This window comes from Salmo salar, chromosome ssa22, assembly GCF_905237065.1.
Source record: "Salmo salar chromosome ssa22, Ssal_v3.1, whole genome shotgun sequence".
NCBI lineage: Eukaryota > Metazoa > Chordata > Actinopteri > Salmoniformes > Salmonidae > Salmo > Salmo salar.
The window spans coordinates 52,996,742-53,068,830 of NC_059463.1; the positions used below are offsets into that span (position 1 = coordinate 52,996,742).

A 72,089-nucleotide genomic window follows, 5' to 3' on the forward strand; every position below is an offset into this window, starting at 1 on the left:
ATTTCTAAACCATAAACCGCCTCAAACGTTGTTTTAGGGAATTTGGCAGTATGTTCAACCGGCCTCAACCGCAGACCACGTGTATGGCGTCGCATGTGCGAGCGGTTTGCTGATGTCAACGTTGTGAACAGAGTGGTGGGGTTATGGTATGGGCAGGCGTAAGCTACGGACAACGAACACAATTGCATTTTATCGATGGTAATTTGAATGCACAGATATACCGTAACGAGATCCTGAGGCCCATTGTCGTGCCATTCATCTGCCGCCATAACCTCGTGTTTCAGCATGATAATGTATGACCCTGTGTCGCGAGGATCTGTACAAAATTCCTGGAAGCTGAAAATGTCCCAGTTCTTTCATGGCCTGCATACTCACCAGACATTTCACCCATTGAGCATGTTTGGGATGCTCTGGATCGACGTGTACGACAGCGTGTTCTAGTTTCCGCCAATATCCAGAAACTTCGCACAGCCATTGAAGAGGAGTGGGACAACATTCCACAAGCCACAATCAACAGCCGAATGGTGGTCACACCAGATACTGACTAGTTTTCTGATCCACGCCCCTACTTTTTTTTAGAGGTATCTCAAGATGCATATCTGTATTCCTAGTCATGTGAAATCCATAGGTTAGGGCCTAATTTATTTATTTCAATTGAATGATTTCCTTGTATGAACTGTAAGTAAAATCTTTGACATTTCTGGATGTTGCATTTATATTTTTGTTCAGGATATATAATGCTGTGTAAAGACAGTATATGAATTAAAAAGGTATGTACAGCAGTAGTTATATAGGATGAGCCATGACTAGAATACAGTGAATGCATATGAAGTGGGTAAAACAGTATGTAAACATTATGAAAGTGACCAATGTTCAATGACTATGTACATATGGCAGCAGTCTGGTGCAGGGTAGAGTACCGGGTGGTAGCCGGCTAGAACAGTGACTAAGGCTAGTAGTGACTATTTAACAGTCTGATTGCCTGGAGATGGAAGCAGTCTCTCATTCACAGCCTTGATGCACCTGTTTTGTCTCCGCCTTCTAAATGTTAGCGGGGTGAACAGGCCGTGGCTCGGGTGGCTGAGGTCCTTGATGATCTTCTTGGCCTTCCTGTGACACCAGGTGTTGTAGATGTCCTGGAGGACAGGCAGTTGGGCTGACCACACCACCCTCTGGAGAGCAATGAGGTTGCGGACGGTTCTGTTGCCGTACCAGGCGGTGATACAGCCTGACCGGATGCTCTCAATTGTGCTATGGTACATACTGACAGCTACATAATGACAGTCTAGTGGTAGATATACATTTTCCATGGATTGGTCTTGACATCAACTGATCATTTTTTTTAAAAATGTTAAATCACATAAATGTATGTCAGAATTTACTGGTGCCTGAATGTATTGTAGTTACTGGGCTCTGAATGTATTGCAGTTACTGGGCCCATAATTCCTCCTCCCCACCTACCTTTATTCCCAACACACACACACACACACACACAGTCCATGTACACACACACACACACACACACACAGTCCATGTTTACACACAGTTTGCAGATTGTCTTATAGGATAAACTACAGGGATAAAGCCCTTTCTCTGCCAGTCACACACAGTGACAGAACACAGGCTCCAGGGACCAAACTGTTACTGTCAGAGAGGGAGAGAGAAGAGGAGGTAGACCTGAGCCTACAGTAAACCACTGATAACAGGTAGGTTGGCATTTTCATTTCAAGGAAAAGGTAAATTGGCAGTTTATTTCTAAGATAATCATCAGATAATTAAAACTGAATACATTGAATGCATTTTTGAAGTGATTCATGTAAAGTGCTAACCAATCCTTCAAACTTTAAAGTATTGTTAGATATGTACAGGGCGGCATAGCTGGTTCTGGTGCATGACATGTAGTCCATTGTAATATATTATTATTGAATTATTTACATAAATGTTAAGTTCTAAATGGACCGGGCTTACTAAGCCTTTGCACTGATTTGCAAATGTTATTATCCAAAGGGGAAAGGACCATGAAGGACCAGAGTAAATAAGGACAGTTTCATATGCTCAGCTTTGTCATGTGGCTCGGCGATATGGCCTAAAAGTTCTTATCATCATTTTTTGTTGTTATGCTTTCTCTAAATAAGCTTTGTTGAACAATTAAAGGTCAAATACACTGCTTTTCAAACAGCAATAATCTAATGAATTCAGGGTTTGTCAAATTTATACATAGGCTAAATATAAGCCTTCCACAACCATAAGACCTACTAATAATTACAAATAGTTTTAAACCTTTTTTTGTTGTTGCAATAATCACAGATCTGACTTTCAAGACAGTTTATCAAAATAACCTTTTTCTTACAAATACAACCAGAACCATGCATAATGCACATACGCTAATAATGACTAACTTCTTAAAGCAGGCGTTATATAGAAAAGGTCTCCTAAACAATCATCTCAAGCACAAGCCCACGTGCTAGTGAGTAGCCAGCTAATCTTTATTATCCGACCTGGATCTATCTGCTAGCTAACAAGGTAGAACAGTTGAATTGTTATGAACACACCCTTCTGTCTGTCTCCAACTGTTTGAACTGCATGGTAGCCTGTCCACTTTGTCAATTGTTGAAATCAAGTGGCCTACCTTTATTCTCAGAATGAGAACAAGTCAATTCCTTGTATAATTTTATAACTTCTCTATTACAGTACAATAATGTCTCAATGTGTCTTGTTGTCCATATGACCGATTCTGTTGGACCAAACCTCAAATGTAAATAGCGAGTTGAAACCATTTGTCAGAGAGGAAAATGTGATCTCTCATCGTTGTTGTGAGTGGCAGCGGGAGGGGCTTGGTGTAAGTAGAAGGGGGAGGGGCTTGGTGTGAGTGACAGGGGGAGGGGCTTGGTGTGAGTGGCAGGGGCTTGGTGTGAGTGGTAGGGGGAGGGGTTGGTGTGTGTGTAAATGGGAGGGGCTTGGTGTGTGTAAATGGGAGGGGCTTGGGTGTGTGTGTGTAAATGGGAGGGGCTTGGTGTGTGTGTGTAAATGGGAGGGGCTTGGTGTGTGTGTAAATGGGAGGGGCTTGGTGTGTGTGTAAATGGGAGGGGCTTGGTGTGTGTGTAAATGGGAGGGGCTTGGTGTGTGTGTAAATGGGAGGGGCTTGGGTGTGTGTGTGTGTGTAAATGGGAGGGGCTTGGTGTGTGTGTAAATGGGAGGGGCTTGGTGTGTGTGTGTGTAAATGGGAGGGGCTTGGTGTGTGTGTGTGTAAATGGGAGGGGCTTGGTGTGTGTGTGTGTGTGTAAATGGGAGGGGCTTGGTGTGTGTGTGTGTAAATGGGAGGGGCTTGGTGTGTGTGTGTGTAAATGGGAGGGGCTTGGTGTGTGTGTGTGTAAATGGGAGGGGCTTGGTGTGTGTGTGTGTAAATGGGAGGGGCTTGGTGTGTGTGTGTGTAAATGGGAAGGTGCTTGGTGTAAATGGGAAGGTGCTTGGTGTAAATGGGAAGGTGCTTGGTGTAAATGGGAAGGTGCTTGGTGTAAATGGGAAGGTGCTTGGTGTAAATGGGAAGGTGCTTGGTGTAAATGGGAAGGGGCTTGGGTGTAAATGGGAAGGTGCTTGGTGTAAATGGGAAGGTGCTTGGTGTAAATGGGAGGTGCTTGGTGTAAATGGGAAGGTGCTTGGTGTGGTGCTTGGTGTAAATGGGAAGGTGCTTGGTGTAAATGGGAAGGTGCTTGGTGTAAATGGGAAGGGGCTTGGTGTAAATGGGAAGGTGCTTGGTGTAAATGGGAAGGTGCTTGGTGTAAATGGGAAGGTGCTTGGTGTAAATGGGAAGGTGCTTGGTGTAAATGGGAAGGTGCTCACAGCACAGGAGATGAGACCAAAAAGACCATGCAATTACATTGCTGATAAATACTTTGAGGGAAGAAATGTACTTGCTACGATTGTGATATGTTGTCTCACCTATGTTACGATTAATTCACTAATTGTAAGTCGCTCTGGATAAGAATGTCTGCTAAATTACTAAAATGTAGAATTTTAAGTCCTTTATTCCCCCCCCCTTAAAACAAAGAGGTGCAAACTAGTTACTGTCCCCTCGCCATCACACTAGTTACTGTCCCCTCGCCATCACACTAGTTACTGTCCCCTCGCCATCACACTAGTTACTGTCCCCTCGCCATCACACTAGTTACTGTCCCCTCGCCATCACACTAGTTACTGTCCCCTCGCCATCACACTAGTTACTGTCCCCTCGCCATCACACTAGTTACTGTCCCCTCGCCATCACACTAGTTACAGTCCCCTCGCCATCACACTAGTTACTGTCCCCTCGCCATCACACTAGATACTGTCCCCTCGCCATCACACTAGATACTGTCCCCTCGCCATCACACTAGTTACTGTCCCCTCGCCATCACACTAGTTACTGTCCCCTCGCCATCACACTAGTTACTGTCCCCTCGCCATCACACTAGTTACTGTCCCCTCGCCATCACACTAGTTACTGTCCCTCGCCATCACACTAGTTACTGTCCCCTCGCCATCACACTAGTTACTGTCCCCTCGCCATCACACTAGTTACTGTCCCTCGCCATCACACTAGTTACTGTCCCCTCGCCATCACACTAGTTACTGTCCCCTCGCCATCACACTAGATACTGTCCCCTCGCCATCACACTAGTTACTGTCCCCTCGCCATCACACTAGTTACTGTCCCCTCGCCATCACACTAGATACTGTCCCCTCGCCATCACACTAGATACTGTCCCCTCGCCATCACACTAGTTACTGTCCCCTCGCCATCACACTAGTTACTGTCACCTCGCCATCACACTAGATACTGTCCCCTCGCCATCACACTAGTTACTGTCCCCTCGCCATCACACTAGTTACTGTCCCCTCGCCATCACACTAGTTACTGTCCCTCGCCATCACACTAGTTACTGTCCCCTCGCCATCACACTAGATACTGTCCCCTCGCCATCACACTAGATACTGTCCCCTCGCCATCACACTAGTTACTGTCCCCTCGCCATCACACTAGATACTGTCCCCTCGCCATCACACTAGATACTGTCCCCTCGCCATCACACTAGTTACTGTCCCCTCGCCATCACACTAGTTACTGTCCCCTCGCCATCACACTAGTTACTGTCCCCTCGCCATCACACTAGTTACTGTCCCCTCGCCATCACACTAGATACTGTCCCCTCGCCATCACACTAGATACTGTCCCCTCGCCATCACACTAGTTACTGTCCCCTCGCCATCACACTAGTTACTGTCCCCTCGCCATCACACTAGTTACTGTCCCCTCGCCATCACACTAGTTACTGTCCCCTCGCCATCACACTAGTTACTGTCCCCTCGCCATCACACTAGTTACTGTCCCCTCGCCATCACACTAGTTACTGTCCCCTCGCCATCACACTAGTTACTGTCCCCTCGCCATCACACTAGTTACTGTCCCCTCGCCATCACACTAGATACTGTCCCCTCGCCATCACACTAGTTACTGTCCCCTCGCCATCACACTAGTTACTGTCCCCTCGCCATCACACTAGTTACTGTCCCCTCGCCATCACACTAGTTACTGTCCCTCGCCATCACACTAGTTACTGTCCCCTCGCCATCACACTAGTTACTGTCCCCTCGCCATCACACTAGATACTGTCCCCTCGCCATCACACTAGATACTGTCCCCTCGCCATCACACTAGATACTGTCCCCTCGCCATCACACTAGTTACTGTCCCCTCGCCATCACACTAGTTACTGTCCCCTCGCCATCACACTAGTTACTGTCCCCTCGCCATCACACTAGATACTGTCCCCTCGCCATCACACTAGATACTGTCCCCTCGCCATCACACTAGTTACTGTCCCCTCGCCATCACACTAGTTACTGTCCCCTCGCCATCACACTAGATACTGTCCCCTCGCCATCACACTAGTTACTGTCCCCTCGCCATCACACTAGTTACTGTCCCCTCGCCATCACACTAGTTACTGTCCCCTCGCCATCACACTAGTTACTGTCCCCTCGCCATCACACTAGATACTGTCCCCTCGCCATCACACTAGTTACTGTCCCCTCGCCATCACACTAGTTACTGTCCCCTCGCCATCACACTAGTTACTGTCCCCTCGCCATCACACTAGATACTGTCCCCTCGCCATCACACTAGTTACTGTCCCCTCGCCATCACATATCAGAGATGTGGTAATTGAAATCGGTCGGCCTATGTGATGTACATTTAATGAGTGATTTTATGGCTAACATACTGTAGTTACAGGTGTACCAGGCAATATCCCTTCCTACAGGTGTTCTTATTGGTGTGTTTGTGTGACTGTACCTCCTTGGTCCGCCGTGCACCTTGCTTACATACAGTATGTCCCTTCCTTCCGTGTGATCCCAGGATGTCCCAATCTATTCCACCCAAGGCTTAATAAGTCTGCTGGGAGGCTAATAGGTTTTGAGAGGCTTAAATAGCTTGAAGAGAGGCAATGGGTTTTTGCTACAAAACAATCAAAGCCCTGCCTTAAACCCCTATCCTCGTTCCAGTGCCTCTTTGTTTCATAAGATCTATAAGAGCCTTATCCCAAGACTTCTCATGTGCTCTGAAGAAAACAACTCCCCATATTATGCATATCGTTCTTAAAATACCTCACTGGAAAGCCCAAAAACACGTGTTTTAAGATGTCAGATTCAACTGATCCTTGTCAAAATAGGCCATCCGGTAAAGTGTATTCCAGATTCCACTGAATTACTATTTTGGGCGGTTTCACTGGATGTTTGGGTTTTAGTCCATTTTCTTTGAAGGATATAATGATACAAATGTACCCCTTTTTCATCAGAAAGAATTTATGATGATTTGTAAAGTTTTCTGCTGTCATTATGAAAAATAAAACTTTAGCCAAGTGTCAGTTCACTAATAATATTTGAGATAATGTCAGTGTTCGACAGGTTTGTTTGCCTTTTTTGGATTCTCCATGATGTTGAGGCACCCCACCCCCGACCTCGTTCGTGTCCCAAATTGCACCCAAATTGACTAGAGTCATATGGGCCCTGGTCAACAGTAGTGCACTGTATAGGGTGCCATTTGGGACACAACAAGGGCGCCGCAACGTCATGGAGAATCCAAAACAGGCAAACAAACCTGTTTGTAAGCATAGAGATATAGGAGCTGATCAGCATACATTGTTACAGGAGGACGTGTAGACTACAGTGACAGGTTTGACTGAACGACTTGCTCAGGTAGCGTTGACAACATTTTGTAATGTGTGTTATTTCCTAACACTTCCTGCAGGGATTAATTTTTCTACACCTCCATAAAATCCTCTCCCAGACCTCATCATGGATATTGATTCTGTGTACCAGTATTTAGGGTAAGATTTATTCATTCCATTTAACTCCTAGGATGTTCTTTTGGAAATAAGCCTATGTAAACCCGCATGAAAACACCCACTCACTTTTCAATCAATGTCATAAGAATGTCAAAATATTTCCATGAAATTCTATCAATGTCATATTTCAACATAACTGATGTTGAACATCCATTTTTTGCATTTGCAAAAAAAAGCCATCAACATACAGTTTTCTGTCTCATTTCAACCTAGATTTCAAGCACAAACCAACGATTCAGGGACTTCAAGGTTTGGTTGGCTTCAAGTGGATTTCATGTTTGTTGACAACCCAATCAAATACCAACCAAACGTAGATGTTGATTTGATGTTAACGTAAGGTCTTTGCCTGGTGTGATGCTAAAGAAAAACATGACATCGGGCAAAATGTTTTATCAACATCATATTTCACCCTACAACCTCTCACTGTGCTCTCCTCTTCCCCAGCAGGGATAATCTATGGCTGTACGGCGTGGGTACATTCGTGGTTCTGTGGACGCTAGGCTGGCTGTACAGAGACAGTCTGGAAGTAGAGAACATCAAGGAGAAGTATGTGTTTGTGACGGGGTGTGACTCTGGCTTTGGGAACTTGCTCTGTAAGAGGCTGGACCGGCGGGGGTTCAGGGTGATAGCTGGGTGTCTGACAGAGAAAGGGGCTGATGATCTGAAGAGGGCGACTGGGCCGTACCTGAAGACGGTTCTCCTAGACGTGACGAGCACCGCCAGTATACAGAAAGCTATGGAGTACACCAAGCAGGAGGTTGGAGATAACGGTGAGAAACCATTTGGAGTGGGGTTTGTGTTACCTATATTCCTGACTAGTAAAACTCAGTTTCCTAGCTGTAACTTATCCTGGTCTGGTCAGAGGGGCCCTAGCTGTAACCTATCCTGGTCTGGTCAGAGGGGCCCTAGCTGTAACCTATCCTGGTCTGGTCAGAGGGGCCCTAGCTGTAACCTATCCTGGTCTGGTCAGAGGGGCCCTAGATGTAACCATGACTCAAACAGCAGTTGTGTCAAATAAAACAGATGCATTTGACTTGAAATACACAGTGAATCCAAATCTGAAAACATTTCTGACTAAATAATATCTTAATAATTCTCTCTCTCCTCCTCCCCCTCTCCTCCCCCTCTCCCAGGACTGTGGGGTATCGTGAACAACGCGGGACGCTCCCTGCCCATGGGTCCCTCAGAGTGGATGAGGTTGGAGGACTATACCAGTACTCTGAAGGTCAACATGATGGGGGTGATAGAGATGACCCTCACCTTCCTGCCCCTCATCAAACAGGCCCAGGGGAGGATTGTCAACGTGGCCTCGGTGCTGGGTAGGGTGGCGGCTAACGGTGGGGGATACTGCATCTCCAAGTTCGCTGTGGAGTCCTTCTCAGACTGCCTCAGGTAGGCTACTATAGTTTGTTTGGATCTTTGTAAGCCCACAATGCGGGCTAATCTTCCAGGTACTCTTCCAGGTACTATCACAACAACATATCTAGTCGTCACGAAGCTCAATTCAACCAAACCAAACCCGTATTTACCTTTCTTAGACTCTAATAGTCCGCTTTAATCTACTGTATTTCACTGAGCTACAATATTCAATAATACATTATTATACAATGTTAAAGAGCAACATAGTGTTTTTAGAGAATGTATGCCAACCTAGCTTTGATGTCTACCTTTTCCAAAGGAGGGATATCCACTACTTTGGGATCAAGGTGTGCATCATTGAACCAGGTTTCTTTAAGACAGCGGTTACCAGTCTGGATCCCATTGAGAGAGAGCTGCATCGCCTGTGGAACCAGCTCACACCTGAAGTAAAGGCCAGCTATGGAGACAAGTACCTGGATAAGTGTAAGTAGCAGTAGCAGTGGTTAGTGGTGGTAGTAGTAGTAGTAGCAGCAGCAGTAGTAGTAGTAGCAGCAGCAGAAGGTCATCTGCCGGATGAGACGTTGGAATAAACCACGGTCCTGTCCTTCACACACAGGGTTAAAACCAGGGGTTGGAACCGGCTCAGGTAACAGTACCCCATTTTTGGGGGAAGAACAAAATCAGAACTGGGGACGAAAGTTATATACTGTTATGGAACAGAACAATTATTTAAAAGTGTGGGAACCAGTTAATGTTCTTTGATAATAATAATTTGTGGGGTGGTTATATTTGAATGTAATGTCAAGCTAAATATTAAAAAAACTTTTAACGATTTCAGAAGGTTTTTAAAAGGAACAGAAAATAACAATATAAACTAACTTTTTGGGGGTTTGGACTGGTTCAGAACTTTATTTTGCTGGTCGGAACAGTGGAATGGCATGAAAAAAATGATAGTTCTGTTCAGAACGAAACGATTGGAAAATAATTAGTTCCAATCCCTGGTTAAAACCTCTAATCTTGTTTAAGTGTCAATGGAATTTTCTGCTAAATCTCATTAGTATAAAATCCCATTGACATTTGTCTCAAGACTATACGTAGTATGACCATCCTGGCTATCATGCTACAGCCAGCTTAACATCCAATTGGTTTCTGGCTTCAACCCCTCTCCTCTTCCCCGTTCCTTTCTCCTCTGCTCTTCTCGCTTCTCTCTCCTCTGTAGTCCTCCCATTGGCTGTACAAATTCTTAACAGTTTTAACAATATCCTCTTTTTCCCCCAACTGATCCAGACATCCAGATCCAACGGTTGATCATGAATGCATCTTGTGACTCTGACCTGAGTAAAGTGACTAACTGCATGGAACATGCCTTGGTGTCTTCCTACCCCCGTACCCGCTACAGTGCCGGCTGGGACGCCAAGTTTGGATGGATCCCCCTCTCTTACATGCCATCCTGTGTCATCGATATTGGGCTGAAACTGGTGATGCCACGTCCTGCTAAGAGTGTGTAGAGTTGCATTTAAAATAGTTAATTTTATACAATGTAGTACAATACATAATGCAATACAATAAAAAACAGTATATTGTTTTGAGTTTAAACAGAATGTAGAGTAGCATTTCAGTGCATTTCTTTACAAGCCTACTGTCAGTGTTTTGAAGCTAGATTATATCCTAGAGTTATGAAAGAAAACAACATGGAATATTTTAATAGTTATGTTTGGGAACCTACTGTGCCTTTTTGTCACCATTATTTATGTTGCTTAATTTCAAGCAATATTTTTAACTTTACAGGCAAAAGCTTTATTACCTACAACAAGCAGTTTGAACATAGTCATCGTTCAATAAGGCTGTTATTATTGAACGAACTGATGTCCATTATATGAACACAAATAATAAAATGAGACCAATTCATGATTTTCAAAGCTCATTGTCTACTTGTCAGACTGTTAGGATTTCTCCCTACTGTGAGTTGGTCAAAGTATTTCAAAACATTACCTATAGGAACCATATTGGTCTGTTGATTTAACCAAACAGTTCATCATACAGCTCTGCTCTGTAGCCTCTGCCTAAAACGGTCCGTTATAAACAAAGTGACATTTATGTTGGTTAATGGTTACATGATGCAGATACTTGAGTATTTGAATATATTTTATATTTGGCATCAAACCTTGTTTGTCATCTGCTAGAATATGCCATGTCTTCAAGCTTGATTGTACAGTACTTTCCCATTGGTCACTGTGCTGACTGAACTGGAGTGTGTACCTCGTTCATCTTCCAATCACCCACATGGAATAGTATGTCCTACAAACCAATTAGTAGATGGGAGAGGCAGGACTTGCAGCTCATCAAGCATCTAAAATAGAACTAAAGTTTATTGATATACTTACAAGATACACATCTCTCCGCCCTAACAATGGGAGTCGTTGTCCACAAAGTGTCATGGCGGGCTGTCTCGCTGCCGCCTATCCTTTCTTTGGATTGGCGCATACATCTCATTATTGTAATCCATTTTTGAATATTCGATGAGGGTTGGTGACGACAACCGCCTGTCTTCAATGGCGAGAGAAGTTGTCCTACTTATATAAGTAAACTTGTAACGACTTATGCATTACGAAACTTCTACAGACCTGCTGTTTTCAACTCTCTAGAGACAGCAGGAGCGGTAGAGATACTCTGAATGATCGGCTATGAAAAGCCAACTGACATTTACTCCTGAGGTGCTGACCTGTTGCACGCTCTACACCCACTGTGATTATTATTATTTGACCCTGCTGGTCATTTTTGAACATTTGAACATCTTGGCCATGTTCTGTTATAACCTCCACCCGGCACAGCCAGAAGAGGACTGGCCACCCCTCATAGCCTGGTTCCTCTCTAGGTTTCTTCCTAGGTTTTGGCCTTTCTAGGGGGTTTTTCCTAGCCACTGTGCTTCTACACCTGCATTGCTTGCTGTTTGGGGTTTTAGGCTGGGTTTCTGTACAGCACTTTGAGATATCAGCTGATGTAAGAAGGGCTATATAAATACATTTGATTTGATATTGGCTTAAATATACCTCAAGTACCAAATATGTTTTTTTTGAATGACCAAATGTGACACTCATTGACCTCCAAAGAAAAAGTCCTCGCTTAGTGGGCGAAACGACGGGAAACCGCCACCTGCCGGAGAAGGACATATTTTCCGCTGAGTTGGGCCTCTCTCTTCCTCAGTGATGGAACAAGTTCTACTTTAGCGGCTGTCAATACGGACGACGTATTGTCCGTCTTGCGAGCAGTTTGGATGAAATGACTGAATAACATGTACGTGTAAATTAGTAATGGGAAGTAAGGCTCTTTTTATTAACTCAGATCTTTTCGACTCGTTCAAATAAAAAGAACGAATCTTCTGACTGACTCATTTCGTTCATTTGAGTCAGTAATGTCAAAAGAATGCAGAGACTATATGTTTTTGGTTCTACAAAGCTGTGTCCATAACTTATTATTGTACCATGCGATCAATTACCAGTTGTAAACATGTATTTGTCTTCTCTATGATATTATTGCTGTCTGCATTGGAACTTGATCTATTGTACAGTTGTTGGTCCGGAGCAAGTCAGGAGCCATGAGCCAGAGAGTGTATTATAATCCTGCTGTAGTCACTGCGGTCAGCAGGTCCAACGAACGACAAACTGAACGAGTCACTCGGACAAAAAATGATTCATGACTCTCGATTCAGTAAAAGGAATCGTTAAAAAAACAACAAACAGCACATAACTAGCGTACATTTGTCTGCAACGCGGTTTGGTGAAAAGGTGCAGAGCGTTGGATTTGCCTGCTCGGGGGAAAAGGGACTCGCTGCTCCACTAAAACCAATGGCAACTGCGTGCCGCTTTCAAGGGATTGTTAAATACATGTTAACTATTTGTTTTGTAGTAATATCACCTCTTTAAGAGCGTAGTCAGAACTACAAATGTCTTCAGTATTCCATGCAAAGCAAATAACACATTTAGCTCTTATCAGTTACATGATCAGCATTTGCCGATGTTACAGTTAGCTGATAATGTGTTTACTAGCTAGCGGTAGAAACTAGTCGGCTAAACAGTGACAAGTCGACCTAATGTACTGATTTAAACAATCAACCTAGACCTGCCTAGCGAAGTCACCTAACATTTCACCCTTTTCAACATTGATTTTAGTAGCATTTAAGAATTGCTGCAGACATACATGATAGGCTACATTGACTGATGGACCGCGTCTAATTTAGTTAGTTTAATAGTTAGTCTAATTTAATTTAGTTAGCTAGCTAATAACAGATCACGTCAATATGGCTAGTTAACAAGCTAACTTTCAGGCTATAAACTAGATGGCTATATCCAGATATTGTTTGATTTGCTTTCCATATACTGTAGTGGTGATGACAGTAGTCTGACTGACAACTTCACCAGGAGGACTACTCTTTCTGAAAGCCTAAATCTGATGAAGCGAGATGAATTACACATATTGTTTGCTTAGCGTTACATGCCAAATGGAAAAGTTGAAGTTTATGGATCATGAAAACCATGCAGTTATTTGCTGTATAACTCAGATGATAGAGCTAAATGTGGAATAATAATCGGAAATATCTAGTGCTATGTTCTTCAAGGTGATATTATTAAAACCCAAATAGTTATAAACATTTATTTAACAATCCTTTGAAAAGCGCACTGTAGTTGTCAATGGTTTTAGCGCAGCTGGGGGGTTTCCTTGCTCCCCAGCAGCCAAGTTGAACGCTCTGCACCGGTATTGTAACGTCATGTTGATAATGACCTGGCTATATATACACTGCGACGTCATCGGCGGGGTTTTCTGCTTGTGCTCTCATGACAAGTTTCCAACGTGAAAACGAGTCGGTTGACCAAAACTGACTTATCAGACTAAGGGTAAAATAGTGGAGAAAGTAACGGAAATACTATCAGACTAAGGGTAAATAGTGGAGAAAGTAACGGAAATAACGAAAAGGTATCCGAAGGCAGTTATTTTCCTTGAATGCTTTTATTTTTGTAAAGTTAGTGTTAACCATGCACTGTTTGAAAATATTACGGGTGACCAACGCAGCAGCTGTTGAAACCTTGAAAGACACGACTAAAATAGTTTTCAAAAAGGTTTGTTATAACGGTTTATTACCGTGTTGTCGTCGTAATGTTAAAATTCAACCGGCACAATATTTCAACACAAGCTCAACAGATCAGCACCGCAGCACCACAACCTCAGACATGGACCACGTGCTTTCCAAACTGTGAGTGTGTTTTTATTGGTCCAGTTCAGACAGTTCATTTGTGTTATAAATTGATTGGCAGATATTAATTTACTGCGTGCGTGACTCACATATAGGCCTATGTTATTGTATATCCAAAGCAATGCTTGTCTCCATTCTCCTCAATCATCCATTACTCTATATAAATAGCCAATTAAGTTGTGTATGTCTGTGTTGTTTAAAGCTGACAATTTCCCTCTTCACTGTGTGTATATGTAGGAGCAGTGGGAAGGGTCTCTTCTCAGAGGTAGAAGATATCCTCTTCTACACCATCACAGAGGGTCAGAAACAAGTCCCCGTCTCACACTTTATCTCTGTGAGTAAGTACACACATCAGTAAACCTATACAGGAAAGAAGAGTATGTTGTAAATTAAATAGGTTACTCTGTCACACAACCCTCTTTGACAACAAACTCTCTCTCCATGTAGACATACAGCCACAAACACAAAAGCACATTCTTGCTCTCTCGCTCCCTCTGTCTTGCTCCCCCCCCCCACACACACACACACACACACAAAAACACTGAAGAACAGACATTTATTTGCAAATAAAGATACAAAATCTGTCATGAGATGATCTATGAGACTTTATGTAATTCTGCTCTCACTCAAACTTCGTCTTTCCACCATTTGAGCTATACTTACTCCAGGTATGCTGAGTGCAAGGGTTATTGGAGACTTGGGGCCACCAAACTGCCACTGTGGCAATACCAACTTTCTTTACTTTGAGGAAGTAGGGTAATTATGTGCTAGAGAGGAAGTAGGGTCATTATGAGGAATGGAGGAAGTAGGGTAAATAGGAGGAAGGGAGGAAGTAGGGTAAATAGGAGGAAGGGAGGAAGTAGGGTAATTAGGAGGAATATAGTAATGAGCTAGAGAGGAAGTCAGGTAATTATGAGGAATATGGTAATTATGAGGAGGTAGGGTAATTATGAGGAATATGGTAATTATGAACAAGGGAAGATGTGCAACAAGTGAGGCGTACATCGAGTACATCTCTTGTGCAAGCTGACATGGTGTTCATTGCAAATTGAATTGCAGTGTTTGACATAGACAGTGCAACTATCAGGAGAAAAATAATATTCTGCATAGCATACTTTCCCAATATAGGTGTCAACACAGGCCAATGTACTGTAGTCCCTATAGTAGGTTATAGATATATCCATATAGGTTAAATCAATAAATAACAACAATTGAGTGAATCGACTCTTGAAACAATAAGGTGTATCATGGAACATGGCCATTTCATTATGTTATTTGAATGAAATAGTGTCCATGCCTCCAAGCCTGATGAAGGAAGGAATGTGTCTGGTGAAGATCACAACATTTCAGTCTAAAGATTACCCTGCAGAGATTAGACAGACTAGATTAGGTTGTAAAGATTACCCTGCAGAGATTAGACAGACTAGATTAGGTTGTGAAGATTACCCTGCAGAGATTAGACAGACTAGATTAGGTTGTGAAGATTACCCTGCAGAGATTAGACAGACTAGATTAGGTTGTAAAGATTACCCTGCAGAGATTAGACAGACTAGATTAGTTTGTGAAGATTACCCTGCAGAGACTAGACAGACTGGATTAGGTTGTAAAGATTACCCTGCAGAGACTAGACAGACTGGATTGGGTTGTAAAGATTACCCTGCAGAGATTAGACCGACTGGATTGGGTTATAAAGATTACCCTGCAGAGATTAGACAGACTGGATTGGGTTGTAAAGATGACCCTGCAGAGACTAGATTAGGTTGTAAATATTACCCTGCAGAGACAGAATGGAATAGATTGTGAAGATTACCCTGCAGAGATTAGACAGACTAGATTAGGTTGTAAAGATTACCCTGCAGAGATTAGACAGACTAGATTAGGTTGTAAAGATTACCCTGCAGAGATTAGACAGACTAGATTAGGTTGTAAAGATTACCCTGCAGAGATTAGACAGACTAGATTAGGTTGTAAAGATTACCCTGCAGAGATTAGACAGACTGGATTAGGTTGTAAAGATTACCCTGCAAATAGACAGATAGATTAGGTTGTGAAGATTACCCTGCAGAGACTAGACAGACTGGATTAGGTTGTAAAGATTACCCTGCAGAGATTAGACAGACTGGATTAGGTTGTAAAGATTACCCTGCAGAGACTAGACAGACTAGATTAGGTTGTAAAGATTACCCTGCAGAGACTAGATTAGGTTGTAAAGATGACCCTGCAGAGACTAGATTAGGTTGTAAAGTTACCCGGCAGAGACTAGATTAGGTTATAAAGATTACCCTGCAGAGACTAGATTAGGTTATAAAGATTACCCTGCAGAGACTAGACAGACTAGATTAGTTTGTGTCATCATGCAACAATAACATGGGTTTTTTTGTATTTCAACATGTAATGAAATTATCCCTTAAATGAAAGAATCAATTGTAGAAGATGTCAATGATAGTTAAAGCTCTGATTTGATCTGTGTTTTATATTGCACCAGCACTACTGCACTGTTTCAATCAAAACACTTGCAACAAGTGACTGAAAGCGTACCCAAACCAGCTTCAGTCCAGCTTGGACAAAAAAGGGTATCAGTTACTCAACTTGCAACAAGATTCGTGTATGTCAGTGGGCCTCAAGATGAGTTAAAGTTAGTTCATATACATTTTGTTCACATCCAAGTTCTTCACATAACAGTATTAATAACTTTGTGAGACGTGGACTCGACATGACGAGGCAGAATGATTTACAGTACACTGTAAATAAAACTGCAGTATAGCTTTGCAGTATTGTTTCGCTGATAACATCATTCCTTTCTCCCCAACCAAACCTTTGTGTTGTTAGATGAATAAATTATTTGATCGCCTTTTGTTTATTTGAACCACTTCATTGTATTGTTTTTACTTTAACATGTCTTGTGACTTTATATGCACTTTAAATAAAGTTTCATTTGATCAGGCCCTCAAGAGGACTGGTCTTAATGTGTCCGACCCGCGACTGAAGGACTGTATGGACAAGCTGCAACGCTCCGTATCGGAATCCTTTCATGACGTCATGATGGACCGGGAACTCTTCCACAAGTGAGTCGCCTAGCTTGTCTCCTTGTTGGATTTAGACGTTCCCAAATGTCTCCATACCCCCTCCCCCTTGTCCCTAACCCCTCAATGTTTGCAGATCTGAAGGGTCTGGATAGGTACAAGCAGTGCATTGTTGGAGCTTCCACCATATTGCTTACAGCTGGTCTGCATAAACCAAGCGTAGGTCCAAGGGTGGTGGGATTTGGGACCTGCTTCTAGAGCCATCTCTACCTCTCTCTACCCCTCTGTACCCCTCTGTACCCCTCTCCACCCCTCTACCCCTCTCCACCTCTCTACCTCTCTCTACCCTCTCCACCTTTCTAGCCCTCTTTGCCTCTGTCACACACAGTCATCACATTTCCATCTCCTCTTACTGCCAGGTGCCATGTTAGAGTGAGTCTATTAATACCCTGACCCCTTCAGCATTCCACATTATTAACCCAGAGTTTGTTGTAGGCTTACTCTATTCTCTCTCTCTCTCACTCACTCACTCACTCACTCACTCACTCACTCACTCACTCACTCACTCACTCACTCACTCACTCACTCACTCACTCACTCACTCACTCACTCACTCACTCTGAATTGAATTAAGGGCTTTATTGGCATGGGAAACATATGTTAACATTGCCAAAGCAAGTGAAGTAGATAATATACAGAAGTTAAATAAACAATAAACAAAAGTTAAATAAAAAATTAACAGTAAACATCACAGAAGTTCCAAAAGAATAAAGACATTTCAAATGTCATATTATGTCTATATACAGTGTTGTAATGATGTACAAAAGGGAAAATAAATAAACATAAATATGGGTTGTATTTACAATGGTGTTTGTTCTTCACTGGTTGCCCCTTTCTTGTGGAAACAGGTCACAAATCTTGCTGCTGTGATGGCACACTGGTATTTCACCCAGTAGATATGGGAGTTTATCAAAATTGGGTTTGTTTTCAAATTCTTTGTGGGTCTGTGTAATCTGAGGGAAATACGTGTCTCTAATATGGTCATACATTTGGCAGGAGGTTAGGAAGTGCATCTCAGTTTCCACCTAATTTTGTGGGCAGTGTGCACATAGCCTGTCTTCTCTTGAGAGGCAGGACTGCATTCATCGTCCTTTCTCAATAGCAAGGCTGTGCTCACTGAGTCTGTACATAGTCAAAGCTTTCCTTATGTTTTCTCATAATTTGATTGGGTCGAATTGTGTTGCTGTCCTGGGGCTCTGTGGGGTCTGTTTGTGTTTGTGAACAGAGCCCCAGGACCAGCTTGCTTAGGGGACTCTTCTCTAGGTTCATCTCTCTGTAGGTGTTGGCTTTGTTATGGAAGGTTTGCAAATCGCTTCGTTTTAGGTGGTTGTAGAATTTAACGGCTCTTCGCATGCATTATTTGGTGTTTTATGTTGTACACTGAGGATATTTTTGCAGAATTCTGCATTCAGAGTCTCAATTTGGTGTTTTCCCATTTTGTGATTTCTTGGTTGGTGAGCGGACCCCAGACCTCACAACAATCTCTCACTCACTCACTCACTCACTCACTCACTCACTCACTCACTCACTCACTCACTCACTCACTCACTCACTCACTCACTCACTCACTCACTCACTCACTCACTCACTCACTCACTCACTCACTCACTCACTCACTCACTCAAACACACATGGCTCCTCTCTCTGGCATTTACTCTTCAAGTCATTTTAAGAGTTAGCTAGAGGCAACAGTATATTATGCTCTCAGTCCACTGAGGGCTGAGGGGCAGTGGGCTGAGGGGCAGTGGGCTGAGGGGCAGTGGGCTGAGGGGCAGTGGGCTGAGGGGCAGTGGGCAGAGGGGCAGAGGGGCAGTGGGCAGAGGGGCAGTGGGCAGAGGGGCAGTGGGCAGAGGGGCAGTGGGCTGGGCTGAGGGGCAGTGGGCTGAGGGGCAGTGGGCTGAGGGGCAGTGGGCTGAGGGACAGTGGGCTGAGGGACAGTGGGCTGAGGGTGGATACGGGTAGTCTTGTGTGGGCTAAAGAGAAAAGTACGACTCAGATTTATAGGTGCCAGCTGTCTTGGTCCTTGGGGCCACACACACACACACACACACACACACACACACACACACACACACATACACACAGTACATTTTGATTGGAATTAAATGTAACCCTTAATCAGTTGACCTGTTACAGCTTTGTGTTTCAGCTATGGCTATGCATGTCCTTTCATTACAATTCAGTTAAAGAGTGAATGATTGACATCTAAAGTGGACTTTGACAGTCCAGGCATCTTGATCTAGTGGGGGAAACCAGTGTTCCTTATATCTGCACGGTAGTCGACACTCTTAGAAAAAAGGGTTCCAAAAAGGTTCTTTGTCTGTCCCCATAGGAGAAAACTTTTTGGTTCTCGGTAGAACCCTTTTTGGTTCTCGGTAGAACCCTTTTTGGTTCTCGGTAGAACCCTTTTTGGTTCCCGGTAGAACCCTTTTCGGTTCCAGGTAGAACCCTCAGTGGAAAGGGTAATACATAGAACTCAAAAGGGTTCTACCTAGAACCAAAAAGGGTTCTTCAAAGGGTTCTGCTATGGGGACAACCAAATAACCCTTTTTAGTTCTAGATAGCACCTTTTTTCTAAGAGTGTACACATACAGTGGCAAGAAAAAGTATGTGAACCCTTTGGAATTACCTGGATTTCTGCATAAATTGGTCATACAATTTGATCTGATCTTCATCTAAGTTGCAACAATAGACATAAACCGTGTGCTTAAATAATAACACACAAATTATTGTATTTTTCTTGTCCATATTGAATACAGAATTTAAACATTCACAGTGTAGGTTGGAAAAAGTATGTTAACCCCTAAGCTTTTGGAGAAGTCATTAGCCAATTGGAGTCAGGAGTCAACTAACCTGGAGTCCAATCAATGAGACGAGATTGGAGATGTTGGTTCGAGCTGCCCTGCCCTATAAAAAACACTCACAAAATCTGAGTTTGCTATTCACAAGAAGCATTGCCTGATGTGAACCATGCCTCGAACAAAATAGATCTCAGAAGACCTAAGATTAAGAATTGTTGACTTGCATAAAGCTGGAAAGGGTTACAAAAGTATCTCTAAAAGCCTTGATGTTCATCTGTCCACGGTAAGACAAATTGTCTATAATTGGAGAAAGTTCAGCACTGTTGCTACTCTCCCTAGGAGTGGCCGTCCTGCAAAGATGGCTGCAAGAGCACAGTGCAAAATGCTCAATGAGGTTAAGAAGAATCCTAGCGTGTCAGCTAAAGACTTACAGAAATCTCTGGAACATGCTAACATCTCTGTTGACGAGTCTACGATATGTAAAACAAGAATGGTGTTCATGGGAGGACACCACGGAAGAAGCCACTGCTGTCCCTTCCATAGCGCTACTGGCAAAATATTCTGTGGACAGATTAAACTAAAGTTGAGTTGTTTGGAAGGAACATACAACACTTTGTGTGGAGAAAAAAAGTCACAGCACACCAACATCAAAACCTCATCCCAACTGTAAAGTATGGTGGAGGGAGCATCATGTTTTGGGGCTGCTTTGCTGCCTCAGGGCCAGAACAGCTTGCTATCATCGACAGAAAAATGAATTCCCAAGTTTATCAAGACATTTTGCAGGAGAATGAAAGGCTATCTGTCCGCCAAATGAAGCTCAACAGAAGTTGGGTGATGCGACAGGACAACGACCCAAAACACAGAAGTAAATCAACAACAGAATGGCTTCAACAGAAGAAAATACACCTTCTGGAGTGGCCCAGTCAGAGTCCTGACCTCAACCCGATTGAGATTCTGCATGACCTCGAGAGCGGTTCACACCAGACATCCCAAGAATATTGCTGAACTGAAATTGTTTTGTAAAGAGGAATGCCCCCAAATTCCTCCTGACTGTTGTGCAGGTCTGATCTGCAACTATAGAAAATGTTTGGTTGAGATTATTGCTGCCAAAGGATGGTCAAACAGTTATTAAATCCAAGGGTTCACATACTTTTTCCACCCTGTACTGTGAATGTTCACGCGGTGTGTTCAATAAAGACATATCATTTCTGTGTGTTATTTGTTTAAGCAGACTGTATTTGTCTATTGTTGTGACTTAGATGAAGATCAGATCAAATTTTATGACCAATTTATGCAGAAATCCAGGTAATTCCAAAAGGTTCACATACTTTTTCTTGCCACTGTAAATGGAGGTTAAACAAAGTTATAGGCTTATCATATGTGTTTGTTTTCAAGTGCGACATAGGTTGGGGTAGGAAATAATATAGAGTGCATCAGGCGGCAGGTAGCCTAGCAGTTAGAGCGTTGGGCTAGAAACCAAAAGATTGCTGGTTTGAATACCCGAGCTGACAATCTGTCAATGTGCCCATGAGGAAAGCACTTAACCCTTATTTGCTCTTGGGGCGCAGGCTGACCCTGTAAAACAACACATTTCACTGCATCTATCCGATGTATGTGACAGTAAAACATTTTTAAAAAATGTGTCAGGCTGTTAATAGGATACATAAGGAGTATCATTAGCCATGTGTGTCACAGAGAATGGAGTTTACATTCTCACATAGCTCCGCTGAACCCTATTTTCCACAACAATTCAAACCACTTATCAGCACCAAGTCTAGCCGGCAAACAACAGAGAAAAAGGTCAGAGGTCATATTACAGTCACAAGCAGCAGTCCATCCACTGCGCCTCAGTGTCACCACTTCAAAGCAAACTTCTGGGAAAAGTTCAAAGCTCATTCACAAAACTAGATTTATAGAATTTATAGAATGCTCTAGAACTTGTTCAATGACAGGGTTTCTGTATTCAAGATCTAATACTGTGTTGTTTGTTGTACCAACCCTCAGGTGTGTAGGTGGGAGCATAGTGCTTCTGATCCAGGCCTTCAGAAAGAAGTTCATCATCCCGGAGTTTGATTCCTTCGTTTCAAAAATAGATCAAATCTACAACACCGTTCAGAAAAACCACAACGGACATGTAAGTACATTTTGTATCCACCTTTCATATGTCACTCTTCTCCGTCTGTCGCTCACTATCTCTCTTTTTTGTCGTCTGTCCTCTTACTTTCTTTTTCTCTGATATGCTTTCCGTCAACGTGTGTCTGTTGTTCTATGGCATGTACTCAAATAAAACATTTGAAGTGTGGAGTATTACCTACATGTGATATGGTTCTGGTAGTTCTGATGGTCTGTACTTCCTGGTACCAGGTAGCAGTCTACATTCCTCACCTGGCCAAGTTCAGTCCTGATCTCTGGGGTGTGTCCCTGTGTACAGTGGACGGACAGAGGTGGGTACAACCTCCCTGTGTACAGTGGACGGACAGAGGTGGGTACAACCTCCCTGTGGACGGACAGAGGTGGGTACAACCTCCCTGTGGACGGACAGAGGTGGGTACAACCTCCCTGTGGACGGACAGAGGTGGGTACAACCTCCCTGTGGACGGACAGAGGTGGGTACAACCTCCCTGTGGACGGACAGAGGTGGGTACAACCTCCCTGTGTGTCTATATAGCTGGATGATAACTGAATGTGAAATAGTGACTCATACTACTGACACCTTTTCCTCTGGTCCTCTCTCTCTTTCTTCTTCTGGTCCTCTCGCTTTCTTCTTCTGGTCCTCACTTTCTCTTTCTTCTTCTGGTCCTCTCTCTCTTTCTTCCTCTGGTCCTCTCTCTCTCTCTCTCTCTCTCTCTCTCTCTCTCTCTTCCTCTTCCTCTGGTCCTCTCTCTCTTTCTCTCTCTCTCTCTCTCTCTTTCTTCCTCTGGCCCTCTCTCTCTTCCTCTGGTCCTCTCTTTCTCTCTCTCTCTCTCTCTCTTCCTCTGGTCTTCTCTCTCTTCCTCTGGTCCTCTCTCTCTTTTCCTCTGGTCCCCTCTCTCTCTCTCTTTCTTCCTCTGGTCCTCTCTCTCTCTTTCTTCCTCTGGTCCTCTCTCTCTCTCTTTTCCTCTGGTCCTCTCTCTCTCTTTTCCGCTGGTCCTCTCGCTCTCTTTTCCTCTGGTCCTCTCTCTCTCTCTCTCTCTTTTCCTATGGTCCTCTCTCTCTCTTCCTCTGGTCCTCTCTCTCTCTTTCTTCCTCTGTTTCTCTGGTCCTCTCTCTCTTTCTTCCTTTATTTCCTCTTTGCTAATGGCCTTTTCCCGCCCTCTGTCTCTCCCTCCTCTCCCCCCAGACATTCAGTAGGGGACACTAAGCAGCCCTTCTGTCTCCAGTCGTGTGTAAAGCCTCTGGAGTATGCTGTGGCCATCCACGAGGCTGGGACAGAGAAGGTACACCGCTATGTGGGGATGGAGCCCAGTGGACTCAAATTCAACATGCTCTACCTGGATGAGGAAGGTGGGTAAGGGAACCCTTGCTCCTGTTGCTGTACAGTTGTGGCCAAAAGTTTTGAGAATGACACAAATATTAATTTTCACAAAGTCTGCTGCCTCAGTTTGTATGATGGCAATTTGCATATACTCCAGAATGTTATGAAGAGTGATCAGATGAATTGCAATTAATTGCAAAGACCCTCTTTGCCTTGCAAATTAACTGAATCCCAAAAAAAACATTTCCACTGCATTTCAGCCCTGCCACAAAAGGACCAGCTGACATCATGTCAGTGATTCTCTCGTTAACACAGTTGTGAGTGTTGACGAGGACAAGGCTGGAGATCACTCTGTCATGCTGATTGAGTTCGAATAACAGACTCGAAGCTTCAAAAGGAGGGTGGTGCTTGGAATTATTGTTCTTCCTCTGTCAAACAGGGTTACCTGTAAGGAAACACGTGCCGTCATCATTGCTTTGCACAAAAAGGGCTTCACAGGCAAAGATTTTGCTGCCAGTAATATTGCACCTAAATCAACCATTTATCGGATCATCAAGAACTTCAAGGAGAGCGATTCAATTGTTGTGAAGAAGGCTTCAGGGCACTCAAGAAAGTCCAGCAAGCGCCAGGACCGTCTCCTAAAGTTGATTCAGCTGCGGGATCGGGGCACCACCAGTACAGAGCTTGCTCAGGAATGGCAGCAGGCAGGTGTGAGTGCATCTGCACGCACAGTGAGGCGAAGACTTTTGGAGGATGGCCTGGTGTCAAGAAGGGCAGCAAGAAGAGAAGTCACTTCTCTCCAGGAAAAACATCAGGGACAGACTGATATTCCTCAAAAGGTACAGGGATTGGACTGCTGAGGGCTGGGGTAAAGTCATTTTCTATGATGAATCCCCTTTGCGATTGTTTGGGGCATCCGGGAAAAAAGCTTGTCCGGAGAAGACAAGGTGAGCGTTACCATCAGTCCTGTGTCATGCCAACCGTAAAGCATCCTGAGACCATTCATGTGTGGGGTTGCTTCTCAGCCAAGGGAGTGGGCTCACTCACAATTTTGCCTAAGAACACAGCCATGAATAAAGAATGGTACCAACACATCCTCTGAGAGCAACTTCTCCCAACCATCCAGGAACAGTTTGGTGATGAACAATGCCTTTTCCAGCATGATGGAGCACCTTGCCATAAGGGAAAAGTGATAACTAAGTGGCTCGGGGAACAAAACATCGATATTTTGGGTCCATGGCCAGGAAACTCCCCAGACCTTAATCCCATTGAGAACTTGTGGTCAATCCTCAAGAGGCGGATGGACAAACAAAATCCCACAAATTCTGACAAACCCCAAGCATTGATTATCCAAGAATGGGCTGCCATCAGTCAGGATGTGGCCCAGAAGTTAATTGACAGCATGCCAGGGCGGATTGCAGAGGTCTTGAAAAAGAAGGGGCAACACTGCAAATATTGACTCTTTGCATCAACTTCATGTAATTGTCAATAAGACTTTTACACCTATGAAATGCTTGTAATTATACTTCAGTATTCCATAGTATCATCTGACCAAAATATCTAAAGACACTGAAGCAGCAAACTTTGTGAAAATATATATTTGTGTCATTTTCAAAACTTTTGGCCACGATTGTACATTACTGTCTTGAGGGTGTTTTGTTACTTTCGTGGACAAATATGATTTGATTTCAGTACAAGTTAAGACCACGCGAGTTCAGGTTGATAGGATCTTCTACTTTCTACCAAGTGGACGTGATGTCAGCTCTCGAAGAAAGACTTAGTCTCCAAATAGTAAAGCATCATTCTACTTCTGTGACCACAATGTACTCTGTTTTAACTCTGATAATAACCAACTTGTGTTTTGTGTACCTAGACAAACCCCACAACCCCATGGTGAATGCTGGAGCCATTGTGATTAGCTCTCTTATCAAGGTAACTACACAGACAGTCTACAGACTACACTATACATGGTGTGAGTATATCCTGTCTGACTTTAAATAGTCCCTTAGAACATCCACTCTCAATGATGCATCAGTGATATTCGTCACTGTCATTGATTGCTAAATCCACTCAGTGTTTGACAAGAAAATGTACACAACAAACCAAGGTCCAGGTCATCTGTAAATCTTTGACCCAAAGCTGACGTAGGTTTGGCTTTGTCCCGTTGAAACATGCAGCTCTAAACACACACGGCCTATCTGGCACGTAAGGTAGATAGTAGTCACATGTACAGTAGTGTAGTCAGTAGGGTAGTCAGTAGTGTTGACCCTGGTTCTGCCAGCTTTACTGCTCTCCTGTCACCCTCACACCGTGCTGGGGGAGGGACCCTGGGACCGGTGGGACCATCAGTTTAACCAATTAACGGGGCACTTTGGAGAGGTGGTACGTGTATGTTGTTATCTCAGGCAGAGAGAGGGGAAGGTACATAGACAGAGTAGGTGAGTTTAACTGATATATAGTTATATTTAACTGCTATAAAGACAGCGGGGGCCCCAGGCATATGGGGCCCCAGGCAAAGGGGGCTCCAGGTGGAAGTTAGCCTGAAGGAATAACAGGAGGGTTTAAGTCTGGATTTCTGCCTAATTAATCTTTAATTTAATAGATATACTTAAATAAAACTACTACTGTGTAATGCGTCTTTGTGACGCAAACAATCTTATTTATACCCCAATACTGGACATTTGGGGTCACTTGGGCCATCACGGCTATGCTCTATAATTTATATAAAGTAGCCCCCTTAAAAAATGTATTCTGAACCAAATCCACCTTTAACCTCTCAATGCTGGGTCCGTGATACACCTGTTTCAGACCAGGTGCTGTTGCTTTGGAATAGGTGAATTATTGCAGCTGTACTACAGAGAGTTCCTGTAATATCCAGTGTCTTTATTAGGAGACCGTCTACTGTGATAACTGCTTGTTTTTGTCACCTTGTACAGGAGTAGATATTAGGACTTGAAGATGTGTGATCGTTCATACTGTTAAAGTGTGTATAGCCTTCTGAGTCCTGAAGCCCTGTAGAACATCACCAACCTGTGGTTGACTACTGAAAGGCATTTGATGTGGTGACCTATCGTTGACACGACTGTTCTTTCTGTCTGTTTTCTGTGTGTCACCAGCCCGGTTCAAATAAGGCAGAGAAGTTTGACTATGTAAGTAGATAGACTTAATGTGTGTTATCATTCATTATCATTCAAACATAGTCATATACAATGCAACATGATACGTTACATTACAGTACATTACTATACGATGTCTGTCATCCTCTCTCCTCAGATGATGGATTTTATCAAGAAGATGGCCGGTCGAGAGTACGTGGGGTTCAGCAATACCACGTGAGTTTTAGCTAATGTCTTCATTTTCGAAAGCAGAGTTATTCTCTCTGTTTGTTATATTATTGACGTTGTTGTTGACTCTCTTTGTCTCTCTGTGTCTCAGGTTCCAGTCTGAAAAAGAAACAGGCGACAGAAATTTTGCAATTGGATACTACCTCAAAGAGAAGAAGGTCAGTGAGGGACAGGGGCGATGGGAACATTTTAATTACAGTAGTTCTGGGACACACCTCCTGATAACTTTCTAGCTACTACTCAGGTTAGGAGTTTTGTGCACCAGAAAGATATTGATCACCAACTGTGTGATGGTTATGTGATATTAATGTTTTAGATATTCTGTACCTGTATGAAATATTGATCATAGGAACTGATTTCCATCTGCAGTGTTTTCCCACTGGGGCAGAAATGATTGACGCGCTAGACTTCTATTTCCAGGTAAACTACACTTCCTCGGATAAACTTTATCACAGTGTGATAGTGTATGTGGTTTTGCTATTTCTGGTAATGCCCTTATGCTGATTTGTGACTGGACGTTATCATAAAGCATTACCCTATTTACTTGCAGTGGATATGAGTCACAGACACTGATGCGGTTTCCCAGACATAAATTAGGCTTAGTCCTCGACTAAAAAAGTTATTTCAATGGAGGTTCTCCATAGACTTCTAAGTTCAGTACTAGGCTTAATATGTGTCTGGGAAACGGAGCCTACATGTTTCTCTATATCATTGTTTTAGTAAATAAATGATTTCCTTTCAGCTGTGTTCCATAGAGGTGACTTGTGAGTCTGGAAGTGTCATGGCGGCCACGCTGGCCCACGGGGGGATCTGCCCAATCACCGGCGAGCGCGTCCTTTGTGCCGAGGCTGTAAGGAACACCCTGAGTCTAATGCACTCTTGCGGCATGTACGACTTCTCTGGAGAGATGGCCTTCCATGTAAGTCATACTGTAGTCATACTGTAGTCATACTGTAGTCATACAGTAGTTATACTGTAGTCATACTGTAGTCATACAGTAGTAATATAGTAGTTATACTGTAGTTATACAGTAGTCATACTGTAGTTATACTGTAGTCATACTGTAGTAATATAGTAGTTATACTGTAGTTATACAGTAGTCATACTGTAGTTATACAGTAGTTATACAGTAGTTATATAGTAGTTATACAGTAGTAATATAGTAGTTATACTGTAGTTATACAGTAGTTATATAGTAGTTATACAGTAGTAATATAGTAGTTATACAGTAGTCATACTGTAGTTATATAGTAGTCATACTGTAGTCATACTGTAGTTATACAGTAGTAATATAGTAGTTATACAGTAGTAATACAGTACTTATACAGTAGTAATATAGTAGTTATACAGTAGTTATACAGTAGTTATATAGTAGTCATAAAGTAGTTATATAGTAGTGATAAAGTACTTATATAGTAGTAATATAGTAGTTATACAGTAGTCATACAGTAGTCATACAGTAGTCATACAGTAGTTATATAGTAGTCATAAAGTACTTATATAGTAGTCATAGTTATACAGTAGTAATATAATAGTAATATAGTAGTTATATAGTAGTTGTACAGTAGTCATATAGTAGTTATATAGTAGTTATACAGTAGTAATATAGTAGTTATACAGTAGTTATACAGTAGTTATACAGTAGTAATATAGTAGTTACACAGTAGTTATATAGTAGTTATATAGTAGTGATAAAGTACTTATATAGTCGTTATACAGTAGTAATATAGTAGTAATATAGTAGTTATACAGTAGTCATACAGTAGTTATACAGTAGTTATATAGTAGTCATAAAGTACTTATATAGTAGTCATAAAGTACTTATATAGTAGTTATACGTTAGTCATAAAGTAGTTATATAGTAGTTATACAGTGGTTTTAAAGTAGTCATAAGTAGTGATATAGTAGTCATAAAGTACTTATATAGTAGTTATACAGTAGTCATGAAGTAGTTATACAGTAGTTATATAGTAGTCAAAGTAGTTATATAGTAGTCAAAGTAGTTTTAAAATAGTTATATAGTTGTCATGAAGTAGTTTTAAAGTAGTTATATAGTAGTCAAAGTTGTCATAAAGTAGTTTTAAAGTAGTTATATGGTAGTCATAAAGTAGTTATATAGTAGTCATAAAGTAGTTATACAGTCACAGTAGTTATACAACAGTCAAATAGTAGTCATATAATTGTTAAATAGTAGTTAAACAGTAGTCATATAGTAGTTAAACAGTAACCAGGTTGGCCAGTTGAGAACAAGTTCTCATTTACAACTGTGACCTGGCCAAGATAAAGCAAAGCAGTGCAACACAAACAACAACACAGAGTTACACATGGAATAAACAAACGTACAGTCAATAAGACAATAGAAAAGTCTATATACAGTGTGTGCAAATGAGGTAAGTTTAGGGAGGTAAGGCAATAAATAGGCCAGAGTTTCGAAATAATTGCAATTTAGCAATTAAACACTAGAGTGATAGATGTGCAGAAGATGAATGTGCAAGTAGAGATACTGGGGTGCAAAGGAGCAACAACAACAAAAATTACATGGGGATGAGGTAGTTGGATGGGCTATGTACAGGTGCAATGATCTGTAAGCTATTCTGACAGCTGATTGCTTAAAGCTAGTGAGGGAGATATGAGTCTCCAGCTTCAGTGATTTTTGCAGTTCGTTCCAGTCATTGGCAGCAGAGAACTGGAAGGAAAGACGACCAAAGAGTAATTGGCTTTGGGGGTGACCAGTGAAATATACCTGCTGGAGAGCGTGCTATGGGTGGGTGCTGCTATGGTGAGCTGAGATAAGGCGGGGCTTTACCTAGCAAAGACTTATAGATGAAGTAGTAATATAGTAGTCAGAGTAGTTGTACAGGTGTCATATAGTAGTTAAACAGTAGTCTTATAGTAGTTATACAGTAGTAATATGATATAGTAGGGAAAGGTATGTAACTACCTATGTACGTGTAACCGATGTGAAATGGCTAGTTAGTTAGCGGTGGTGCGCGCTAATAGCATTTCAATCAGTGACGTCACTCGCTCTGAAACTGGAAGTAGGGTTTCCCCTTGCGTTGCAAGGGCCGCGGCTTTTGTGGCACGATGGGTAACGATGCTTCGTGGGTGTCAGTTGTTGATGTGTGCAAGGGTCCCTGGTTCGAGCCCAGGATGGGGCGAAGAGAGGGACGGAACCTACACAGTTACATACGGTGCATTTGAAAGTATTCAGACCCCTTCACTTTTTCCACTTTTTGTTACGTTACAGCATTACTATAACATTTTTGATTTGTTTTTCCTCATCAATCTTCGCACAATATCCCATAATGACAAAGAAATAACGAAAATATCACGTATACGTAAGTATTCAGTAGGGTTGCACATTTTGGGGTATATACAGAGGTGGAAACTTTCCGTGGGAATTAACGGCGATATACGGGAATATATGGGAATTAACGGAAATTTAAATAAATATTAATACCATTTAAATGTAGATGTTTTTTGCATTGGATATGTTTACCATATCATATGGAGACAGAAACATGATAATTTTACCTTATCACAAGTAGACATAATTGCAAATGATTAAATCCTTCAAATAGAAAAAAAAAAAAGAAAAAAACGATTTAGTTACAAATTGAACTTTAATTAAATGAGTTGACTCTTCACATGGGATGATTTCACTGAACAACAAAAGAAAGGGAATATTGAATGATCCCCAATGATCCATCGCATCTCCCAAAAACGTTTTCAACATACATCTGTAAAATGATAGTCTAGAAACTAAAGCTTTGGTTGTCTTCTTCTCAGCCTTCCATGGGTTCTCCCTGGACCTCCTCAATGTCCACCTCTTGAACATCAGACTCTGAGGCCTCATCTTCACTGTCATTTTCCAACCTTGTTGAGGATGGCCACCAATTTTTCAACCCTTGTATTGGTCAGCTTGTTGCGTGCTTTGGTGTGTGTGTTCCCAAACAAGGACCAGTTGCGCTCTGAGGCAACTGATGTTGGTGGGATTTGGAGGATGATGGAGGCAACAGGGGAAAGATCCTCAGATCCACAAAGTCCCTTCCACCAGGTGGCTGATGAGATATGTTGGCACGACTGCCATATTGCATCTCCATCCCAAAGCCCTTGCTTGGAAGTGTACTTCGCCAGACTGCCAAGAACCTTGTCCTCATCCAAGCCAAGGTGGCGATGACACCATAGGCCTTGTTGATCTCTGCACCAGACAGAATGCTCTTGCCAGCATACTTGGGGTCCAACATGTATGCTTTGGCGTGTATGGGCTTCAGGCAGAAGTCTTCATCCTTCTTGATGTATTTCAGAACTGCAGTTTCCACGGCTTGGAGCAACAGTGAAGTGAGCAGGGCAGTACGGATTTCTTCTCTTACATCTGCAAGCAGAGTCTGAACATCAGACAGGATGGCATTGTCTCCCTCAATCCGTGCAATGGCTATGGCAGTTTCAGGCTGCTTGCCACTCTCTCTCAAAATACATAATCCAAGAGGATCCTCTTGATCGGGCTGTCCATATCGGCAGACTGTGATATGGCCATTTCTTGGAGACTCCTTCCCCTCCAGTAGACTGTCGAACATGATGACAACACCACCCCAACGGGTGTTGCTGGGCAGCTTCAATGTGGTGCTCTTATTCTTCTCACTTTGCTTGGTGAGGTAGATTGCTGCTATAACTTGATGACCCTTCACATACCTAACCATTTCATTGGCTCTCCATTGTTTTCAATGCCATGATGTCCTTGAGGAGCAGATTCAATGCATGAGCAGCACAGCCAATGGGTTTGATGTGAGGTTAGGACTCCTCAACTTTAGACCAAGCAGCGTTCATGTCCGCAGCATTGTTTGTCACCAGTGCAAATACCTTCTCTGGTCCAAGTTCAATGACTGCCTTCAGCTCATCTGCAATGTAGAGACCGGTGTGTCTTGTGTCTGTGCTCTTGTAGAATACTGGTTGAGGGGTGGAGATGTAGTTAATTATTTATTGCCCACGAACATTCGACCACCCATCAGAGATGATTGCAATACAGTCTGCTTTCTCTATGATTTGCTAGACCTCCACTTAAACTCTGTTGAACTCTGCATCCAGCAAATTAGTAGATAAAGCATGTCTGGTTGGAGGGGTGTATGCTGGGCGAAGAACATTCAGAAATCTCTTCCAATACACATTGCTTGTGAGCATCAGAGGTGAACCAGTTGCATACACAGCTCGAGCAAGACATTCATCAGCATTTCTCTGACTACGTTTCTCCATTGAGTCAAAAAAAAACTTCTGATTCCAGGAAGACCATGAGCTGTTGCTATCGATAAGGTGTCTGATTCATCATTTTCACCTCGAATAGAAGTAGAGGGACTTTTGTCAGAGGTTGCTTGTTGTGAGCGCTGAGGGAACTTTGTGCACTTGACCAGATGATTCTGCATTTTTGTTTATATTCTTCACATAAGATTTGGCACAGTATTTGCAAATGTACACAGATTTTCCTTCTACATTAGCTGCAGTGAAATGTCTCCACACATCACATAGTGCCCGTGACATTTTCATGTAAAGATAAGTAAAAAAAAACATAAAAAATACTATTCCATGTACAGATAAATAGTTAAGCAGTTAGATTAAAGAACTCCTTTGTAAGATAAAATTTAACATGTATGGAAACAGGTGAATTAACACTCCTCAGTTAGCAGGCTCAAGCAAGCTAAAACGCACATGGTAGCAAAAACTAACTAGCAGAAATTGTTAAGTTAGAAATGATTTAAACACACTTTGCTATAGGCTACTATTTACTAGTTACAAAAATGTGTGTCATTTAAAATATATTCACCCCATGCAGTATAGTAATCAAATCTTACCAGAAAGCATGTAGTCCCTGGCTCAGACAGTGTAGTAGTGTGGACTCAATAGCATCTCATTAGTGTGCAAGATCTTGAAAATCAGCTGTACATTTGATGGAAGAATGCACTGTGCATGCAGAGGGTTGCAATTCCATTGAATTGGGGATAGTTTAACCAAAATATGCCACAAGACTTAGAATTGCCTTGTGTATCCCACAAAAAGGTTCACTGTTATAAACTAACTTGTTTAATGAATTTAAGCAAAATTTCCCAAATTCCAGGGCTTTTCGGAAATTTACCGGAAAGTTTTCCGAGCCTTTGCAACCATAGTATTCAGACACCTTTACTCAGTACTTTGTTGAAGCATCTTTGGCAGCGATTACAGCCCTGAGTTTTCTTTGGTATGACGCTACAAGCATTCGTCTGGCCACTAACATAAAAGCCTGATGGGTGGAGTGCTGCAGAGATGGTTGTCCTTCTGCAAGGTTCTCCCATCTCCACAGAGGAACTCTGGAGTTCTGTCAGAGTGACCATCGCGTTCTTGGTCACTTTCTTGCTCAGTTTGGCCAGGTGGCCAACTCTAGGAAGAGTCTTGGTGGTTCCAAACTTCTTCCATTTAAGAATGATTGTCCACTGTGTTCTTGGGGACCTTCAATACTGCAGACATTTTTTGGTACCATTCTCCTGATCTGTGCCTCGACACAATCCTGACTCAGAGCTCTACGGACAATTCCTTCGACCTCATGGCTTGGTTTTTGCTCTGACATGCACTGTCAACTGTGGGACCTTATATAGACAGGTGTGTACCTTTCCAAATCACGTCCAATCAATTGAATTTACCACAGTTGGGCTCCAATTAAGTTGTAGAAACATCTCAAGGATGATTAACTTGTTGTGGCTAGGGGGCAGTATCGAGAATTTTGAAAAAAAATATGTGCCCATTTTTAACTGCCTCCTACACCAACTCAGAAGCTAGGATATGCATATATCCAGATTTGGATAGAAAACAATCTACATTTTTTTAAAACTGTTTGAATGGTGTCTGTAAGTATAACAAAACTCATATGGCAGGCAAAAACCTGAGAAAAACAAAATAATTTTGTGGCTGTACTATTTTTTCGAGTCATTGATAATAGATCACACAGTGAGAAAGGATTCATTTCGCACTTCCTACGGCTTCCACTAGATGTCAACGATCTTTATAAAGTTGTTTGAAGCGTCTATGATGAACAGAGACCGGATGACAAGGAAGAGAAGTTGACCTCCCTGGGATGTCGTCACTTCATTATTGCCCGCACCTGCGCATTCATGTGAGTTCATGTGAGGCGAGACATTTTTCAAAAACGTTTTTCAAGACACAGGAGAGGTCGGGTTGAAACATTACTGATGTTTCACGTTAAAAATGGGCCTAAAGATTGATGCTAAACAACGTTTGACATGTTTGAACGAACGTAAATAGATATTTTTTTTTAACTTTTCGTCGTGACTCCCCCCCCCCCGCCCTACTTTTGAGGAGTCTACCGAAGCGCTATCAACATGGAATAACTTGGAGTTATTTGGACATAAATTATGAACTTTGTCGAAAGAAACCACATTTGTTGTGGACCTGGGATACCTGGAAGTGCCAATGGATGAAGATAATCAAAGGTAAGGGATTATTGACAATAGTATTATTGATATTAGATGGTGCTAACCTGTATATCCTAGCCTATTGTTCTTAGCACAGCACCCCGTTTATTGCAAAGTGTGATTTCCCAGTAAAGTTATTTTGAAATCTGGCAATGCAGTAGCATTTACGAAATGTTAAACTATAATTATTTGAATGACAATATTATAATTTACCAATGTTTTCGAATAGTAATTTTGTAAATTGTAACGTTGTTCACCGGAAACATTTGAGGGGAAAAAAAATCGGAATTTCACAGCTACTGTAAAATGCTGTTTTTGGATATAAATATGAACTTGATGGAACAAAAAATGCATGTATTGTATAACATAATGTCCTAGGAGTGTCATCTGAGGAAGATTGTCAAATTAGTGCATAATTTTAGCTGGTTATCTGCTTTTGGTGACGCCTGTCTTTGAATTGACAAAACATTACACACAGCTATTTTCAATGTACTCTCCTAACATAACCTCACTTTATGCTTTCGCCGTAAAGCCTCTTTGAAATCGGACAATGTGATTGGATTTAGGAGATGTTTATCTTTCAAATGGTGAAAAATAGTTGATTGTTTGAGAAATTGAAATTATTAGATTTTTGCAGTTTTGAATTTCCCGCCATGGTCTCTTGACAATAAATCCCAATACCGGGATAAGATCCCCAAGAGGTTAATGGAAACAGGACGCACCTGATCTCAAATTCTAGTCTCATAGCAAACGTTCTGAATACCTATATAAATAAGGTATCTGTTTTTTATTTTTAATACATTTGCAAAAATGTCTAAAAACCTTATTTTGCGTTGTCATTATGGGGTATTGAGTGTAAATTGAGGACATTTCTTTTTTTTTATCCATTTTAGGCTGTAACAACAAAATGTGGGACAAGTGAAGGAATCTGAATACTTTCTGAATACACTGTATCTGTATCAGTCATTTAGTAAACTGTTTTAAATACCATGTATTAATAGTCGAGTAAACCTTTTAAACATCTGTTTGCCAAATGAAGGCCACCTTTCTTTTTCTTTAGTTGGATGATTTAACGGACACTTTTATCATAACCTGTATGGCCCCTGTATGCTTCTCTCCCAGGTGGGCTTGCCTGCTAAGTCTGGGGTGTCAGGAGCAGTTCTCTTGGTGGTTCCTAACGTCATGGGAGTGATGTGTTGGTCTCCTCCGTTAGACAGGGTTGGAAACAGTGTCCGGGGAATACACTTCTGCCAGGTAACCCATTTTACACATGACTGAATTACTTGTACAGAGTGAGCACTTGCATGTACAGAGTGAGAAATGCTTGTGTACTCCGTATGAATGTGTTTTGCTGAGGTTTTGAATGTGTTATGAAGTCCTCATATAGGTACTCTTTAACTTCTATGGGCTAGGTCCCACCTGCGGGACACAGCCAGTGAAATATCAGGGCGGAAAATTCAAAAACAACAAAATGTCATAATTCAACTTTCTCAAACATACAACTATTTTACACCATTTTAAAGATAAACTTGTCGTTAATCTAACCACATTGTCCGATTTCAAAAAGGCTTTACAGCGAAAGCAAAACATTAGATTATGTTAGGAGAGTACATAGACAAAAATAATCACACAGCCATTTTCCAAGCAAGGACATGTGTCAATAAAACCCAAAACACTGCTAAATGAAGCACTAACCTTTGACGATCTTCATCAGATGACACTCCTAGGACATTATGTTACACAATACATGTATGTTTTGTTCGATAAAGTTCATATTTATATCCAAAAACAGCATTTTACATTGGCGCGTGATGTTCAGAAAATGTATTCCCACCAAAATGTACGGTGAACGTGCACATCAATTTACAAAAATACTCATCATAAACGTTGACAAAATATATAACAATTATTTAAAGAATTATAGATAGACTGCCCCTGGATGCAACCGCTGTGTCAGATTTTAAAATAGCTTTACGGAGAAAGCACATTTTTCAATATTCTGAGTATATAGCTCAGCCATCACGGTGAGCTATTCAGACACCCGCCAAGTTCGGGGCAACCTAAACTCAGAATTAGTATTAGAAATATGCTCTTACCTTTGCTGATCTTCATCAGAATGCACTCCCAGGACTGCTACTTCCACAAGAAATGTTGTTTTTGTTCGAAATAATCCATATTTATGTACAAATACCTCCGTTTTGTTCGTGCGTACAGATCACTTATCCAAAGGCATAACGCGCGAGCGCGGAACGAGAGACGAAAAGTCAAAATGTTCCATTACCATACTTAGAAGCATGTCAAACGCTGTTTAAAATCAATCTTTATGGTATTTTTAACGTAAAATTGTGATAATATTCCAACCGGACAATAGCATATTCATTCAAGAAGAAAAAGAAGGAGGGGCGCGCTCGTGGGACCGAGCATATCCAATCCCTTTGTTGCCAGGCAGACCACTCAGTAACTGAGCTCCTATACTCTGCCCAGTGACAGGAAAATACTCAAACCACTTTCTGAAGGCTTTAGACAGCCATTGGAAGCCTTAGGAAGTGCAACGTCACCCCACAGACACTGGAGCTTCGATAGAGAATCAAAAGAAGAACTACAATTCTCAGACTTTTCACTTCCTGCTTGGATTTTTCTCAGGTTTTTGCCTGCCATATGAGTTCTGTTATACTCACAGACACCATTCAAACAGTTTTAGAAACTTCAGAGTGTTTTATATCCAAATCTACTAATAATATGCATATTCTAGTTTCTGGGCCAGAGTAGTAACCTGTTTAAATTGGGTACGTTTTTCATCCAGCCATGAAAATACTGCCCCCTAGCCCAGGCAGGTTAAATAGCGTTAACCACATGCAACATGTATCATGTTTTCGCTTCCCCATAACTATCTGCTTTTTCTGTCTTGATCTTGCAGGAGCTGGTGTCTTCGTTTAACTTCCACAACTATGACAACCTGAGACACTTGGTCAAGAAGCAGGACCCTCGAAGGCAGGACGGGGATGATAGGGTAAGGGATTTTGAGAGTTTTGAGCGTTTTATGAAAATCTAATCAAATTTTATTGGTCACATACACATGGTTAGCAGATGTTATTGCGAGTGTAGCGAAATCCTCGTGCTTCTAGTTCCGACAGTGCAGTAATATCTAACAAGTAATCTAACAATTCCACAACAACTACCTAATAAACACAAATCTAAATAAAGGAATGGAAATAGAATATATACACATAAATATATATATTCTTATTCCATCCCTTTACTTAGATTTGTGTGTATTAGGTAGTTGTTGTGGAATTGTTAAGGTAACATACCAACAATTGAACATATTTGCGAGAACATGAATTGAGGTTGAAGTTTGCTCTTGTTATGATGAGCACTATGACTGACATGGGGGCGGTGTTGTCCCGCCCAGTCTAAGGTGTATTTATCTCTGCTATGTCTGTAGAACAAGTCTGTGGTGAGCCTGATGTTTGCAGCCTACAGTGGAGATGTGTCAGCCGTCAGAAGGTAAAATACCAAATCAAGGAGTCTACAGAAGGAGGGTTTATGTTTTACTTAGTTACACCATGAAGTCACATGCTGTAGATGTCACTCTCTCTCCTAACTACTAATCCTTCACAGTAACTCTTGATGTCACTCTCTCTCCTAGCTACTAATCCTTCACAGTAACTCTTGATGTCACTCTCTCTCCTAGCTACTAATCCTTCACAGTAACTCTTGATGTCACTCTCTCTCCTAGCTACTAATCCTTCACAGTAACTCTTTGAAATGAGGAATACTATGTAGAATATAGCTTGTCTCCTATCCTCTGAGGTTTGCTCTGTCATTGATGGACATGGAGCTGAAGGACTATGACTCTAGGACCGCGCTACACGTGGCTGCTGGTGAGGGTGAGTTTCTCTCCACTGGTGGCATTGGCTCTTCAAAATGTTCTTCAATGTGATGTTCTGGTGCCTCTAGGGTAATTAACTTCTCTAGGGCCAGTGGGACGATTTCGTCCCACCTACGTAACAGCCAGTGGAATCCCGTGGCGCGTTATTCAAATACCTTAGAAATGCTATTACTTCAATTTCTCAAACATATGACTATTTTACACCATTTTAAAGACAAGACTCTCGTTAATCTAACCACACTGTCCGATTTCAAAAAGGCTTTACAACGAAAGCAAAACATTAGATTAGGTCAGCAGAGTACCCAGCCAGAAATAATCAGACACCCATTTTTCAAGCTAGCATATAATGTCACATAAACCCAAACCACAGCTAAATGCAGCACTAACCTTTGATGATCTTCATCAGATGACAATCTTAGGACATTATGTTATACAATACCTGCATGTTTTGTTCAATCAAGTTCATATTTATATCAAAAAACAGCTTTTTACATTAGCATGTGACGTTCAGAACTAGCATAGCAAACTTCCGGTGAATTTACTAAATTACTCACGATAAACGTTCACAAAAAACATAACAGATACAGAACTCCTCTATGCACTCGCTATGTCCGATTTTAAAATAGCTTTTCGGTGAAAGCACATTTTGCAATATTCTAAGTAGATAGCCCGGCATCACAGGGCTAGCTATTTAGACACCCACCAAGTTTAGCCCTCACCAAAGTCAGATTTACTATAAGAAAAATGTTATTACCTTTGCTGTTCTTCGTCAGAATGCACTCCCAGGACTTCTACCTCAATAACAAATGTTGGTTTGGTTCAAAATAATCCATAGTTATATCCAAATAGCGGCGTTTTGTTCGTGCGTTCAAGACACTATCCGAAAGGGTAAAGAAGGGTGACGCGCCCGACATGTTTCGTGACAAAAAAAATCTAAATATTCCATTACCGTACTTCGAAGCATGTCAACCGCTGTTTAAAATCAATTTTTATGCCATTTTTCTCGTAAAAAAGCGATAATATTCCGACCGGGAATCTGTGTTTCAGTACAAAGAGAGAGAAAATAAAAACATGGGGTCACCTCGTGCACGCGCCTCAGTCAGATTGTCCTCTGATAGACCACTTACCAAAGGCGCTAATGTTTTTCAGCCAGGGGCTGGAATTACATCATTCCGCTTTTTCCCGGGTCCTGAGGGCCTATGGGAGCCGTAGGAAGTGTCACGTTACAGCAAAGATCCTAAGTTTTCAATAAAAAGAGTCAAGAAGCTCAAGGAATGGTCAGAGAGGGCACTTCCTGTACAGAATCTTCTCAGGTTTATGCCTGCCATACGAGTTCTGTTATACTCACAGACACCATTCAAACAGTTTTAGAAACTTTAGGGTGTTTTCTATCCAAAGCCAATAATTATATGCATATTCTAGTTTCTGGGCAGTAGTAATAACCAGATTAAATCGGGTACGTTTTTTTATCCGGCCGTGTAAATACTGCCCCCTAGCCCTAACAGGTTAAGACAGCTGATTGAGGACCTTATTACTGATGAATGTGATGTTCTGGTGCCTCTAGGGTAATTCAGACAGCTGATTGAGGACCTTATTACTGATGAATGTGATGTTCTGGTGCCTCTAGGGTCATTCAGACAGCTGATTGAGGACCTTATTACTGATGAATGTGATGTTCTGGTGCCTCTAGGGTAATTCAGACAGCTGATTGAGGACCTTATTACTGATGAATGTGATGTTCTGGTGCCTCTAGGGTCATTCAGACAGCTGATTGAGGACCTTATTAGTGATGAATGTGATGTTCTGGTGCCTCTAGGGTCATTCAGACAGCTGATTGAGCACCTTATTAGTGATGAATGTGTTTTTTTTATGACTGTGTTTTTCTTTCTTTCTGTTTGCATTTTGTATTTATATTGATGTTTGTGTTTTCTGTCATTTATGTAATTCAGGGCTCATCTGTATGATTCCCTGATAAAATAAAGGTTAAATAAAATAAAATGTCTTATAATGCTTCATAGTGATGTTATAGATACTTATGAGTTGTTATTACACCTTCTAGCAAGTGTTATAATGCAGTAGAAGGGTTGTGTATCATAAGGAATTATGTATGTGTGCCTCTTAGCAAGTGTTACCGGGCTAAGATACCTCTTTTGTGCTTTGTCCTCAGGCCATGTGGATGTGGTACGGTTCCTAACAGACGCCTGCAAAGTGAACCCCTTTCTGAAAGACCGGTACAGTAGTATTCATTCATTCATTCATTCATTCATTCATCCACCCCTCCATCCATCTATAGCAATCTCTATTGACATTTCCTCCAACCTAACAACATCCCTTAGCTACTATTTTCCCAGCCTCTCATGTCTTATTTCTCCATCTCATTCGGTCCTCTGTGGCCATTGTCTTTATTGAGAGGTAGTTATTTCTGAATAACTTCTGACATGCTTCATCTAGCTTCTGTCTCATCTCTACCACCTCACTCCAGGTGGGGCAACATTCCCCTGGATGATGCCATGCAGTTTGGCCACAGTGCCGTGGTGAAGGTCCTACAGGATTACCAGGCGGCCTGCCAGGAACAGGAGAGACTACCAATGGCTGATACCATACCCCTCAAACTAGAGACTGTAGAAGGCATGGTGTGATCATGGGCCATATGTATCAAGCGTCTCCCATTAGGAGAGCTGATCTAAGATCAATTTTGAGTAATGAAACAGATGATTATAGACGGGGAGAACAGTGATTGTAGATCAACACCCCACCTTGATAAATGGGCCCAGGACCATCAGGATCCATTTATTAGTCCCCAAACAGAAGAAAACTGATTGAAACATGGAGACTTCCTCAAGTTGTCCAATAAAAAAAGAAAAACATTCATTTTAATTTCTGTTGCAAATAGGTGTGTCCCAAGTGGCATTCTATTTCCTATAGACCTTTAGTGCACTACTTTTGGTTAGCAGTGTGTGTATAGGGAATAGGGTGCTATTTGGGATGCAGACCTAGTGTTATTCCTCCCATCAGGACTTTCTCTGGGTACATCCCAATAATGTCTCATTTCTCCTGAAGTGTACACTCGTTCACTACGTCCCACAAATCTAAAATAGTTGAATTAATGGAGGCATGGGCTAGTTTCTTATACCAGTCATTACCTTTAATATCGGTGAAGGGAAGTGAACAAGTGCACACTTTGAGAGGAAGGAGAGATAATTGGGACAGAGTCCCCTAACTTGTATGCAGTATTTTCTCTTCTCATTCAGTCAGAGATAAGACTTGTAACAACAATTGTTGGGCTTCATTCCGATACATATACTGATTCTAACTATTATGAACTTAGCAGAGTTCATTTTGTCAACAATAACGACAAATATTCGTCAACAACTTATTTTTCCTTACTAAAACTATGACTATAACAAGACGAGATGCCCAGGGAAAAACCAACGACTCACAAATAGTTTGTCATTTTAGATGACGCTTTCCAGGTGGCCTGCCAGGAACAGGAGAGACAAGATGAGAAGACAAGATGAGAAGTTCACCTGAGACTAATGGTCATTCGATTTGACATGACGCTCCATCTGCTCTGTTTTGTCCAATCAGAAGCATGCATGCCTTTAATGCAATCGACTCTCTGACAGAATGAACGTCTTTCATGTGCGCAGGCTACTTGAGTTTATCATAGCCCTGCCCGCCTTTCCAACATACACGGCTCCCGGCGGTCACTTCAATCGTCTCTCTTTTGAACTGATGCGCAGGAAGGAAACTTCTAAATTGTAGCTAACCTCAATTCTGTTAGGAACCAATGTTCAAACTGGCCATTTTTGCTTTGATCACTTCCAAAGCTATATTTTGCCATTTGCGCTGATATTCATCTGTGTTGCCACTCTCAAGTTCCGCAAATGCGAGTTACAGTAAATTTTTACCCGATTGGAAATACTACTGCTATTTACTGAATATCAGGAGTACAGCAAGTATAAGCTCAAGGAGTATAAGCTCAAGTAGCCTCATTCTGGCATTGTTGGAAAGCTCAGATTCACCCCTTTTCAATTGATTCACAGAATATGCACATGGTGGAAGTTAGGGGTAGCTTAAATATTCATTATTTAATGGGAAATGCCTTGACTAAAATGACGGTGACTAAAACCAGTCAAATTGTCCAGAATTTAGACTGATAATCTTAAACTAAGAAGGATAAAATGACTAAAATGTGACCAAGATTAAAAGCCATTTTAATAGATGCCAAAATTAACACTGCTGGGTACCAGTCTGTTTGTGGCATCAAGGAATAACAAGTTTGGTATGACCGGAAGTTCACACGATAGCAGACCGTTCTGGGACCTTTTGCCAATTCATATACGTCACTTTCACAACCCACAACTGACCTATACTATACCTTTTTTTAAGGGCATCATGAAATGCCCTAATACAGCTTGCCAGTGTCTTTGGCTTTGCTGTGTATTGGTGAACATTAGCACGTTGTTGATACATTAGCTGAGGTTGTGCTGCAAGGGCTCAACAGACCCAGTAATGAAGGAGTTCAGATGTCATGGTAACTTGTTTCAGTCATGTGGCCTCATTTGAGTACCTGGGGCTCTGTTGCAATATCCATCACTCGGAGTGAAGCAATGTGTTGGGCATGCATTCTCAATGGTGTGTGTGTGTGTAGCATCCGCAGCAGAATGAATGGTCAACTCTCAAACTGATGGTTCATGAAAGTTTAATGCGGTACCATTTCCATAAACACACCGTAAGACCTGATGGAGAAACAAACCAAAAATGCTCTTATAATACGAAACAATACAGTCCACAGACAACACACTTTTACACAACTTTACATTAGCGTGCTTCATACATCAAATGCATCAATATGCATGAGAATGTCTACCCCAAATAGTCGATTACGTGCTAATTGCTTACTAATGTGGCGCAAGATTAACTAATATATTAGCCAGCGCAAACAGTGGAGCTAGGCTACAGCTAATAACGTCATATTGCTAGCAGACTTCAGAACATCAGTTACAACACAAATATCCATTCAGTATACGTTCAAAATAATTAGAAACATTTGAAATAAGACCAATATTTAAAAACAGTAAATACCTTGCTCTCTTTCCAGCTAGGTGCTAAGTTTGACGTTGTTTTCTTGCATACTTGAACAACCTTCACAGAAAGTAATTTTTCCTTTCTCTCCCGCGCCCGTTTCCCATATACCCTTTAACCTTGTATCAGAGAAGGCACAAAAAATAAACTGCTGTCAAAATAAGTCACACTAAACTGTCAAATATACAGTGAGGTTTGAAAGATAATAAAAATTAAAAAAAAACGAGCCCAAATATTGAGCAGATATTGTGATCTGGCACTCGTTTTTAGGGGTTCATTTACAGTGTGCTAGAATGGACATTGGGACGTAAGCTGGAGTTTGTTCATATTTAGTTACATATTTCTAAAGAGAACATGTCTACAGGTCTGTATCCTTTATGTACATTATTGGAGATCTACGTCCATGGATGTAACACGTACCAATAAATGTTGTTAACCAATGAGGAACGTTGAGATATGAGGGAAAACTGTGACTTACAGCATTCCTCTGATGTGAACTCTAGCACATGTGCAAACATTGAATTGGACTTTGTGTAAATACTGTATTGCTTACATGTAAATAAGAAAGTGTATTTCCTAATGCCTGATTCTTTTGCAAAACTGTGTGGTATGTTTTAACTTGTTCTTCATCACTTGAATTCACTGGTAGGATTTTTATGTCATGATTATTTACATGTCTTAGGAAAGAGATGATCGATTAAAACTCTGACCCCTTCTGGTGGCATTTTCTCAACAATGCATAATATTGTATACTACCCTCAGAAAGTAAATTTAGCTTTCAAAACTATAAGTCCTACAAACTCATACTTAGTACTGTTAGAAAGTTAAGAAAGGAGTCAGAAACAATGTGAATACTACAGAGCCCGAGATGCAGCAGGCCCCAAAAATGCTGAAATTTACCAAAACAAATTCTGGGGTTGGGGGTCCCCCCAATTGTCCCCATGTTGGGGAATAAGAGATTTGAAAGGTGTGATATAGAATATGTCACCAATAACTGTTACAAAATGTAAAAAACAAATTTCACAGATCTTTTACCTAATGGTGGCACTTTAAACATGGAAATTCTTATTGGAACACAGACACTAAAAGGGCAGGGCATGTGCTACATTCTTACAGGAATTATATATATATGTGACCGACCGGCTCGATTCGGTCTTTATGTAGCAAAGTTTGAAATTGTGTTTTTACATTGGATAAAAGGAGAGACTCAGAGTTAGAAAATGGTATTTCATACACTACAGTTGAGGAACAATGGGAAAGTTATTCTGCTTTGAAAGTTGATAAACTTGTAATCCCACTTTTGAGAAAATGGCCCTTGAATGTTTTGGTACACCTACTGGAGAGTTCTTCTTTGTCTACATCATTTAAACATTTTTACATTTTAGTCATTTAGCAGACGCTCTTATCCAGAGCGATTTACAGTAGTGAATGCATACATTTCATTTCATACATTTTTTTTTTCTTTCCGTGCAGCATTGTTCACACCCGCTTAAGCCTTAGCCCCACCCATCTCTTTAAGATTCCCATGTGAGGCCATGTGCTAAACATCCAAAGATTTCAAGACTAAAGGCTGGTTTATACCACGTCTATCGACAGTTGTCACGGTGACATCATGAACATTATATTGTCATTCTAGTGTCTTCCGACATAAGTTAGCCCTAAATATTTACCAAACTTAAAACATTGTATTTCAGACAAATCATTCACTAAACCCTAAACCTCAACTACATCTCGTAATGAATAATGTGGAGGTGACTAAACTGCTTGGAGTAATCCTGGATTGTAAACTGTCATGGTCAAAACATATTGATACAACAGTAGCTAAGATGGGGAGAAGTCTGTCCATAATAAAGCACTGATCTGCCTTAACAAGGAAAATTGCAGTTGGCTCGGAACAGGGCAGCACGGCTGGCCCTTAAAAGTACACGGAGAGCTAACATTAATGACATGCATGTCAATCTCTCATGGCTCAAAGTGGAAGAGAGATTGACTTCAGCACTGCTTGTTTTTGTAAGATGTGTTGACAAGCTGAATGTATCGAGCTGTCTGTTTTTAAAATACTTGCACACAGCTCGGACACCCATGCATACCCCACAAGACATGCCACCAGAGGTCTCTTCACAAGGGAAGGGAGGCGCACAGTACTACATAGAGCAATGACTACATGGAACTCAAATTCCACATCAGGTAACTGATGCAAGCAGTACAATCATATACAAAAAAATGGTCAAAATACACCTTATGGAACAGCAGGGACTGAAAAGACACACAAAGTTACAGACACATGCATACGTACACATTGTGATATTGTTGTATGGTGGTATTAAACATGTTGTATTGTAGATATGTAGTGGTGTAATAATGTTATATGATATACTGTTATTTTATATGTAATGCAAATGGTTTAATATGTTTGGACCCCAGGAAGAGTAGCTGCTGCCTTGGCAGGAACTAATGGGGATCCATAATAAACCCCAGGAAGAGTAGCTGCTGCCTTGGCAGGAACTAATGGCGATCCATAATAAATACAAATACATTCAAATTGTCGTTATGATAAAGTATAAACACAAAAAATGACAGGTGGTCCAAAATAGCATAACTGGTGTATTTTAACACCAATAAACCCATCCGTTAAGTTAGCTGACTAGCTAACAAGCTAAAAACGAACCAAAACATTCTACCTGAGAATTTTAGAACTTGGACACTGTCTCATTGGCCTAACGTTATATCCTAATTTGACTTTGGTGCAGGTCATGTTGTTCTTCACATTACCATCTCTAGTAAACACACACTATATCAACAAAAAAAATCCAAGTTTATTTGTCACATGCACAGGATACAGAAGGTGTAACGTTAGTGAAATGGTTACTTGTATAGTGGAGTCTTTTGTTTAGATATGCAGCTAGCCATCTAGCTAGCTAAACAATGTAGCATAATCCCAACTCATAACGTTATTACCCTGCCTGAATCTGCTGGTAGCTAAAACTAGCCAACTAAGTTCAATGTTAGCTAGCTAGCTAACATTAGGCTATATCTAGCAATGCAAATGGCTCTGAGATACGAATAATATTACTACACAGATCATACATGTAATTTTAGCTAGCGAGCCTTCCAGCCAGTACGATTTAACTTGCAATGAAAACGACTTTCTGACTAAATTAGAACAGTATATCTGAAAATGTAGCTAGCTAGACTCTCTTACCCGCATACATGAATGAACACTTCTCCCTCTCTGTCACGGATGCCAAGGTTGCCCTTAGTTTGAAGATGTAATCCGGAGACAGGTGTTTTATACAACAGCCTTTCTGTTCTCTTTTTGACTCCCTCCTCATATTTGCAATCAAACGGCAGAATTTTCTCCATCTCCTTAGTTATGATACGCTGCTTCCACCAGACATTCCACTGATTTCAAAACTCGGTACTCCAGAAAGTGAAGAGCATCCGCAAGCAACACATATCACGAAGAACTGCGTATCTTTAAAAAAAAACGTGTTAGAAAGGATTTCCTTTACATGCTGAGCAACTCATGTTATAGACAGAAGCATGCTACATGGCAGACCAATCCGAACTCATCTCTCGGCATGTCCAGCCAATCCATTATCTCAGCCAATCATGGCTAGCGGGAAGGTTCCTGTCTTTTTCCGTGGCTAAACCAAATAGGCTCGTATTTATTCATATTTACAGATGGCATACAAGTTTGTTATTAAGGTACATGAAAGTTCACATGTCCCAGAAGGCATTTCTGGCAACAAAAAAAAAAGATGTTTACATTGAAATGCCTCTCCTGTGAAGTGCAACATACACCTAGTTTCCTGAAACAAGTCACATTTTATGAGAATGCAGAAGTCTACCTATCCCTTGATGTATATATATTCTCTGTCTGATTCCTAGTTTGTTCACTACATTTTAGTCATTTAGCAGACACTCTTATCCAGAGTGACTTACAGTAGTGAATGCATACATTTCATACATTTTTTCTCCGTACTGGTCCCCCGTGGGAATCGAACCCACAACCCTGGCGTTGCAAACACCATGCTCTACCAACTGAGCCACACGGGACCCAGTAGGAGATCACATGACATCTCTTGGTCACTTGAAACCAGTTGCTTCTGGTTTGGAGAGTGAGGCACTGTGCCAAAATGGCTGAATGGATCCTTCAATCAAGATCCTTCAATCTTAAAAGTACCTTCTCAATAAGAGCTTTCAAATTATGGATTTTTTTTTTAATAAGATATAGACAGGTGAAGAAACTTCAAACTTCACTTTGCCTATTGTAAACATCCTCAGAACAGCCTCAGTTCATCGTGGATTGGACTCTACAAGGTGTCGAAAGTGGTCCACAGGGATGCTGGCCCATGTTGATTCCAATGCTTCCCACAGTTGTGTCAAGTTGGCTGGATGTCCTTTGGGTGGTGGACCATTCTTGATACACACAGGAAACTGTTGAGCATGAAAAACCCAGCAGCGTTGCAGTTCTTGACACTCAAACTGGTGCGCCTGGCACCTACTACCATACCCCGTTCAAAGGCACTTCAATCTTTCGTCTTGCCCATTCACCGTCTGAATAGCACACATGCACAATCCATGTCTCAGTTGTCTCAAGGCTTAAAAATCCTTCTTTAACACGTCTCCTCCCCTTCATTTACACTGATTGTAGTGTATTTAACAAGTTATATCAATAAGGGATTATAGCTTTCACCTGGTCTGTCTATGTCATGGAAAGAGCAGGTGTTCCTAATGTTTTGTACACTCAGTGTATATAATGGCATTTCCTATGTAGGGAAAAATATGCTTGTTGACAATACATTGTGTTTTCAATAGATCATTGCTCTCAGACATTATTTCCATTCAGTATGGGACATATAGCGGATGAAGAGGTGGAGATGTTAATGTCTGAGGAGACGTGACCAGGCCAGTGGCCAGCTCTGTTCTAGAGACTAGATACTGGTCACCACTGTTTTGGTCTCATTGGCACACTTTCAAGTCTCGTGTTATCGTATTGGAACAAACAAGGTCCCTGCTGTCTATGATGGTTCGGACTGTTGTCTGTGTCTTGTTGTGTATTATGTTTTACGTTTACGAATCATACTGTATATTTCTGAGTTCTACAGTATTCTACTTGTTTAAGTAATATTATCTGCCTCAGTAATATGCTGCCAAGGAAAACAGTGCTCATGGGAGCCGTGGATCCTTTGCTGCTCTACAGTACATATCAGTAATATATTATAAACATATGGGTACCTATGGTACGTACCCCGTTTATCCAGTTGATGTAGGCAGACATTTGGGTGAAGACGGTAGGTTTCCTCTGGGTGTTACATCCCTGGGTCGACACGAAGCTGGTGACACGGTGGACAAAGTACTTTCCACTCAGCTGGCAGTTCAGGGGGCCTCCAGAGTTTCTCTACAGGAGGGAGAAAAAGAGAGAGCGAGAAGGACACGTGAGAGTACTACATTTAAGTCAAGTCCATAGCCGCGGGAAGATGTTTTGGGGTGCTGGAATTTTTGGCCTGTGCTACAAACTGCTATATCGATAATGACTTATCAATGATTCAAGCCTCATCATAATGCTTTAGCAAATGTATAGGAAGACACAAGAAAATATTATATTTATTCTGATTCTGATTTTTCAGGGGTGCTGATTTAGCACCCTCAGTACCCCTACCTCCCATACCCCTACTACCCGTACCCCTACTTCCCACCCTACTTCCCGTACCCCTACTGCCCATACCCCTACCTCCCATACCCCTACTTCCCGCAGCTATGGTCCAGTCACATTTTATTAATAGTGCATTTAACATGTCTCAAAACACTTCACAAAAAATAGAAAAGAAGGAACAGAGATGTGCTGATTCTGTGTTCATTCTATCAAAAGAGTTGAAATACCATTCAACTCTACCAGGGTGATACTACTGGGTCGATACTGCAACGTAGAGGGGACACTGGGTTCTCTACCAGGGTGATACTACTGGGTCGATACTGCAACGTAGAGGGGACACTGGGGTCTCTACCAGGGTGATACTACTGGGTCGATACTGCTGTGTAAAGTGGACACTGGGGTCTCTACCAGGGTGATACTACTGGGTCGATACTGCTGTGTAAAGTGGACACTGGGGTCTCTACCAGGGTGATACTACTGGGTCGATACTGCTGTGTAAAGGGGACACTGGGGTGTCTACCAGGGTGATACTACTGGGTCGATACTGCTGTGTAAAGGGGACACTGGGGTGTCTACCAGGGTGATACTACTGGGTCGACACTGCAATGTAAAGGGGACACCCCGATGAGAACTGTTAATGCACTCACTGTGCTGTTTTCTTTTCAGACTGTGTACTATCCATTAGCCTCCACCAGGGGGCTTGGGCTGCTGTTGGCTGCAGTGAACCTACATGATATACTGTAGGCCTACATTCATTTGAAATGCATCTAAAAGTTGACTTTAATATTATGGCTACAACAATCTAATCGAATCAAATCCAATTTTATTGATCACATACACATGGTTAGCAGTTGATATTGCGAGTGTAGTGAAATGCTTGTGCTTCTAGTTCTGACAGTGCAGCAATATTTAACAAGTAATCTAACAATTCTACAACAACTACCTAATACACACAAATCTAAGTAAAGGAATGGAATTAGAATATATACACTACCGGTCAAAAGTTTTAGAACAGCTACTCATTCAAGGGTTTTTCTTTATTTCTACTATGTTTTACATTGTAGAGTAATAGTGAAGACATCAAAACTATGAAATAACACATATGGAATCATGTAGTAACCAAAAAAGTGTTAAACAAATCAAAATATATTTTATATTTCAGATTCTTAATTCAAAAGGCACATCTGAGCAATCTTTTTGCAGGTGCATGGCAACAGTTGAACAAGATAAAGGAAACCGCACACTGCTCTTGATAGTATCACTGATATTTAATAAGCATACGTATCGGCCACACGGCCTTCGTCAGAGCTTTTGTGAATTTTTTTAAATCAGCACCCCTATGTAGACCTAGCCCCACCCACATCTGTTCCACGCATGGAAAGGGGTTGGAGGCAAAGGAAAAATAAATAAGTGCTACCAAACATAACAATATGCATTTCACAAACACTACAAAAGTGTATAAATAAGACGCATTAAACACGTCCATAAAACCACAATGAGGACATAGCAAGTTTTCATTAATCATTGGGTACATCGTACGGAAAACATCAGAGTAATCTTAAATAGGCAGATAATTCATGTTCAAATTCACAACATAACATACATAGGCATTTCATCATTAAGACCTTTAGGAAATAATGTCTGGAGGGTGAAAATCCAAAAACATTCTCTTTTACTCAGAGTATTATTAATATCACCTCCCCTGTCTGATATCTTGACTTTCTCTATGCCACAAAATGTAAAGGTAGAAATGTCATGTTTTAGGTCATTAAAATGTACTGTGACTGGATAATCCCTGTCGTTTCGCCTGATTTAACTTTTATGTTCACTAATTCTCTGTTTGAGAGAGCGGAAGGTTTTACCAACATAGCAGAGCCCACATGGACATTTAATAATGTAAATAACATGGGTGGTGAAATACGTAATGATATCATTTATTTGAAACCGTTTTCCTGTGTAGGGGTGGCAGAAATGTTCACACTTCATCATATTGTTGCACTGTGAGCATCCTCTGCATTTATAGCTACCATTTGGTAGAAGGCGTAAAAGAGCCTGGCTGATTTTCTTTTGTGGCTGGCAGTTGGCATGAACCAATTTATCGCGTAAATTGCGACCTCTCCTATACACAATAAGTGGTGGATTTTTAAATTCGGCCGGCAAAGCTGGGTCCGATGATAAAATATGTCAGTGTTTCTTGACCACACCTCCCACTTTTCGCGAATTCAAAGTATATGTGGTTGTGAACATTACGGAGTGTTCTTTGGCTTTAGTGGGTCTTTTTTGTAACAATTCATCTCGTGTTTTTCCCAATCCCAAATTAAGAGTTTCATCCACACATTGTGGCGAATAGCCTCTTCTTAGAAACCTAATGCGCATCTCCGCTGCTTTTGCTAGATAATCCTCTGTGGAGTGGCATATACGGCGCAGTCTGAAAAATTGGCTTCTTGGAAGTCCTCTTTTTAATGGCTCAGGATGGAAGCTGTCCCCCTGTAATAGAGTATTTCTGTCCGTTTCTTTTCTATACATTACCACATATCGAGGTAATGAACATTTGAGATTCTTCCAATAACCACCATTTGCCTTGATGACAGCTTTGCACACTCTTGACATATTCTCAACCAGCTTCACCTGGAATGCTTTTCCAACAGTCTTGAAGGTGTTCCCACATATGCTGAGCACTTGTTGGCTGCTTTTCCTTCAATCTGCGGTCCGACTCATCCCAAACCACCTCAATTTGGTTGAGGTCGGGTGATTGTGGAGGCCAGGTCATCTGATGCAGCACTCCATCACTCTCCTTATTGGAAAAATAGCCCTTACACAGCCTGGAGGGGTGTGTTAGGCCATTGTCCTGTTGAAAAACAAATGACAGTCCCACTAAGCGCAAACCAGATGGGATGGCGTATCGCTGCAGAATGCTGTGGTAGCCATGCTGGTTAAGTGTGCCTTGAATTCTAAATAAATCACAGTGTCACCAGCAAAGCACCCCCACACCATAACACCATCTCCTCCATGCTTTACGGTGGGAAATACACATGGGGAGATCATCTGTTCACCCACCCTGCGTCTCACAAAGACACGGCGGTTGGAACCAAAATTCTCACATTTGGACTCCAGACCAAAGGACAGATTTCCACCGGGCTAATGTCCATTTCTCGTGTTTCTTGGCCCAAGCAAGTTTCTTATTATTATTATCCCACCATACCTTTGTCTGTACATTATACCTTGAAGCTATTTTATCGCCCCCAGAAACCTGCTCCTTTTTCTCTATATTCTGGACGTCACAGACGACCAATTCTTATAGCTTTTAGCCGTACCCTCATACTTATTCTTCTCTGCTCCTCTGGGGATGTAGAGGTGAATCCAGGCCCTGCAGTGCCTGGCTCCACTCCTACTCCCCAGGCGCTCTCTTTTGATGACTTCTGTAACCGTAATAACCTTGGTTTCATGCATGTTAACATTAGAAGCCTCCTCCCTAAGTTTGTTTTATTCACTGCTTTAGCACACTCTGCCAACCCGGATGTCCTAGCTGTGTCTGAATCTTGGCTTAGGAAGTCCACCAAAAACTCTGAAATCTTCATCCCTAACTACAACGTTTTCAGACAAGATAGAACGACCAAAGGGGGCGGTGTTGCAATCTACTGCAGAGATAGCCTGCAGAGTTCTGTCCTGCTATCCAGGTCTGTACCCAAACAATTTGAACTTCTACTTTTAAAAATCCACCTCTCCAAAACAAGTCTCTCACCGTTGCCGCCTGCTATAGACCCCCCTCGGCCCCTAGCTGTGCTCTGGACACCATATGTGAACTGATTGCCCCCCATCTATCTTCAGAGCTCGTGCTACTAGGTGACCTAAACTGGGACATGCTTAACACCCCAGCCATCCTACAATCCAAGCTTGATGCCCTCAATCTCACACAAATTATTAATGAACCCACCAGGTACAACCCCAAAGCCGCAAACACTGGCACCCTCATAGATATCATCCTAACCAACCTGCCCTCTAAATACACCTCTGCTGTTTTCAACCAAGATCTCAGCGATCACTGCCTCATTGCCTGCACCCGTAATTGGTCAGCGGTCAAGCAACCTGCACTCATCACTGTCAAACGCTCCCTGAAACATTTCAACGAGCAAGCCTTTCTAATCGACCTGGCCCTGGTATCCTGGAAGGATATTGACCTCATCCCGTCAGTAGAGGATGCCTGGTTATTTTTTTTAAATGCCTTCCTCACCATCTTAAATAAGCATGCCCCTTTCAAGAAATTTAGAACCAGGAACAGATATAGCCCTTGGTTCTCCCCAGACCTGACTGCCCTTAACCTGTTGGGTCTAGGGGGCAGCATTTGCACGTCTGGATAAAAAAAATGTACCCGATTTAATCTGGTTACTAATCCTACCCAGTAACTAGAATATGCATATACTTATTATATATGGATAGAAAACACTCTAAAGTTTCCAAAACTGTTTGAATGGTGTCTGTGAGTATAACAGAACTCGTTTGGCAGGCAAAACCCTGAGACATTTTCTGACAGGAAGTGGATACCTGTTGTGTTGTATTGACTTTAAACCTATCCCATTGAAAAACACAGGGGTTTAGGAATATTTTGGCACTTCCTATTGCTTCCACTAGATGTCACCAGCCTTTACAAAGTGTTTTGAGTCTTCTGGAGGGAGATCTGACCGAACAAGAGCCATGGAACGGTGATGTCCCATTAGACACCTGGCGCGCTACTTCATGTTGGGTACCCTCGTTCCAATACGTTAGAAAAGAGTATGCATTCGTCCACCTTGAATATTATTCATGTTCTGGTTAAAAAAGGCCCTAATGATTTATGCTATACAACGTTTGACATGTTTGAACGAACGGAAATATTTTTTTCCCCTCGTTCATGACGAGAAGTCCGGCTGGCTTACATCATGTGCTAACGAGACGGAGATTTTTGGACATAAATGATGAGCTTTTTTGAACAAAACTACATTCGTTATGGACCTGTGATACCTGGAAGTGACATCTGATGAAGAGAATCAAAGGTAATGGATTATTTACATAGTATTTTCGATTTTAGATCTCCCCAACATGACGTCTAGTCTGTATCGCAACGCGTATTTTTCTGGGCACAGTGCTCAGATTATTGCAAAGTGTGATTTCCCAGTAAGGTTATTTTTAAATCTGGCAAGTTGATTGCGTTCAAAAGATGTAAATCTATAATTCTTTAAATGACAATATAATATTTTACCAATGTTTTCTAATTTTAATTATTTAATTTGTGACGCTGACTTGACTGCCGGTTATTGGAGGGAAACGATTTCCTCAACATCAATGCCATAGTAAAACGCTGTTTTTGGATATAAATATCAACTTGATAGAACTAAAAATGCATGCATTGTCTAACATAATGTCCTAGGAGTGTCATCTGATGGAGATTGTAAAAGGTTAGTGTATCATTTTAGCTGGTTTTATGGTTTTGGTGACCCTGTCTTTGACTTGACAAAACATTACACACAACTCTTGTAAATGTACTGTCCTAACATACTCTAAATTTATGCTTTCGCCGTAAAACCTTTTTGAAATCGTAAAACGTGGTTAGATTAAGGAGATGTTTATCTTTCAAATGGTGTAACATAGTTGTATTTTTGAAAAATTTGAATTTTGACATTTATTTGGATTCAAATTTGCCGCTCTTGAAATGCACCTGCTGTTGATGGAGTGCACCACGGGTGGCACGCTAGCGTCCCACCTAGCCCCAAGAGGTTAACCAACACAAAAATATCCTGTGGCGTTCTGCATTAGCATCGAACTGCCCCCGCGATATGCAACTTTTCAGGGAAGTTAGAAACCAATACACACAGGCAGTTAGAAACGCCAAGGCTAGCTTTTTCAAACAGAAATTTGCTTCCTGCAACTCAAACTCTAAAAAGTTCTGGGACATTGTAAAGTCCATGGAGAATAAGAACACCTCCTCCCAACTGCCCACTGCACTGAGGATAGGAAACTCTGTCACCACCGATAAGCCCACTATAATTGAGAATTTCAATAAGCATTTTTCTACGGCTGGCCATGCTTTCCACCTAACTACCCCTACTGCATTCAACAGCACTGCACCCCCCACAGCTACTCGCCCAAGCCTCCCCATTTCTCCTTCTCCCAAATCCATTCAGCTGATGTTCTGAAAGAGCTGCAAAATCTGGACCCCTACAAATCAGCTGGGCTTGACAATCTGGACCCTTTCTTTCTAAAATTATCTGCCGAAATTACTGCAACCCCTATTACTAGCCTGTTCAACCTCTCTTTCGTGTCGTCTGAGATTCCCATAGATTGGAAAGCAGCTGCTGTCATCCCCCTCTTCAAAGGAGGTGACACTCTTGACCCAAATTGCTACAGACCTATATCCATCCTACCCTGCCTTTCTAAGGTCTTCGAAAGCCAAGTCAACAAACAGATTACCGACCATTTCGAATCCCACCGCACCCTCTCCGCTATGCAATCTGGTTTCAGAGCTGGTCATGGGTGCACCTCAGCCACGCTCAAGGTCCTAAATGACATAGGAACCGCCATCGATAAGAAACAATACTGTGCTGCCGTATTCATTGACCTGGCCAAAGCTTTTGACTCTGTTAACCTGTTAGGGCTAGGGGGCAGCATTGACACGGCTGGATAAAAAACATACCCGATTTAATCTGGTTACCACTCCTACTCAGTAACTAGAATATGCATATATTTATTACATATGGATAGAAAACACCCTAAATTTTCTAAAACTGTTTGAATGGTGTCTGTGAGTATAACAGAACTCAAATGGCAGGTCAAAACCTGAGAGATTCCTTTACAGGAAGTGGCCTGTCTGACCATTTGTTGAACTTCTTTTCCATCTCTATCATTTACTAAGGATCTCTGCTCTAACGTGACACTTCCCACGTCGTCCATAGGCGCTCAGAGCCCGGGAGAAAACAGAATGTCGTCATTCCAGCCCCATGCTGAAACACATTATCGCCTTTCTCAAGTGGCCCATCAAGAGACACTAGCTTATGCGCGTGACCCCGACCGCCCCCGCCTTTGGGATTTTTTCCTCTGTTTGCCGAAAAGGAGATTCCCTGTCGGAATATTATCGCTTTTCACGAGAAAAATGTCGTAAAAATTGATTTTAAACAGCGGTTGACATGCTTCGAAGTACGGTAATGGAATACTTAGAATTTTATTGTCACGAATTGCGCCATGCGCGCGACACTTCTTTACTATTTCGGATAGTGTCTGGAACGCATACGAACAAAACGCCGCTATTCGGATATAACGATGGATTATTTTGGACCAAACCAACATTTGTTATTGAAGTAGCAGTCCTGGGTGTGTATTCTGACGAAGACAACAAAAGGTAATGAAATTTTTATAATAGTAAATATGATTATGGTGAGTGCTAAACTTGCCGGGTGTCTAAATAGCGAGCCCGTGATGCCTGGGCTATGTACTTAGAATATTGCAAAATGTGCTTTCACCAAAAGCTATTTTAAAATCGGACATATCGAGTGCATAGAGGAGGTCTGTATCTATAATTCTTAAAATAATTGTTATGCTTTTTGTGAACGTTTATCTTGAGTAATTTAGTAAAATGTTAGCGAATTCCCCGGAAGTTTGCGGGGGGTATGCTAGTTCTGAACGTCACATGCTAATGTAAAAAGCTGGTTTTTGATATAAATATGAACTTGATTGAACAAAACATGCATGTATTGTATAACATAATGTCCTAGGGTTGTCATCTGATGAAGATCATCAAAGGTGAGTGCTGCATTTAGCTGTCTTCTGGGTTTTGGTGACATTATATGCTGGCTTGAAAAATGGGTGTCTGATTATTTCTGGCTTGGTACTCTGCTGACATAATCTAATGTTTTGCTTTCGTTGTAAAGCCTTTTTGAAATCGGACAGTGTGGTTAGATTAACGAGAGTCTTATCTTTAAATGGCTGTAAAATAGTCATATGTTTGAGAAATTGAAGTAATAGGATTTTTAAGGTTTTGAAAATCGCGCCACAGGATAGCAGTGGCTGTTACGTAGGTGGGACGAATTCGTCCCGCCTAGCCTAGAGAGGTTAATCACCACATCCTCATCGGCAGACTCAGTAGCCTTGGTTTCTCAAACGATTGCGTCGCCTGGTTCACCAACTACAACAGAGTTCAGTGTGTCAAATCGGAGGGCCTGCTGTCCGGACCTCTGGCAGTCTCTATGGGGGTACCACAGGGTTCAATTCTTGGGCCAACTCTTTTCTCTGTATACATCAATGATGTCGCTCTTGCTGCTGGTGAATCTCTGATCCACCTCTACGCAGACGACACCATTCTGTATACTTCTGGCCCTTTTTTGGACACTGTGTTAAAACCTCTTGAGGATACCCTAGGATAGGGGGCGCCACAGCGCATTTTGAAAAAAAATCGTTCCCATTTTCAACGGCCTACTAATCAAACTCAGAAGCTAGGGCATGCATATACTTATTATATATGGATAGAAAACACCCCAAAGTTTCTAAAACTGTTTGAATGGTGTCTGTGAGTATAACAGAACTCAAATGGCAGTCAAAACCCCGAGACCGATTGAAACAGGAAGTGGAATTCAGAATTGTGGACTCGACTTCTCATCTTTCCCTATAAATCACACCGTTAACCATGGTTCAGTGAGCACTTCCTATTGCTTCCACTAGATGTCGCCAGTCTTTTCACAGTGGTTTGAGCCTTATACAGTCGAAACTCAGTGAATGAGACTCATTGGAAATTGGTCACAGGGGATGGGCCATCACCATTATGACGCCGGCGGCCATGTCTACCCCCACCTTTGGAAACGGTTTGAAAGACAATTAAATAATCCCCCTCGAATCTTATTGGCTCGCTTGGTGTTACAGGCCCTGAAGATTAATGTTTTACAACGTTTGACATGTTTGAACGAACCTACAGGCGGGAGAATCATTTTATCCGAAACTTCAGCCCTGCGCACATCGGAGAATTTGGAGAGAGCCCAAGGACGCGCTACCAACAGCAGGCTAATGGAACGTGAAGTATGGACTTTTTCGACCGAAAATACATCTGTTGTGGACCTGGGATTCTTTCTGATGAAGACAACTAAAGGTAGGCGATTATTGACAATATTATACAAGATGAGATGTGACATGCGATTGTTCCAAGATGGCGCCGAGCTCTGTATATTAGCTCATTTTCTGAGTATCGCATCTCCTTTTATCGCAAAGTGTGATTACCAAGTAAAGTTAATTTAAAATCTGGTATGACAGGTGTTCTCAAGAGATATTCATCTATAAATGTTAGATTGACAATATAAATTTAAAAAATCGTTATAGGATAGTAATTTAGGGAATAGTAGCATTGTTTCCCGGGACGCATTTGAGGGGAAATTCGTTAGTCAACGTCAGACGCCGATGTAAAATGCTGTTTTTATATATAAATATGACCTTTATTGAACAAAAGAATGCATGCATTGTGTAACATGATGTCTTAGGTGTGTCATCTGATGAAGTTTGTAAAAGGTTAGTGCTGCATTTAGCTGTTTTTTGGTTATATGTGATGCAAGTGGTTGGTCGGAAAATGGCTATGTTGCTGCTTTTTACGATGGACTCATCTAACATAATCTAATGATTTGCTTTTCCTGTAAAACCTTTTTGAAATCGGACGACGTGGGTCGATTCAGGAGAGGTGTATCTATAAAAAAAATATATATATATTATTATTTTTTTTTTTAATTATGATTTTTTTTAATGCTAATTGGCGATATGATTTTTCGCTGGATTTTGATCCCGCTGACGGAATGAGACGCTGAAGAGGTTTTAAGTAATCTCAATGTCAAACCAGGTCATTTGGTTCTGCTATTAGATGAAGCACAGTGACTCATTTGTTGTAGAAATAAACAAAATATTTGACATTGTATTCCCATTTGAACCTTGCTGTGCTTTTAAATGGTTGAAAGCCCAGTGGTAGACATTTGGGTGATAACTAAACCAAAAATATGACATTGTTTTTCCATTGGAATTTGGTTGTGCTTTTAGATGGTTGAAAGCATAGGGATAACACATTGTAAATACAACTAACTTGTGGCTGTCTTTTTGAGTGTGTGAATATAGGTTCAAATCTCATTGATCAACATCTCAACCAAATATTATCCATGTTGAAATGTCATGGTGTGGTAGCGTCCTGTCCAAGGGCTGTACTTGCACATCAAGCTGCCTCACTCTACAGAAACATGAGATAGGTTCTTGCACCTATGAGCCGTTATTGGCTCGCACTTGCCAAGGCTATTTAATTACAAAACAAGAGAGAGCTAACTGTACGTTAGCATGATCTTCTTTACTTAGCTGCCATCTATGACATCATTCCCTCACACACAATTACCTCACTGTTTTACTGTAAATGGTTGACGTATTATTTGCAGTAGTTCTATGAGTAACTAAACTACAAGGCTGATATTCCCAGCAGCTACACAAGGAATAACAGCATTAGATTCCAAAAATCTCCTCCACATACACACATCTATGCTGACTCACATTTTTATTTTATTTATTATTTTATTTATCTATTTTATTCCTTTTGGGAAATGGGTCTTGTAGGTATTTACCACTATCTTCATGTAAAATAGAATATGAATAGCCTTCCAATCCCCATGTTATTACCTGCCAGGAGTTGGGTCTGGCAACTTCACCACCCACGACTCTCGCCTCATCTCCATCTTCCAGGTATCTGGGCTGGGGCTCCTCCTCTGCAAGCACTAGACAGACACAACAGACAAAAAAGGTAAGGCCTTTAGGACATCAATAATGTGGTGAGTGAGTGAGTGATACACTATACAGTACCCTTTAAATGTCCTACCCTCTTGAGAATTTGATCACATGACATTATTTACAATTTGACTGTTTCTGACCTGGAGAAAGTTTAAAACTGGCCTTCTTTAGACTAGTTGAGTATCTGGAGCATCAGCATTTGTGGATTTGATTACAGGCTCAAAATGGCTGGAAACAAAGACCTTTCTTCTGAAACTCATCAGTCTATTCTTGTTCTGAGAAATGAAGGCTATTTCATGCAAGAAATTGCTAAGAAACTGAAGATCTCGTACAACGCTGTGTACTACCCCCTTCACAGAACAGCGCAAACTGGCTCTAATCAGAATAGAAAGAGGAGTGGGAGGCCCCGGTGCACAACTGACCAAGAGGACAAGTACATTAGAGTGTCTAGTTTGAGAAAGTGACGCCTCACAAATCCTCAACTGGCAGCTTCATTAAATAGTATCTGCAAAATACCAGTATCAACGTCAACAGTGAAGAAGCGACTCTGGGATGCTGGCCTTCTGGTGTGGTTTAAAAATATATTTGTAAATCAAATCAAATGTATTTATAAAGCCCTTCTTACATCAGCTGATATCTCAAAGTGCTGTACAGAAACCCAGCCTAAAACCCCAAACAGCAAGCCATGCAGGTGTAGAAGCACAGTGGCTAGGAAAAACTCCAGAGAAAGGCCAGAACCTAAGAAGAAACCAAGAGAGGAACCAGGCTATGAGGGGTGGCCAGTCCTCTTCTGGCTGTGCCGGGTGGAGATTATAACAGAACATGGCCAAGATGTTCAAATGTTCATAGATGACCAGCAGGGTCAAATAATACAGTTTTTCTCAATTGCTAAAACACTAAAACCCATTGGCTGAACAAAGTTCTCAGTTGCCTGGACTCATTTAGCTAATTATGCAGTCTGTTGTCAGTACCTTAAACCATTTCACATGGTAAAACACAATTTGCAGATCTCACTTAGACTTTTCAGCAAAACTCTAAACACATTCTCATTCTCAAAACACATTCTGCACTCTAATGCACATGTCATCCATACTGGTAAACACAAGTGGCAACAATCAAATACAAATAGAGAACACATGTCATTGATTGAACACAACCACTCAAAATTGATTTAACCTGTTTCAAATGATGCGACACAACCAATATAAGCCAGTTCAGAGAGCAAACAGGTTGTTGAAGGTGGGAAGGAGAAAGTCTGATAGACCATGTTCTTGTCCATGGACTGACAATGAGGGAAGCAGGACTTAAAGTGTGTCGTGACGTTGTATTAGTTAATGTGACAACTGTTGCTCATCGAATGATTAACGGTTTATAATTGCGTGATTAAATGAATCAAGCAATTATTAACTCATTAACCTGGGGCACCATGGGAAAATTAGTTTTATTGAGTTTCTATTTCCCAAATTAACTCAAAGGATATCAGAATATCCATTTTACAACAGTCGCTAAATTAATCAACCTCTTGTCTCATGTCTGAACGTCGCGTAATCCGGGAATCTGCACGGACCCGGGTCCCACCAATGAGTTTACCACACCAATCTTAGTTGATTATTTATTTACTAGCAAGCTAAAATGATGATAAAAGATACACATACACAAAACACAGTCTAGGCTATTGATTAGGACATAGTATAACGGGCCAACACACTATGGCGCGTGTTACCCAAAATGGAGATTTACAGTCTTCCTCAATTGTTTACACACAAATACTGGTACTTGAGACACAATGACCACAACATGTAACTCATGCACCAACCCCCTGAACCAATTCTGCTAAACTACAAGCACAATTCCCGCGTTACACTCAAAGTGCAGTTCTAAAACACACTTTTTTCAAAACACTACACACAATTCTTTGCATTTGGCACAATTTTCATGCAGAAAATCTCTTGTTTTCACAATGAACACACTGCCATTCAAATATGCACACTGACTCATCACATGGGCAAACACCCGTCACACAGTTTTACAATTAGCAATCAGAGCTTTAGCATAAAAGGGCAACAGGTGAGCTGTTCTGTTTTGGAGCAATGGATGCCAACATTGGAAACAGAGGCAGAGCCAGAGGAGTGAGAGTAAGAGGAGGAGGACAAGGACGAGGACGAGGACGAGGAAGGCCAAGGACCGTAATCTCTGATGAGATCCGAGCCACTTTGGTTGATCATGTGGTCAACCATGGTCTAACAATGAGGGAGGCTGGGCAAAGAGTACAGCCAAATTTGAGCAGGTACACTGTAGCATCAATCATCCGGACATTCCGAAATGAGAATAGGTAAGAAATCTACTCTCACTAGGAAATTGCAGTACTGCATATCAATACAGTACTCAATGAGTACAGTAGTACAGTATTGCCTGTGGACTGTTCTGTAGGACTGTAAAAATAAAGTATGTTTCAAGTATTTGGGAAATGTATTCCTACTTTGTATTTACAGTATTTTACTATTTGTTTGGCAGAACTGAAAGATTACCAACACAAGGTGGTCGGGAGCGTGTTCTGTCTCCTGAACAGGAAACTGAAATCATGAACATGGTCCTAGAAAATAACGCCATAACATTACAGCAAATACAAAGAAAAATAATAGAAAACAATGAGAGATTTCAAAATATTGATAGGGTAAGCTTATCAACACTGGACCGTGTCTTGCGCAGAAATAATCTCAGGATGAAACAGGTCTACAGGGTGCCATTTGAACGCAATTCAGAAAGAGTCAAAGAATTGCGATATAACTATGTGCAAGTGAGTCCTATACAATCCCACAATTGATGCATACTCTCAACACTGTATAAATTATACATATTTCAGTATTGTAATCATAATGATTGTGCTTCACAATAGTGACCACTCCATGTCTATTTCTGATATTGTCATGTGTGTTTCAGAGAGTCCTTGAGCTAGAGGTGGCTGCAGTGGAGCACCAGTTCGTCTTCATTGATGAGGTTGGATTCAACCTCACAAAAAGACGAAGAGGGGAAGGAATATCATCGGCCAGCGTGCCATTGTTCAAGTCCCTGGCCAGCGCGGAGGGAACATCACAATGTGTGCAGCGATTACCCACCATGGCATCATCCATCACCATGCTACCCTTGGCCCCTACAACACCGCCCATCTGATCACGTTCCTGGACACCCTACACAACACACTCATTCCACCAGATCAGGTAGATGGCCCAGAGCAGCTCAGGTACGTTGTCATTTGGGACAATGTAAGTTTCCACAGGGCTGCTCTGGTTCGTAACTGGTTCACTGCCCACGCTTTTTAGTTGTTTATCTCCCTCCGTATTCTCAATAGAATACGGATGGAAAGTGTATGACCGAAATCCACAAATGCGTATACCTCTTCTCCAAGCTATGGAAGACGCATGTGGAGATAAAGCAGCTGATGCTTTTCATGGCTGGAATCGCCATGCTAGGCGATATTTCACCCGCTGCTTGGCCAGGAATACGGAGATGGAAAGTGTATGACCGAAATCCACAAATGCGTATACCTCTTCTCCAAGCTATGGAAGACGCATGTGGAGATATAGCAGCTGATGCTTTTCATGGCTGGAATCGCCATGCTAGGCGATATTTCACCCGCTGCTTGGCCAGGAATACGGAGATGGAAAGTGTATGACCGAAATCCACAAATGCGTATACCTCTTCTCCAAGCTATGGAAGACGCATGTGGAGATATAGCAGCTGATGCTTTTCATGGCTGGAATCGCCATGCTAGGCGATATTTCACCCGCTGCTTGGCCAGGAATACGGAGATGGAAAGTGTATGACCGAAATCCACAAATGCGTATACCTCTTCTCCAAGCTATGGAAGACGCATGTGGAGATATAGCAGCTGATGCTTTTCATGGCTGGAATCGCCATGCTAGGCGATATTTCCCCCGCTGCTTGGCCAGGGAAAACATTGCTTGTGATGTGGATGAGGTGCTGTGGCCAGACCGCAACAGAACAGAGGATGCAGCATAGTTATTTTTTATTTTTTATTTTTTTTACTGTAACTGTATACATTAAATTCTTCTGTTTTGTATGTAGACCACTGTATGTGCAACTTTGTGTTAGTTGGGAATGGGATGTACACTGTGTACATTGTTTTTGTGGGAAAAATAAAATATATTTGTTACCGTGTATTTGTGTGTTCTGAGTATAAAAACAATATTCTCAAATATTTTACAACACACTTATGTATGTACTGTCTGTAGTAATGGTAACACTGAACCAAAAAAAGGCCTAAGTCAATATGATGAATGGAGAAGAAGTGTTTTCCATTCATCATAGTGTTTTACATTGAGCACATCAGTGTTCAACTGGTTCTTATAAATGTCTATTCATATGATGGTTTGTGTGTGTCATTTGAAAACAAAATACAATTTTCATAAGAAATAACATTGTTTTGAATGTAAAGTTTCATTTTGCTGGAGAATTGAGGGGTTTTGCCCATTGTGTGTGTTTTTTGATTTGTGTGTAGAGTTCTGAGAATATGAGGCATGCTTTCAGAAAATGTGTGTAAACAATCGAGAAAAACTGTAGAGAGAGGAAAAAAGAAGTACACGAGAGAAATATACATTTGGGTGCATTTGTCAGCTATGCTTATTTTAACCCTAGCCTTGCCCCGAACTGCCGCTCTTATGGGTCAGAATATAATGATGTAATTATGTGTTGGAGGTCTCGGATGGGAAGCTCTGTGTGGCTCGTTTAGGCTTCTCAGGGACGCACTTCTCCGACGCAACTCTCTGGTTGTCCTCACGATGTCAGTGTCCCTTTTGGCTTAGTGGTCTGATTTCTCCCACTTTCTCTGATAGTGTCGTCTGAGGACAGACAGCTCTGTACCTCAGAGCTCACAGCGTAAGAATGAAACAGCGTAGAAGTGGGCGTAACCGCCTTTAGGGCAATTCTCTGGGCGTATCAAGTTAAGAGGCAAGGCCTAGATTTTACTCAAATCCAATTTTAGACATTAACTTCACATTTCATCTTTACCAAAACATTCTCTTTGATTTGGATATTTTCCACACAACGTACAACGTATAAACATCAGGCATATACTGGGAAAACTCTTAAAGGTACAATGTTTTCATAACGTCATCTATTAACCTTTAACAACAAGACAAAAATCACATACATTTTCATATTCCATCTATCGTCATGACCACCATTGTGGCTGACGGAAACCATTGTTCCAAAGTCCCTTTATTGCATGTTTAATGTTCTGAGGCCAGTTCTCCATAGTGAGGACAAAGGAATTTGTCTGTGGCCTAAGATTTATCATGGGCGTGAGGGGTCATAAAACCCCCACATCTTCAGACCCCTAGATCTCTCCTCCTCTGTTGGGGGGAGAGAGATAATCTGTAGGGTTGTGGTCTCCTGTAACCTGACCTGATCAGGACAGTCATGACAAGTGCAACCCAATTTGACCCGATTTTCTGTGTCCACCATAGTAAGGACATTCAGAGAAGAGAACAGGTACAGTATACTACTGTATTTTTGCAATTGCAAATTTACTGTACTACACTATATGCAGCTGTTTCAATAGACATTTGTAAAGTTAATCACTGTATGTTTTGTACTGCATGAATATGTTTTGTAACTGCACAACTACTTTTTGTAGAATTGCAAGGCTGCCACATGCAGGTGGAAGGACAGCTATATTCACTCGGGAGCAAGAGGCCGTTATAGTTGGCATGGTCCTTCAAGATAATGCAATACGACTCAGAGAAATCCAGGAACGAGTGATACAAGACAATACACACTTCCAGGGAATCGACAGTGTGAGCATTTCCACAATTGACCGTGTCCTCCATCGTAACAGGATGCGAATGAAACAAGTATACAGAGTACCTTTTGAGCGCAACTCACCAAGGGTGAAAGAACTGCGAGCTCAGTATGTGCAAGTAAGTGTACATTCAGAAACATTTACTGTAATCCAGATTGTCTACAGTACTAACACATACTATGTGAATGACATTACTCTTCAGTACATACAATGTATGTGAATCAGAAGTGCATACAGTAGGCCTAATTGTACTCTACAGTATAGCACTGTCTCTGTACGATTGACAAAATCCTACATACAGTATATTGTATTTCTACACAGACAATATTTGACTTGGAATCCTTGGACAGACCCCATGAGTTCATCTTTGTCGATGAAGCAGGCTTCAATCTAACAAAGAGGAGAAGGAGAGGCCGAAACATGATTGGACAGCGGGCCATTGTTGAAGTCCCTGGTCAACGAGGTGGCAATGTCACAATTTGTGCTGCTCTCAGCAACCATGGTGTTCTACATCACCATGTTACACTCGGGCCATATAACACCCAGCACCTTCTAAGATTTATTGCCAATCTAAGAGATATTTTATTTGAGCAGCAGGTTCAAGAGCAGCAGGGTCAAGAGCTAAATGAGAATCCCATTCCCACCTATGTGATAGTGTGGGACAATGTCAGTTTCCACCAAGCTGCTCAGGTAAGGGAATGGTTTAACATCAATGGGCAGTTTATGAACTTGTACCTCCCTCCATACTCGCCTTTCCTGAATCCGATTGAGGAGTTTTTCTCCTCTTGGAGATGGAAAGTGTATGATAGACAACCCTACACCAGAGTAAATCTGCTGCAAGCCATGGATTTAGCCTGTGGTGATATAGGTGAGGAATCATGTCAGGGCTGGATACGGCACACAAGAGGCTTCTTCCCCCGTTGCCTCAGGAGGGACACTATTGCTTGTGATGTCGACGAAGTGCTCTGGCCTGACCCAGCCCAAAGACAAGAAGAAGCACATTGATCACATGTTTACTCCTTTGATTTTTGTCCCTTTTAGTATTTTATACTGTAGTACAGTGCATTGTAGGCTGTATACTGTACAATGGACAAATTGTATGGCCCTGAACTTTGTGCTTTCCATTTATTAACAGTACTGACTGCTCAATAGATTTTGACTGGTTGCAGGTTCATATCAACAAAGAACAAGAATTACAGTATCACAGAGACAAGGGACAAGTTTGTGAGATGCAGGGTACAGTACTGTAAAAATAGGGGTACAAGGAGGATAAAGAACAAAAAACAAAATTGCAAAGAGCAAAGCAGAGTAGTAATTTCTGATCAATTTTGAGCTACTATGATAGAACATGTTTTCGTTCATCAAAAGACAATGACGGAAAAATATGAAAAAAATTTTGATAAAAAAATGTACTCCTCCCTGAGAATTGTATGTTTTGAACAATGTGTTTTCTATTTTTCGGTGTATTGTTTCCTGACTGCTTAAGAGTGTATATCATTTTGATCACTTTGTTTATGATTTGAGAGCAGTGTTTGATTTTGAACACAGGTGAAACTGTTTTGAGGGGAATGTTTCATTTTGCGAGAGGAGTCAGAGGTTATGTAAATAGTGCTCGAAGATGAGGTTTTGTGTTTAATGTTTTCAGGAAATGGAGCAAGGTTTCAGAAATTGTGTTTTAGCGATTGAGAAAAATGGTAATAATCACAGTGGTTGTCGAGGGTGCAACAGGTCAGCACCTCAGGAGTAAATGTCAGTTGGCTTTTCATAGCAGATCATTCAGAGTATCTCTACCGCTCCTGCTGTCTCTAGAGAGTTGAAAACAGAAGGTCTGGGACAGGTAGCACGTCCGGTGAACAGGTCAGGGTTCCATAGGGTTCCAACAGCTGAAATTGGAGCAGCAGCACGGCTAGGTGGACTGGGGGCAGCAAGGAGTCATCAGTCCAGGTAGTCCTGAGGCATGGTCCTAGGGCTCAGGTCCTCTGAAAGAGAGAGAGAGAGAGAGAAAGAGAGAGGGAAAGAAAGAATTAGAGAGAGCATACTTAAATTCACACAGGACACCGGATAAGACAGGAGAAATACTCCAGATATAACAGACTGACCCTAGTCCCCCGACACATAAACTATTGCAGCATAAATACTGGTGGCTGAGACAGGAGGGGTTGGGAGACACTGTGGCCCCATCCGACGATACCCCCAGACAGGGCCAAACAGGCAGGATATAACCCCACCCACTTTACCAAAGCACAGCCCCCACACCACTAGAGGGATATCTTCAACCACCAACTTACCATCCTGAGACAGGGCCGAGTATAGCCCACGAAGATCTCCACCACGGCACAACCCAAGGGGGGGCGCCAACCCAGACAGGAAGATCACATCAGTGACTCAACCCACTCAAGTGACACAACTCTCCTAGGGACGGCATGGAAGAGCACCAGTAAGCCAGTGACTCAGCCCCTGTAATAGGGTTAGAGGCAGAGAATCCCAGTGGAGAGAGGGGAACCGGCCAGGCAGAGACAGCAAGGGTGGTTCGTTGCTCCAGAGCCTTTCCGTTCACCTTCCCACTCCTGGGTCAGACTACACTTAATCATAGGACCTACTGAAGAGATGAGTCTTCAATAAAGACTTAAAGGTTGAGACCGAGTCTGCGTCTCTCACATGGGTAGGCAGACCATTCCATAAAAATGGAGCTCTATAGGAGAAAGCCCTGCCTCCAGCTGTTTGCTTAGAAATTCTAGGGACAGTTAGGAGGCCTGCGTCTTGTGGCCGTAGCGTACGTGTAGGTATGTACGGCAGGACCAAATCGGAAAGATAGGTAGGAGCAAGCCCTTGTAATGCTTTGTAGGTTAGCAGTAAAATCTTGAAATCAGCCCTTGCCTTAACAGGAAGCCAGTGTAGAGAGGCAAGCACTGGAGTAATATGATACAATTTTTGGGTTCTAGTCAAGATTCTAGCAGGCGTGTTTAGCACTAACTGAAGTTTATTTAGTGCTTTACCCGGGTAGCCGGAAAGTAGAGCATTGCAGTAGTCTAACCTAGAAGTGACAAAAGCATGGATACATTTTTCTGCATCATTTTTGGACAGTAAGTTTCTGATTTTTTGCAATGTTAGGTAGATGGAAAAAAGCTGTCCTTGAAACAGTCCCGATATGTTCATCAAAAGAGAGATCTGGGTCCAGAGTAACGCCGAGGTCCTTCACAGTTTTATTTGAGACGACTGTACAACCATTAAGATTAATTGTCAGATTTAACAGAAGATCTCTTTGTTTCTTGGGACCTAGAACAAGCATCTCTGTTTTGTCCGAGTTTAAAAGTAGAACATTTTCAGACATCCACTTCCTTATGTCTGAAACACAGGCTTCCAGCAAGGGCAATTTTGGGGCTTCACTATGTTTCATCGAAATGTACAGCTGTGTGTCATCTACATAGCAGTGAAAGTTAACATTATGTTTCCGAATGACATCACCAAGAAGTAAAATATATAGTGAAAACAATAGTGAACAATGTAAACTCTCAGGGCTTCCCGGACCCAGATTAAGCCTACTGTAGTACTGGATCTTTCTAAAAGGAAAATCTCTATTGAAAGTGGATTTTATTCCAGGATGTTAACTGTGTCTGGGAAAGTGACCCTCAATGTTAGGACCTATAAGCAAAAAAGTGGACAAGGAGCCCCTTTTTGTCAAGATGCATTATTAACAGTTATACAATGGAGAGTATGATTCCCTACTGTGAATACAGATGGTGTCTTCAGGTTGTGAGTAGTACAATTAACTGTAATGACCAATTAGTGCCTAACAATGGCTCTGAGAGAATAAATATCTCTCCGGGAAGAAGAAGGGCGGGGGTGTATGTTTCATGATTAACTACTCATGGTGTGATTGTGATAACATACAGGAACTCAAGTCCTTTTTTTCACGCAACCTAGAATACCTCACAATCAAATGCCAACCGTATTACCTCCCAAGAGAATTCTCTTCGGTTATATTCACAGCCGTTTAAATTCCCCTTCAAGCTGATACCACGACGGCTCTCAAAGAACTTCCCTGGACTTTATTCAAACTGGAAAACACAAATCCTGAGGCCACATTTATTGTAGCTGGGGATTTTAATAAAACAAATTTGAGGAAAGTGCTACCGAAGTTCTATCAACACATCGACTGTAGTACTCGCGCTGCTAAAACACTCGACCACTGCTACTCCAACTTCCGGGATGCCTACAAGGCCCTACCCACCCTCCATTCGGCAAATCTGACCACGACTCCATTTTGCTCCTCCTTTCCTATAGGCAGAAACTCAAACACGAAGTACCCCTTGCTAAGGACTATTCAACGCTGGTCTGACCCCAATCGGAGTCCACCCTTCAAGATTGTTTTGATCACGCGGACTGGGATATGTTCCAGGTAGCCTCTGAGAACAACTTTGACAAATATACTGATACGGTCACTGAGTATCGGGAAGTATATAGGAGATGTTGTTCCTTCTGTGACTATTAACACCTACCCTAACCAGAAACCGTGGATAGATGGCAGCATTCGTGCAAAACTGAAAGTGCGAACCGCTGCATTTAACCATGGCAAGGTGACTGACTGGGAATATGGCAGAATACAAACAGTGTAGTTATTCCCTCCGTAAGGCAATCAAACAGTATAGAGACAAAGTGGAGTCGCAATTCAATGGCTGTGGCAGGGTCTACAGACAATCACGGACTACAAAAGGAAAACCAGCCACGTCACGGACATGTCTTGCTTCCGGACAAACTAAACATCTTCTTCGCCCGCTTTGAGGATAACACAATACCACCGACGAGGCCCGCTAGCAAGGATTGTGGGCTCTCCTTCTCCGTGGCCGACATGAGTAAGATATTTAAGCGTGTTAACCCTCGCAAGGCTGCTGGCCCAGACGGTTGGTGTGTTTACGGACATATTCAGTCTCTCCCTATACCAGTCTGCTGTCCCCACATGCTTCAAGATGGCCACCATTGTTCCTGTTCCCAAGAAAGTAAAGGTAACTGAACTAAATGACTATTGCCCCATAGCACTCACTTTTGTCATCATGAAGTGCTTTGAGAGACTAGTCAAGGATCATATCACCTCTACCTTACCTGACACCCTAGACCCACTTCAATTTGCTTACCGCCCCAATAGATCCACAGACGATGCAATCGCCATCGCACTGCCCTATCCCATCTGGACAAGAGGAATAGTACCTATGTAAGAATGCTGTTCATTGAATATAGCTCAGCATTCAACACCATAGTACCCTCCAATCTCATCATTAAGCTTGAGGCCCTGGGTCTGAAACCCGCCCTGTGCAACTGGGTCCTGGAGTTCCTGACGGGCCGCCCCGAGGTGGTGAAGGTAGGAAACAACACCTCCACTTCGCTTATCCTCAACACAGGGGCCCCACAAGGGTGCGTGGTCAGCCCCCTCCTGTACTCCCTGTTCACCCATGACTGCGTGGACATGTACGCCTCCAACTCAATCATCAAGTTTGCAGACGATACAACAGTAATAGGCTTGATTACCAACAATGACGAGGCAGCCTACAGGGAGGAGGTGAGGGCTCTGGGAGTGTAGTGCCAGGAAAATAACCTCTCACTCAATGTCAACAAAACAAAGGAGATGATTGTAGACTTCAGGAGACAGCAGAGGGAACACCCCCTATCCACATCGATGGGACCACAGTGGAGAAGGTGGAAAGCTTAAAGTTCCTTGGCGTACACATCAATGATGATCTGAAATGGTCCACCCACACAGACAGTGTGGTGAAGAAGGTGCAACAGCACCTTTTCAAACTCAGGAGGCTGAAGAAATTTAGCTTGGCACCTAAAAGCCTCACACATTTTTACAGATGCACAATTGAGAGCATCCTGTCGGGCTGTATCACCGTCTGTTACGTCAACTGCACCGCCCACAACCGCAGGGCTCCCCAGAGGGTGGTACACTCTGCCCAACACATGGAGGGCTGCAGAGATGGTTGTCCTTCTGGAAGGTTCTCCCATCTTCACAGAGGAACTCTGGAGCTCTGTCAGAGTGACCATCTGGTTCTTGGTCACCTCCCTAACCAAGGCCCTTCTCCCCCGATTGCTCAGTTTGGCTGGGCGGCCAGCTCTAGAAAGAGTATTGGTGGTTCCTAACTTCTTCCATTTAAGAATGATGGAGGCAACTGTGTTCTTGGGGACCTTCAATGCTGCATTAATGTTTTGGTACCCTTCCCCAGATCTGTGCCTCGACACAATCCTGTCTCGGAGCTCTACGCACAATTCCTTCGACCTCATGGCATGACCTCATGGTTTTTGCTTTGACATGCACTGTCATCTGTGGGACCTTATATAGACAGGTGTGTGCCTTTCCAAATCATGTCCAATCAGTTGAATTTACCACAGGTGGACTCCAATCAAGTTGTAGAAACATCTCAAGGATGATCAATGGATGCACCTTAGCTCAATTTCAAGTCTCATAGCAAAGGGTCTGAATACTTATGCAAATAAGGTGATTCTGTTTTTTCTTTTGAATACATTTTTAAAAAAATCTAAAAACCTGTTTTAGCTTTGTCATGAGGATTTGTGTTTCTTAAATCCATTTTATAATAAGGCTGTAACGTAAAGAAATGTGGAAAAATGAAGGGGTCTGAATACTTTCCGAATGCACTTGTATGTTTTGTTGATGAAAGTTGATTTAATGTTTTCCTAGGCTGAACAGTCAGCCTATTCATGGAATTGTTATCTATATGGGAGCACAT

The 72,089-nt window shown here is 41.9% G+C and overlaps 2 protein-coding genes across 14 annotated transcripts; both read left to right on the forward strand.

The window, feature by feature from the left end:
* Positions 1-1,542: 1,542 nt before the first annotated feature.
* LOC106583706 (retinol dehydrogenase 7) lies at positions 1,543-10,660 on the forward strand. 3 transcript variants are annotated; one of them, XM_014168222.2, is made up of 7 exons: positions 1,543-1,706; positions 7,286-7,364; positions 7,596-7,631; positions 7,830-8,152; positions 8,516-8,774; positions 9,061-9,224; positions 10,029-10,660. In XM_014168222.2, the coding sequence occupies exons 2-7, from the start codon at positions 7,333-7,335 to the stop codon at positions 10,247-10,249; spliced, it is 1,035 nt and encodes a 344-aa protein (XP_014023697.1). In that variant the 5' UTR covers positions 1,543-1,706; positions 7,286-7,332; the 3' UTR covers positions 10,250-10,660. The 3 variants fall into 3 exon arrangements, with proteins under 3 accessions (XP_014023697.1, XP_014023695.1, XP_014023699.1); XM_014168220.2 differs by having other exon boundaries at positions 1,566-1,706; positions 7,827-8,152; XM_014168224.2 differs by lacking the exon at positions 7,596-7,631 and having other exon boundaries at positions 1,566-1,706.
* A 1,273-nt stretch (positions 10,661-11,933) lies between these two features.
* On the forward strand, positions 11,934-43,838 carry LOC106583705 (glutaminase liver isoform, mitochondrial). 11 transcript variants are annotated; one of them, XM_014168210.2, is made up of 19 exons: positions 11,947-13,989; positions 14,227-14,323; positions 16,933-17,054; positions 21,878-22,007; positions 22,238-22,355; positions 22,387-22,510; positions 23,193-23,356; positions 25,201-25,259; positions 26,444-26,476; positions 26,601-26,659; positions 26,763-26,829; positions 27,041-27,091; positions 27,414-27,590; positions 35,248-35,379; positions 37,043-37,135; positions 37,571-37,632; positions 37,939-38,015; positions 40,185-40,248; positions 40,500-43,838. In XM_014168210.2, exons 1-19 carry the CDS (start codon positions 13,772-13,774, stop codon positions 40,654-40,656), a joined length of 2,004 nt encoding a protein of 667 aa, XP_014023685.1. In that variant the 5' UTR covers positions 11,947-13,771; the 3' UTR covers positions 40,657-43,838. The 11 variants fall into 11 exon arrangements, 10 of the variants coding, with proteins under 10 accessions (XP_014023690.1, XP_014023684.1, XP_014023694.1 ...); XM_045705849.1 differs by having other exon boundaries at positions 11,948-13,989; positions 14,227-14,327; XR_001323592.2 differs by having other exon boundaries at positions 11,934-13,989; positions 22,242-22,510; positions 37,919-38,015; positions 40,500-40,658.
* The last annotated feature ends 28,251 nt before the right edge of the window (positions 43,839-72,089 follow it).

Excerpts from the sequence above, each read along its gene's own strand:
- LOC106583705 (XM_014168209.2), top strand. The coding sequence starts at position 13,772 with ATGCACTGTTTGAAAATATTACGGGTGACCAACGCAGCAGCTGTTGAA. Across the intron at positions 17,055-21,877 it reads GACCGGGAACTCTTCCACAA|GTGTGTAGGTGGGAGCATAG; the intron begins GTGAGTCGCCTA and ends ACCAACCCTCAG. Across the intron at positions 37,136-37,570 it reads GGCAGGACGGGGATGATAGG|AACAAGTCTGTGGTGAGCCT; the intron begins GTAAGGGATTTT and ends CTATGTCTGTAG.
- LOC106583706 (XM_014168220.2), top strand. The coding sequence starts at position 7,333 with ATGGATATTGATTCTGTGTACCAGTATTTAGG. Across the intron at positions 7,365-7,595 it reads TCTGTGTACCAGTATTTAGG|ATTTCAAGCACAAACCAACG; the intron begins GTAAGATTTATT and ends ATTTCAACCTAG. Across the intron at positions 8,775-9,060 it reads TCCTTCTCAGACTGCCTCAG|GAGGGATATCCACTACTTTG; the intron begins GTAGGCTACTAT and ends CCTTTTCCAAAG.